At 49.5% G+C, this 71322-nt stretch overlaps 3 protein-coding genes and 1 non-coding gene across 7 annotated transcripts; 2 read left to right on the forward strand and 2 right to left on the reverse strand.

Annotated features, from left to right (window-relative positions):
* The first annotated feature begins 2227 nt into the window (after positions 1-2227).
* Positions 2228-18695, forward strand: LOC143936217 (allergin-1-like). Of its 2 annotated transcripts, none has more exons than XM_077460633.1 (9): positions 2228-2840; positions 4815-4847; positions 7563-7841; positions 7944-7973; positions 8687-8794; positions 15142-15204; positions 15799-15861; positions 16067-16125; positions 18555-18695. In XM_077460633.1, the coding sequence occupies exons 1-9, from the start codon at positions 2795-2797 to the stop codon at positions 18570-18572; spliced, it is 699 nt and encodes a 232-aa protein (XP_077316759.1). In that variant the 5' UTR covers positions 2228-2794; the 3' UTR covers positions 18573-18695. The 2 variants fall into 2 exon arrangements, with proteins under 2 accessions (XP_077316759.1, XP_077316760.1); XM_077460634.1 differs by having other exon boundaries at positions 2233-2840; positions 15142-15198.
* A 1345-nt stretch (positions 18696-20040) lies between these two features.
* POLG2 (DNA polymerase gamma 2, accessory subunit) lies at positions 20041-40878 on the reverse strand. Of its 3 annotated transcripts, none has more exons than XM_077460632.1 (9): positions 40757-40878; positions 37163-37662; positions 33954-34074; positions 33537-33642; positions 27379-27552; positions 24784-24879; positions 24568-24648; positions 24327-24427; positions 20041-20230 (listed from the first exon to the last, which is right to left on the reverse strand). In XM_077460632.1, the coding sequence occupies exons 2-9, from the start codon at positions 37599-37601 to the stop codon at positions 20065-20067; spliced, it is 1284 nt and encodes a 427-aa protein (XP_077316758.1). In that variant the 5' UTR covers positions 37602-37662; positions 40757-40878; the 3' UTR covers positions 20041-20064. The 3 variants fall into 3 exon arrangements, with proteins under 3 accessions (XP_077316758.1, XP_077316756.1, XP_077316757.1); XM_077460630.1 differs by having other exon boundaries at positions 24739-24879; positions 40757-40877; XM_077460631.1 differs by having other exon boundaries at positions 24739-24879; positions 40761-40818.
* A 9156-nt stretch (positions 40879-50034) lies between these two features.
* On the reverse strand, positions 50035-67040 carry DDX5 (DEAD-box helicase 5). Its single transcript, XM_077460635.1, has 13 exons — positions 66875-67040; positions 60179-60341; positions 59025-59121; positions 58792-58925; positions 58514-58579; positions 57647-57788; positions 57403-57563; positions 57147-57319; positions 56879-56989; positions 56671-56732; positions 54067-54126; positions 52758-52979; positions 50035-50729 (listed from the first exon to the last, which is right to left on the reverse strand). The coding sequence occupies exons 1-13, from the start codon at positions 66901-66903 to the stop codon at positions 50353-50355; spliced, it is 1797 nt and encodes a 598-aa protein (XP_077316761.1). The 5' UTR covers positions 66904-67040; the 3' UTR covers positions 50035-50352.
* Positions 67041-67737: 697 nt separating this feature from the next.
* LOC143937649 (small Cajal body-specific RNA 2) lies at positions 67738-68089 on the forward strand. The gene has a single exon (XR_013263735.1).
* Positions 68090-71322: the final 3233 nt, after the last annotated feature.

Here is a 71322-nt window from a genome sequence, read left to right on the forward strand (position 1 = left end):
ACCCTCTATATGAAGCTATTTTAGAGGCCCACCACTGATTTTACTGGAAGATATGATCCATCAGATGGCCTTCCAAACCCCAAATATGAAGTTATTTTAGAGACGTACCACTGATTTTTCTGGAAGATATGTTCCATCAGTTGGCCTTCCAGACCCTCTATATGAAGCTATTTTAGAGGCGCACCACAGATTTTACTGGAAGATATGATCCATCAGATGGCCTTCCAGACCCTCTATATGAAGCTATTTTAGAGGAGAACCACTGATTTTCCTGGAAGATATGTTCCATCAGATGACCTTCCAAACCCTTTATATGAAGCTATTTTAGAGGCCCACCACTGATTTTACTGGAAAATATGTTCCATCAGTTGGCCCTCCAAACCCTCTATATGAAGCTATTTTAGAGGCCCACCACTGATTTTACTGGAAGATATGTTCCATCAGTTGGCCTTCCAAACCCTCTATATGAAGCTATTTTAGAGGCCCACCACTGATTTTACTGGAAGATATGATCCATCAGATGGCCTTCCAGACCCTCTATATGAAGCTATTTTAGAGGCCCACCACTGATTTTACTGGAAGATATGTTCCATCAGTTGGCCTTCCAAACCCCAAATATGAAGCTATTTTAGAGGAGAACCACTGATTTTACTGGAAGATATGTTCCATCAGATGGCCTTCCAGACCCTCTATATGAAACTATTTTAGAGGAGAACCACTGATTTTACTGGAAGATATGATCCATCAGTTGGCCTTCCAGACCCTCTATATGAAACTATTTTAGAGGAGAACCACTGATTTTACTGGAAGATATGATCCATCAGATGGCCTTCCAGACCCTCTATATGAAACTATTTTAGAGGAGAACCACTGATTTTACTGGAAGATATGATCCATCAGATGGCCTTCCAGACCCTCTATATGAAGCTATTTTAGAGGAGCACCACAGATTTTCCTGGAAGATATGTTCCATCAGTTGGCCTTCCAGACCCTCTATATGAAGCTATTTTAGAGGCCCACCACTGATTTTACTGGAAGATATGTTCCATCAGATGGCCTTCCAGACCCTCTATATGAAGCTATTTTAGAGGCGCACCACTGATTTTACTGGAAGATATGATCCATCAGATGGCCTTCCAAACCCCAAATATGAAGCTATTTTAGAGGAGCACCACTGATTTTACTGGAAGATGTGTTCCATCAGATGGCCTTCCAAACCCCAAATATGAAGCTATTTTAGAGGAGCACCACTGATTTTACTGGAAGATATGTTCCATCAGATGGCCTTCCAGACCCTTTATATGAAGCTATTTTAGAGGCGCACCACTGATTTTACTGGAAGATATGTTCCATCAGTTGGCCTTCCAGACCCTCTATATGAAACTATTTTAGTTTCATACCACCACTGATTTTACTGGAAGATATGATCCGTCAGATGGCCTTCCAAACACTCCATATGAAGATTGTAACCAGCAAACCTTGACGCTGCACAACTAACACCGCAAATTATTCCAACTCCCATGAAGAGCAAAGACAATATGCCAAAATAATTTTTTTTCGAAAAATTTTCCATGTCATCTATTATGTTACTTTCCTTCCCTATTCTAATGACAGGGGAGCCATTGGAGCTGCATCTTCCAGTGCCGTCAAATTTCACAGAAATTAGAATATGAAAAACAAATACTTACCTTAATTTTACTTTCCTGACTTTCCTTTTACTTTCCTTGGTGGCATACTAATGAGATCATATGCTTCCATGGGGTGATAAGGAAAAAGGAAAACTGATTAAAATTACTTACCTTAATTTTCCGTTTCCTGATCTCCATGTCCGTATTCTAAAGTGATCCTACCTTGCCATAGGATGGTTAGGAGAATTGCATACAATTACTTAAGTTTCTTTTACATACCTACCTCTATGGTGGCATACTAATGAGACCCCAAGCTTACATGAGATAGTCAGGAAAATTGAAAACGCCTCACCATGACTTACCTTAATTTTCCTCATTAGCATACTAATGAGATGCCATGTTTCCATGGGATCGTCAGGAAAATAGAAAACTTTTAGCTTTAATTTTCAAAGCCTAAGGCGTTTGACACTTTTGGAAGCTGATTGGCTACTCCGCACAGCTGCTGAGGATTCGATCTGCATCCGTTTTCTACAATACACCCCCCCCCCTCCCCTCCACCCCACCCCACAGCGTTTCACGTAATTCGTTCACAACCACAAAACCACATTGAAATTAGCTGGAAATTTTTTTTTTCCACGATCCGCCTTTGAGGTTTTTCTGTTTTAACATTACAATTCCGGTATGCCTCACCACATACCAATGATTCTAATCTCTCCCTTCTGCAGATACTAAAGACCCGAGAGCCGTTGCTGACATGAAAATGCCGACTGACTGGCTTGAAAACGTTTTGAGTCTGGAGCAACTATAACGGAGTCAGGATCGGCAGGACAACCCGGGGGAAGTAGCGTTCTCTCAGATCATCGAGAGGGATCAACATAACGTGGACAGAACTGGGAGACGGGTAGATACAAAGAAGCAGAACTTTGAACAAAATTGTGATTTATGTCAAAGCTTATCGGAAACCTTCCCCCCCCCCTCCCCGCGCGAAGACCCCCGACGCGGCACAGTCAGGATGACGTCTTCGATGGAATTTTAGCAGCCGCCATGCTGGTTACACGAGAAGCTTTTTCATGTGGAGATGGTTTCTGACGACGTTTAAAGTAAAACTTGGAGTTTCCTGTGTCTGACCACCTTCTTCCTCATTCTGTGTTCAGAGAAGACCGCGAATGGAGGTTTTATGGTTGGCCGTATTCGGTCTCCTGAACGTAGCGGGTAAGTCCGTGCCGCGTGGATGAATTGATATCTGGATCTGGCGGAGGCTGGGCACCAGGAGGAGATCCAGCTGAGGCTGCCCATAGAAAGGTATCTCCAGAGGAATGATGGGCAGGAAAATATCCCCTTGGCCTCACCACAATTCCCACCAGGCATGTACTGGCCATTGGGACTACCGGGAGTTTCCCGGTGGGCCGATGGCTCAGTGGGCCACTCTGATGTAAGGGGGCTGGTGATGGGACACTCTGATGTAAGGGGGTGCTGATGGGACACTGTGATGTAAGGGGGTGCTGATGAGACACTGTGATGTAAGGGGGTGCTGATGGGACACTGTGATGTAAGGGGGTGCTGATGAGACACTGTGATGTAAGGGGGCTGGTGATGGGACACTCTGATGTAAGGGGGTGCTGATGGGACACTGTGATGTAAGGGGGCTGATGATGGGACACTCTGATGTAAGGGGGTGCCGATGGGACACTCTGATGTAAGGGGGCTGCTCATGGGACACTCTGAAGTAAGGGGGTGCTGATGGGACACTCTGATGTAAGGGGGTGCTGATGGGACACTCTGATGTAAGGGGGTGTTTATGGGACACTGTGATGTAAGGGGGTGCTCATGGGACACTCTGATGTAAGGGGGTGCTGATGGGACACTCTGATGTAAGGGGGTGCTGATGGGACACTGTGATGTAAGGGGGCTGGTGATGGGACACTCTGATGTAAGGGGGTGCTGATGGGACACTGTGATGTAAGGGGGCTGGTTATGGGACACTCTGATGTAAGGGGGCTGGTGATGGGACACTCTGATGTAAGGGGGTGCTCATGGGACACTCTGATGTAAGGGGGTGCTCATGGGACACTCTGATGTAAGGGGGTGCTGATGGGACACTCTGATGTAAGGGGGTGTTAATGGGACACTCTGATGTAAGGGGGTGCTGATGGGACACTCTGATGTAAGGGGGTGGTGATGGGACACTCTGATGTAAGGGGGTGCTGATGGGACACTCTGATGTAAGGGGGCTGGTGATGGGACACTCTGATGTAAGGGGGCTGGTGATGGGACACTCTGATGTAAGGGGGCTGGTGATGGGACACTCTGATGTAAGGGGGCTGGTGATGGGACACTCTGATGTAAGGGGGCTGGTGATGGGACACTGTGATGTAAGGGGGCTGCTGATGGGACACTCTGATGTAAGGGGGTGCTCATGGGACACTCTGATGTAAGGGGGTGCTCATGGGACACTCTGATGTAAGGGGGTGCTGATGGGACACTCTGATGTAAGGGGGTGTTAATGGGACACTCTGATGTAAGGGGGTGCTGATGGGACACTCTGATGTAAGGGGGTGGTGATGGGACACTCTGATGTAAGGGGGTGCTGATGGGACACTCTGATGTAAGGGGGCTGGTGATGGGACACTCTGATGTAAGGGGGCTGGTGATGGGACACTCTGATGTAAGGGGGTGGTGATGGGACACTCTGATGTAAGGGGGCTGGTGATGGGACACTCTGATGTAAGGGGGCTGGTGATGGGACACTCTGATGTAAGGGGGCTGGTGATGGGACACTCTGATGTAAGGGGGCTGGTGATGGGACACTCTGATGTAAGGGGGCTGGTGATGGGACACTCTGATGTAAGGGGGCTGGTGATGGGACACTCAAAATGTAAGTGGGCCGGTCTGGATGAAGTCCAGGGCCAAATTTCTGTCCCAGTCCAGCCCTGATTCCCACCATGACTTTCAGTGGGTTGGGTGAGGGATTTCGGATCCTTCTCCTCTGTAGATGTGAAGGTTGCGTCCAGCTTGTAGGGAGATCTTCCAACATTTACCAAAAATCTGCTCGGTGCCTCTCCATGACCCCAGAAATCACAAAGGATGCTGGGAATTCGGGACTCTGGGCTGCCAGGGTTACACGGGAAGTACAGAAGAAATTGCCAGTCACAGATTCTAACGTCTTTTATCCATTCTTCTCCACAGTTCCAAGAGTCAGAGGTACCTACAACATCTCAAGTAAGTTGCCTTTTCATATGGACTTTTTAAAGTGGACCTGTCAGTAAGTGTGGGAGTCAGTGACTTTGCCTAGGCTGAGATGATGTCATCGCTCTGCTGCAGGCAGGAGGAAAAACGTCCTCAGTCTCGCCCTCCCCCGGTGACTTTGCCTAGGCTGAGATGATGTCATCACTTTGCTGCAGGTAAGAGGAAGCACTTCCTCAGTCTCGCCCTCCTGAAGTGACTTTGCCTGGGCTGAGATGATGTCATCAGTCTGCTGCAGACAGGAGGAAGCAATTCCTCAGTCTCCACTACCCCCAATGACTTTGCCTAGGCTGAGATGATGCCATGAGTCTGCTGCAGGAAGGATTAAGCATTTCCTCTGTCTCCTCCCCCCCCCCCCCATGACTTTGCCTGAGCTGAGATGATGTCATCAGTCAGGAAGCATTTTCTCAGTCTCAGACTCCCCCAGTGACTTTGCCTGAGCGGAGATGATGTCATCAGTCTTCTGCAGGCAGGAGGAACCATGTCCTCAGTCTCCCCTCTCCCCTATGGATTAGACTGTACATTGTAATTTTGTAACTCAAGGTGAGAGGCTGGGGCAGGGTTGTGACCACAGCCAAAAATTGCTCAGGTACCAGAATTTAAATGATTAAGAGACACAAACTAATGGAGGGAAATCTCCCCATTGTGGGAGGGGCAGAGACACAAACTACTGGAGGAAATCTCCCCATTGTGGGAGGGGCAGAGACACAAACTACTGTGGGAAATCTCCCCATTGTGGGAGGGGCAGAGACATAAACTACTGTGGGAAATCTCCCCATTGTGGGAGGGGCAGAGACACAAACTACTGCAGGGAAATCTCCTCATTGTGGGAGGGGCAGAGACACAAACTACTGGGGGAAATCTCCCCATTGTGGGAGGGGCAGAGACACAAACTACTGTGGGAAATCTCCCCATTGTGGGAGGGGCAGAGACACAAACTACTGCAGGGTAATCTCCCCATTGTGGGAGGGGCAGAGACACAAACTACTGCAGGGAAATCTCCCCATTGTGGGAGGGGCAGAGACACAAACTACTGCAGGGAAATCTCCCCATTGTGGGAGGGGCAGAGACAAAAACTACTGCAGGAAATCTCCCCATTGTGGGAGGAGCAGAGACACAAACTACTGCAGGGAAAACTTTCCATTGTGGGAGGGGCAGAGACACAAAGTACTGGGGGGCAAATGTCGCCATTGTGGGAGGGGCAGAGACACAAACTACTACAGGAAATCTCCTCATTGTGGGAGGGGCAGAGACACAAACTACTGCAGGAAATCTCCCATTGTGGGAGGGGCAGATACACAAACTACTGCAGGAAATCTACCCATTGTGGGAGGGGCAGAGACAAACTACTGCAGGAAATCTCCCCATTGTGGGAGGGGCAGATACACAAACTACTGCAGGAAATCTCCCATTGTGGGAGGGGCAGAGACACAACTACTGCAGGAAATCTCCCCATTGTGGGAGGGGCAGATACACAAACTACTGCAGGAAATCTCCCATTGTGGGAGGGGCAGAGACACAAAACTACTGCAGGGAATATCCTCATTGTGGGAGGGGCAGAGACACAAACTACTGTGGGAAATCTCCCCATTGTGGGAGGGGCAGAGGCACAAACTACTGCAGGAAACCTCACCATTGGCAGAGGAGCAGAGACACAAACTACTGCAGGGAAAACTTTCCATTGTGGGAGGGGCAGAGACACAAAGTACTGGGGGGGAAATGTCGCCATTGTGGGAGGGGCAGAGACACAAACTACTGCGGGAAATCTCCCCATTGTGGGAGGGGCAGAGACACAAACTACTGTGGGAAATCCCCCCATTGTGGGAGGGGCAGAGACACAAATTACTGCAGGAAATCTCCCCATTGTGGGAGGGGCAGAGACACAAACTACTGCAGGAAATCTCCCCATTGTGGGAGGGGCAGAGACACAAACTACTGCAGGAAATCTCCCCATTGTGGGAGGGGCAGAGACACAAACTACTGCAGGAAACCTCACCATTGTGGGAGGGGCAGAGACACAAACTACTGCAGGAAATCTCCCCATTGTGGGAGGGGCAGAGACACAAACTACTGCAGGAAATCTCCCCATTGTGGGAGGAGCAACGACACAAACTACTGCAGGAAATCTCCCCATTGTGGGAGGAGCAACGACACAAACTACTGCAGGAAATGTCACCATTGTGGGAGGGGCAGAGACACAAACTACTGCAGGAAATGTCATCATTGTGGGAGGGGCAGAGACACAAACTACTGCAGGAAATCCCCTCATTGTGGGAGGGGCAGAGACACAAACTACTGTGGGAAATCTCACGATTGTGGGAGGGGCAGAGACACAAACTACTGCAGGAAATCTCCCCATTGTGGGAGGGGCAGAGACACAAACTACTGCAGGAAATGTCATCATTGTGGGAGGGGCAGAGACACAAACTACTGCAGAAAATCCCCTCATTGTGGGAGGGGCAGAGACACAAACTACTGTGGGAAATCTCACGATTGTGGGAGGGGCAGAGACACAAACTACTGCAGGAAATCTCCCCATTGTGGGAGGGGCAGAGACACAAACTACTGCAGGAAATGTCACCATTGTGGGAGGGGCAGAGACATAACTACTGCAGGAAATCTCATCATTGTGGGAGGGGCAGAGACACAAACTACTGCAAGATCTTCCATTCCATTTAATGTTCATTTTAGAAACGCTGACAAACCCGGAGCTGGTTCCCGGATCCCGCGATGTGACGATTGGAAGCACGGTGACCATCCAATGCCGCTGTAGAAATGCGTCGCTTCCCATCACTTTCATGCTATTTCAAGATACATCAACTAAAGGAAGAGTGACAGTGTCGGAGAAGGGGGAAGCCACATTCAATGTCACCATCTATAATCACACCAGCCTCGGCCCTTACAAATGTAAAGCCAACAGTAGCGCCCACCCTGGGATGTACAGCAATAATTTCACATTTACACTGCAAGGTGAGGAAGATGGAGGGTCCTCAGGGCGATGGGGTGGGAGAGATTTGGAGGGGTTGTAGGTATTTATCATGGTGTGATATGACCGCTCCTCTGTCTCCGCAGACCATCCAACCCATGGACCGGGACCCGCAGGTTAGTGCAAAGCCATATTTTATAATATCACTTGTTATACAGGGTGACTTCCGTGTCCTGATAAATAACCATTCCTGACCCCTCCAGCTACAGGCGCTCTGCAATAATTCATCTCCACCGTTCTCACTAAAGACTCGGAAATTGGAACATCTGCTGTAAGTTCACATGAGAGCAGCGTCTCCAGACTGCAGGATGGGGGCATTGGTTTTATTCAACCCTGTTTGAAGGACAGTAAACTGGACCTTTGTTTAGAAAGCTCATTAGAGATTTTTCAGTAAATAGAGAGCAATAGGTGAGAGTTGAGATCTCATTTCCCCTTTTGTGAACTTTGAAGATTCATTTCTCCACAGTGCCTAAAGCTGCAGAGATGAAGGAGGTTTGTTTTCAAAATGTTTTTACAGTTATTCTTTTGTAATATGTAAATACCAGAATGTGCAGAATGGGGGCACAGGGGGTACTTTACTTTGTAGTTGAAGTTCGGAGGACTGTAGCCAGTGATGGGACAAGGTGGTCCAGTGATGTCATTCAGTGATGTCATTTGAACAGCTGGAGAACAGGTCAGCACCCCCTTGATATAAGAAAACTGTGCCTGGGGCAGGTGCCCCTCCTGCCCCCTCCCAGCCCCGGCTGTATCATCCCTCTACCACCCCAGAACTGACATTTCCAGCACAAGAAAAAGTCATGTTAGTTGTCTTTGTCCCTTTTATGACCAGGTGAGACCGGCGGAGGATGGGTGCACTTGGCCTGGATCATTCCCCTCCTGGTCCTGGTTATATTGACAGCAGTCTTTGTGTTCTGGAGGATCTCCACACCTGATGCAAGTGAGTACGTTCTGTGACTACGTTCTGTGAGTACGTTCTGTGAGTACGCTCTGTGACTACGTTCTGTGAGTACGCTCTGTGAGTACGCTCTGTGAGTACGTTCTGTGAGTACGCTCTGTGAGTACGCTCTGTGAGTACGTTCTGTGAGTACGCTCTGTGACTACGTTCTATGAGTACGCTCTGTGACTACGCTCTGTGAGTACGTTCTGTGAGTACGCTCTGTGACTACGTTCTATGAGTACGCTCTGTGACTACGCTCTGTGAGTACGTTCTGTGAGTACGCTCTGTGACTACGTTCTGTGAGTACGCTCTGTGACTACGTTCTGTGAGTACGCTGTGTGACTACGCTGTGTGACTACGCTCTGTGACTACGCTCTGTGAGTACGCTCTGTGAGTACGTTCTATGAGTATGCTCTGCGAGTACGCTTTGTGAATATGCTCTGTGAGTACGTTCTATGAGTACGCTCTGTGACTAAGTTTGTGAGTACACTCTGTGAATACATTCTGTGAATATGTTTTGTGAGTACGCTCTTTAAGTACGTTCTATGAGTACTGTGAGTACATTGTGTGAGTACACTCTGTGAGTACATTCTCTGAGTACGTTCGGTCGCAGGCAGTAGAGTGCAGGCAAACACATCAGCACAAGCTGAATACAAAGATATACTTTATATATATATATATATATATTTTAAAATAAACATGTACAGTTCATTCACCAGAGAATACATGTTTATATCTAAGGAAGGAGGAGGAGGAGCAGCGGCCTCCCCACAGGGTGACCCCGCTGCTCTCAGCTCCCATAATGCAACAGGCATTCCTCCTATTCTGTGCTGCCAACACAGACATCATTTAGGACCAAGCTGCTCGACCCGGGGCCCTCTGGCATATGATGTGTGGCCCCTCAGCAGTCTGTAGAAGGAACATTGATTGGGGGAATAGCATTGATCTCCACCACCCTCATGTAACATCTTCCCAGTCTGGTATTGTCTTCTGCAGCCAACAATGTATCCCGTCCTCACTCTCTGACCCCCAACAATGTATCCCGTCCTCACTCTCTGACCCCCAACAATGTATCCCGTCCTCACTCTCTGACCCCCAACAATGTATCCCGTCCTCACTCTCTGACCCCCAACAATGTATCCCGTCCTCACTCTCTGACCCCCAACAATGTATCCCGTCCTCACTCTCTGACCTCCAACAATGTATCCCGTCCTCACTCTCTGACCCCCAACAATGTATCCCGTCCTCACTCTCTGACCCCCAACAATGTATCCCGTCCTCACTCTCTGACCCCCAACAATGTATCCCGTCCTCACTCTCTGACCTCCAACAATGTATCCCGTCCTCACTCTCTGACCCCCAACAATGTATCCCGTCCTCACTCTCTGACCACCAACAATGTATCCCGTCCTCACTCTCTGACCACCAACAATGTATCCCGTCCTCACTCTCTGACCCCCAACAATGTATCCCGTCCTCACTCTCTGACCACCAACAATGTATCCCGTCCTCACTCTCTGACCCCCAACAATGTATCCCGTCCTCACTCTCTGACCCCCAACAATGTATCCCGTCCTCACTCTCTGACCCCCAACAATGTATCCCGTCCTCACTCTCTGACCCCCAACAATGTATCCCGTCCTCACTCTCTGACCCCCAACAATGTATCCCGTCCTCACTCTCTGACCCCCAACAATGTATCCCGTCCTCACTCTCTGACCCCCAACAATGTATCCCGTCCTCACTCTCTGACCACCAACAATGTATCCCGTCCTCACTCTCTGACCCCCAACAATGTATCCCGTCCTCACTCTCTGACCCCCAACAATGTATCCCGTCCTCACTCTCTGACCACCAACAATGTATCCCGTCCTCACTCTCTGACCTCCAACAATGTATCCCGTCCTCACTCTCTGACCCCCAACAATGTATCCCGTCCTCACTCTCTGACCTCCAACAATGTATCCCGTCCTCACTCTCTGACCCCCAACAATGTATCCCGTCCTCACTCTCTGACCTCCAACAATGTATCCTGTCTTCACTCTCTGACCCCCAACAATGTATCCCGTCCTCACTCTCTGACCCCCAACAATGTATCCCGTCCTCACTCTCTGACCCCCAACAATGTATCCCGTCCTCACTCTCTGACCCCCAACAATGTATCCCGTCCTCACTCTCTGACCCCCAACAATGTATCCCGTCCTCACTCTCTGACCCCCAACAATGTATCCCGTCCTCACTCTCTGACCCCCAACAATGTATCCCGTCCTCACTCTCTGACCTCCAACAATGTATCCCGTCCTCACTCTCTGACCCCCAACAATGTATCCCGTCCTCACTCTCTGACCCCCAACAATGTATCCCGTCCTCACTCTCTGACCCCCAACAATGTATCCCGTCCTCACTCTCTGACCTCCAACAATGTATCCCGTCCTCACTCTCTGACCCCCAACAATGTATCCCGTCCTCACTCTCTGACCCCCAACAATGTATCCCGTCCTCACTCTCTGACCTCCAACAATGTATCCCGTCCTCACTCTCTGACCTCCAACAATGTATCCCGTCCTCACTCTCTGACCCCCAACAATGTATCCCGTCCTCACTCTCTGACCTCCAACAATGTATCTTGTCCTCACTCTCTGACCTCCAACAATGTATCCCGTCCTCACTCTCTGACCCCCAACAATGTATCCCGTCCTCACTCTCTGACCCCCAACAATGTATCCCGTCCTCACTCTCTGACCCCCAACAATGTATCCCGTCCTCACTCTCTGACCTCCAACAATGTATCCCGTCCTCACTCTCTGACCCCCAACAATGTATCCCGTCCTCACTCTCTGACCCCCAACAATGTATCCCGTCCTCACTCTCTGACCTCCAACAATGTATCCCGTCCTCACTCTCTGACCCCCAACAATGTATCCCGTCCTCACTCTCTGACCCCCAACAATGTATCCCGTCCTCACTCTCTGACCTCCAACAATGTATCCCGTCCTCACTCTCTGACCCCCAACAATGTATCCCGTCCTCACTCTCTGACCCCCAACAATGTATCCCGTCCTCACTCTCTGACCCCCAACAATGTATCCCGTCCTCACTCTCCGACCCCCAACAATGTATCCTGTCCTCACTCTCTGACCCCCAACAATGTATCCCGTCCTCACTCTCTGACCTCCAACAATGTATCCCGTCCTCACTCTCTGACCCCAACAATGTATCCCATCCTCACTCTCTGACCCCAACAATGTATCCCATCCTCACTCTCTGACCTCCAACAATGTATCCTGTCCTCACTCTCTGACCTCCAACAATGTATCCCGTCCTCACTCTCTGACCCCAACAATGTATCCCATCCTCACTCTCTGACCTCCAACAATGTATCCTGTCCTCACTCTCTGACCTCCAACAATGTATCCTGTCCTCACTCTCTGACCACCAACAATGTATCCCGTCCTCACTCTCTGACCTCCAACAATGTATCCTGTCCTCACTCTCTGACCTCCAACAATGTATCCTGTCTTCACTCTCTGACCCCCAACAATGTATCTTGTCCTCACTCTCTGACCTCCAACAATATATCCCGTCCTCACTCTCTGACCTCCAACAATGTATCCCGTCCTCACTCTCTGACCTCCAACAATGTATCCTGTCTTCACTCTCTGACCCCCAACAATGTATCTTGTCCTCACTCTCTGACCACCAACAATGTATCCCGTCCTCACTCTCTGACCTCCAACAATGTATCCCGTCCTCACTCTCTGACCTCCAACAATGTATCCTGTCTTCACTCTCTGACCCCCAACAATGTATCTTGTCCTCACTCTCTGACCACCAACAATGTATCCCGTCCTCACTCTCTGACCCCCAACAATGTATCCCGTCCTCACTCTCTGACCTCCAACAATGTATCCTGTCCTCACTCTCTGACCTCCAACAATGTATCCCGTCCTCACTCTCTGACCCCCAACAATGTATCCTGTCCTCTCTGACCTCCAACAATGTATCCCGTCCTCACTCTCTGACCCCCAACAATGTATCCTGTCCTCACTCTCTGACCTCCAACAATGTATCCCGTCCTCACTCTCTGACCATCAACAATGTATCCCGTCCTCACTCTCTGACCTCCAACAATGTATCCCATCCTCACTCTCTGACCTCCAACAATGTATCCCATCCTCACTCTCTGACCTCCAACAATGTATCCCGTCCTCACTCTCTGATCCCCAACAATGTATCCCGTCCTCACTCTCTGACCCCTAACAATGTATCCCGTCCTCACTCTCTGACCTCCAACAATGTATCCCATCCTCACTCTCTGACCTCCAACAATGTATCCCATCCTCACTCTCTGACCTCCAACAATGTATCCCGTCCTCACTCTCTGATCCCCAACAATGTATCCCGTCCTCACTCTCTGACCCCTAACAATGTATCCCGTCCTCACTCTCTGACCCCCAACAATGTATCCCGTCCTCACTCTCTGACCCCCAACAATGTATCCTGTCCTCACTCTCTGACCTCCAACAATGTATCCCGTCCTCACTCTCTGACCCCCAACAATGTATCCTGTCCTCACTCTCTGACCCCCAACAATGTATCCTGTCCTCACTCTCTGACCTCCAACAATGTATCCCGTCCTCACTCTCTGACCCCCAACAATGTATCCTGTCCTCACTCTCTGACCCCCAACAATGTATCCCGTCCTCACTCTCTGACCCCCAACAATGTATCCCGTCCTCACTCTCTGACCCCCAACAATGTATCCCATCCTCACTCTCTGACCCCCAACAATGTATCCTGTCCTCACTCTCTGACCCCCAACAATGTATCCCGTCCTCACTCTCTGACCCCCAACAATGTATCCTGTCCTCACTCTCTGACCCCCAACAATGTATCCCATCCTCACTCTCTGACCTCCAACAATGTATCCCGTCCTCACTCTCTGACCTCCAACAATGTATCCTGTCTTCACTCTCTGACCCCCAACAATGTATCTTGTCCTCACTCTCTGACCACCAACAATGTATCCCGTCCTCACTCTCTGACCCCCAACAATGTATCCCGTCCTCACTCTCTGACCTCCAACAATGTATCCTGTCCTCACTCTCTGACCTCCAACAATGTATCCCGTCCTCACTCTCTGACCCCCAACAATGTATCCTGTCCTCTCTGACCTCCAACAATGTATCCCGTCCTCACTCTCTGACCCCCAACAATGTATCCTGTCCTCACTCTCTGACCTCCAACAATGTATCCCGTCCTCACTCTCTGACCATCAACAATGTATCCCGTCCTCACTCTCTGACCTCCAACAATGTATCCCATCCTCACTCTCTGACCTCCAACAATGTATCCCATCCTCACTCTCTGACCTCCAACAATGTATCCCGTCCTCACTCTCTGATCCCCAACAATGTATCCCGTCCTCACTCTCTGACCCCTAACAATGTATCCCGTCCTCACTCTCTGACCTCCAACAATGTATCCCATCCTCACTCTCTGACCTCCAACAATGTATCCCATCCTCACTCTCTGACCTCCAACAATGTATCCCGTCCTCACTCTCTGATCCCCAACAATGTATCCCGTCCTCACTCTCTGACCCCTAACAATGTATCCCGTCCTCACTCTCTGACCCCCAACAATGTATCCCGTCCTCACTCTCTGACCCCCAACAATGTATCCTGTCCTCACTCTCTGACCTCCAACAATGTATCCCGTCCTCACTCTCTGACCCCCAACAATGTATCCTGTCCTCACTCTCTGACCCCCAACAATGTATCCTGTCCTCACTCTCTGACCTCCAACAATGTATCCCGTCCTCACTCTCTGACCCCCAACAATGTATCCTGTCCTCACTCTCTGACCCCCAACAATGTATCCCGTCCTCACTCTCTGACCCCCAACAATGTATCCCGTCCTCACTCTCTGACCCCCAACAATGTATCCCATCCTCACTCTCTGACCCCCAACAATGTATCCTGTCCTCACTCTCTGACCCCCAACAATGTATCCCGTCCTCACTCTCTGACCCCCAACAATGTATCCTGTCCTCACTCTCTGACCCCCAACAATGTATCCCATCCTCACTCTCTGACCCTCATTTCCTCTATTAGGTCTGCAGTCTCTGACACTCCTCTCCAGCATTATATATACAGTGATCATTATGTGTGGCTCTTTGGTGATGTCAGGGGCTACATTTGAGGCCCCCTTTAACTCATAAGTTGACAACCACTGATTTAGGGTGTCAGGAGCGGAGGATCCTATTGCCAGGAACATGGATGAAGTGATATTCAGTATTTTTGGATTTTAGTAGATTTGTGTTAATAACAATTCTTCTGTAACAGAACAAGAATCAATCCAGCAGGACAATACCTATGAGAATGTGTCAGAGAGGGAACCAGGTACCGGTAATGTTCTTCTAGTCAACCTGCGTTACATACTACTGACCCCTCCCTCTGCGTTAGATACTGCTGACCCCTGCACTCTGCATTACATACTGCTGACCCCTCCCTCTGCGTTACATGCCACTGACCCCTCCCTCTGCGTTACATGCCACTGACCCCTCCCTCTGCGTTACATACCACTGACCCCTCCCTCTGCGTTACCATACCACTGACCCCTCCCTCAGCTTTACATGCCACTGACCCCTCCCTCTGCGTTACATGCCACTGACCCCTCCCTCTGCGTTACATGCCACTGACCCCTCCCTCTGCGTTACATGCCACTGACCCCTCCCTCTGCGTTACATACCACTGACCCCTCCCTCTGCGTTACATGCCACTGACCCCTCCCTCTTCGTTACATGCCACTGACCCCTCCCTCTTCGTTACATGCCACTGACCCCTCCCTCTTCGTTACATGCCACTGACCCCTGCATTACATACTGCTGACCCCTCCCTCTACTTCACATACTACCGACCCCTCCCTCTCCATTACATACTACTGAGACTTCACTCTTGTGTACAGATGGAAGAATCTAACATCCTGGTCCTTCTTTTCAGAGACACGGAGGGAGGAGGAGGAAGTGCACTACAGCACAGTGATCCTGAAAGAAGGTAACAGAGGTAAGTCCCTGGTGCAGAGAATGCTGGAACTTGTAGTTGAATCATGATTGGACTAGACTCAGTCAGTGAAGAACTCAGCAAATGTCACTGGGCATGATGGGAATTGTAGTTCCTCACTGCTGATGGCCAGTCCTGTTGTGGGGGTTGGGACATCTCTATGACATCAGATACGAGGACTGTCCTAATTGTTTCTCTTATACCGTAGATGTGACCTGCACAGAGCAGGCGGCGGAATACTCGGAGGTCACACGGACCCAGCCACAGGTGAGTCCCTGCACTACATTCCCTGGTGACAGGTCCTCTTATGTCCGCTGTGCAGGAGCTCCGATATACAATGGAATACAAAGTATCAATTCTCTGAAAACAATTTTATCCTCTGTACCGGCTACATTGTCAGATCACATAAAGAGGACCCGTCGTCACATAGAGGGGGGCGATAAAAAGGACCCGTCCTCACATAGAGGGGGCGATAAAGAGGACCCGTCGTCACATAGAGGGGGCGATAAAGAGGACCCGTCCTCACATAGAGGGGGCGATAAAGAGGACCCGTCCTCACATAGAGGGGGCGATAAAGAGGACCCGTCGTCACATAGAGGGGGCGATAAAGAGGACCCGTCGTCACATAGAGGGGGCGATAAAGAGGACCCTTCGTCACATAGAGGGGGAGATAAAGAGGACCCGTCGTCACATAGAGGGGGCGCTAAAGAGGACCCGTCGTCACATAGAGGGGGCGATAAAGAGGACCCGTCGTCACATAGAGGGGGCGATAAAGAGGACCCGTCGTCACATAGAGGGGGCGATAAAGAGGACCCGTCCTCACATAGAGGGGCGATAAAGAGGACCCGTCGTTACATAGAGGGGGCGATAAAGAGGACCCGTCGTCACATAGAGGGGGGCGATAAAGAGGACCCGTCGTCACATAGAGGGGGGCGATAAAGAGGACCCGTCGTCACATAGAGGGGGGCGATAAAGAGGACCCGTCGTCACATAGAGGGGGGCGATAAAGAGGACCCGTCGTCACATAGAGGGGGGCGATAAAGAGGACCCGTCGTCACATAGAGGGGGGCGATAAAGAGGACCCGTCGTCACATAGAGGGGGGCGATAAAGAGGACCCGTCGTCACATAGAGGGGGGCGATAAAGAGGACCCGTCGTCACATAGAGGGGGCGATAAAGAGGACCCGTCGTCACATAGAGGGGGCGATAAAGAGGACCCGTCGTCACATAGAGGGGGCGATAAAGAGGACCCGTCGTCACATAGAGGGGGCGATAAAGAGGACCCGTCGTCACATAGAGGGGGCGATAAAGAGGACCCGTCGTCACATAGAGGGGGCGATAAAGAGGACCCGTCGTCACATAGAGGGGGCGATAAAGAGGACCCGTCGTCACAGAGGGGGCGATAAAGAGGACCCGTCGTCACATAGAGGGGGCGATAAAGAGGACCTGTCATCACAGAGGGGGTGATAAAAAGGACCTGTCATCGCATAGAAGGGGGCAATAAAGAGGACCTGTAATCACATAGAGGGGGTGATTAAGTTGACCTGTCATCACATAGAGAGGGCAATAAAGTGCACCTGTAATCACATAGAGGGGGCTTTAAAGAGGACCTGTCATTACATAAAAGGTGCAAAAAAGTTGACCTGTTGATAAATTGGACCCGTCATCCCATACAGGGGGCGATAAAGAGGACCTGTTGTCCGATAGAGGGGGCAATAAAGTGGACCTGTCATCACATAGATGGGGTGATAAAGTTGACCTGTCATCGCATAGAGGGGGCAATAAAGTGGGCCTGTTATCCCATAGAGAAGTGGACCCCTCTTTCTCTTGAAACATTGTTTTAGAGAACCCATCCCCCTATGTATAGAGAAGGTGCTGGACTGGAGACAAACAGCTTACCCTTCCATTGCAGTCCCAGAATCCGGTTACATGACTTGTTAAAAGGTGATACGGACCCAGGCCCGCCCATTCACTGCCCATCTTTGCCCTACTAAAGGTCACATGACAGGCACCGATTGGGGGCTGGATAAAAGGGGCAGATCAGGTCTGGTTGTGTATGCTGTGATGAAGCCATCAGCCAATCATGGTCATCCTTCTGTCACATGTTCACCTCTATTAATCTATTGGTCTAACCTTGTGTGATGCTGAGGGTAGATTTACTCAAAGGTCCCCATCATGGAGGCATTAGGTACCATAGAACAACCATAGTTGGCTGTGGTACCTACACTTGGACCCTGGCATCGGTGCCCAGCATACACAGCTGCTGAAGGCCACATGACCATGCTCCCCGACTCCCAGAACCAAAGAATTGCAGGGCGGGGATACCTTCATTCTAATATCCATTCTCTCTGGACACCAAGACATATGGAGGCTTCCAAAGTGGACCTCTTCTTCTAAAGAAGCTCAGGGCTTGGCTGTCGTGTTGATCCTCTGGCATCCATTCTTTGTCACTGACTCAGAACAAGCAAAAGTCGCAGACAGCCAGGCACCTGGCATTTTCAGAAGGAGGTCAGTGATGGCAGAGAGTGCCACCATCACCAAGATACCACCATGAATGGGTGTCACTCTGTGTGTCGTGCTAAGGATGGGACAGCCAGTCCTGATCCTCTCTATCCTGAAACTCCTCGGGGGCGGGGACACTGGGCATTGTCTGAGGGAGCCTTGGTAATAACTCAGCTTTTCATTGGTTGTTTCTAGGTTCCACAGCAGCCATAATGGCCAGTGAGGATCTGGACTGGACAGGAAGACAACTGTGCACCGGAAAACGTCTCCCCCGGACAAGAACTGTTTAAGCAATTTTTCTTAAAATGTTACTGGATATAAATTAATTGAAACTGAGCCGGTGTTTTTGGCCATTCTTATAGATTCCTCCAAACCCCCCACCTGACCACGATTCCTGCAGGATTCAGGTTTTCATGTTACCACCAACCCTGAGATGGGAGGGCAGTTTTGGATGAACATTCATAAAGTATGTGTGCCCAGAGCTCTGCCTCCCCCCCCGGGGGTTGGAACAGATTGACCTGCTCGGGATATGGCCGGAGTTCTCCCACAACGTATAGATTAGACTGCCAGTTGCTTTTACAGTTGTGTGTGTTGCATTCGTAGAATGGATTGAGGGGGCCTCGTCCATTGGAGGTTCTGTATTGGCAGAGTAGATGGGTATTGGGGTCCCCCTCAGTCATATATTGTGCAATAAGCATGTGGAAGGATATTAGGGTCCTCCCACAGTCAGGAATTGAGTATTAGCAGAGTGGACAGATATTGGGGGTCCCCTTCGTCAGATATTTTGTATTAGCAGAGTGGATGGATACAGGCCCCCCCCCCCCCCCGCAAAATATTGTGTATTAGCTAAGTGGCTAGATATCGGGGCCCCCCCTTGGTCAGACATTGTGTATTAGCAGAGTGGACAGATATTGGGGGTCCCCTTCGGTCAGATATTTTGTATTAGCAAAGTGGATGGATATTGTGTATTAGAAGATAAAACAGATATTGGGCCCCCCCCCCCCTCAGGCAGATACTTTGTATTAGCAGAGAGGACAGATATTGGGGGCCCCACTCAATCAGACATTGTGCATTAGTAGCGCATACAAATACTTGGGGCTCCCCTCATACCAGACATTCTGAATAAGAGTGGACAGATATTGGGGAACCCCTTGAGACATTGTGTATTAGCAGAGCGTATGGATATTGGGGGACCCCTCAGTCAGATATTGTGCATCAGAAGATGGGATGGAAATTGTGGGACCCCTTAAGTCAGACACTGTGTGTTAGATGATGGGATGGAAATTGGGGGACCCCTTCAGTCAGAAATTTTGTATTAGCAGAGTGGACAGATATTGGGGGCCCCCTTCAGTCAGACATTGCGCATTAGAAGATAGGATGGAAATTGGGGGACCCCTTCAGTCAGAAATTCTGTATTAGCAGAGTGTGCAGATATTGAGGGACCCTTCAGTCAGACATTGTGCATTAGAAGATGGAATGGAAATTGGGGGACCCCTTCAGTCAGCCATTGTGTAATATTGGGGGGGGGCACCACCACCAGACATGTAATAGAGTAAATAGATATTGGAGGCCCCCCCCTCTTGGTTGGACATTCTATATTAGCAGAGTGGGCAGATATTGGGGGGCCCCAACCACCTCCCACACTTCATTCTGCCCAATAATTCACCAAGGGACCACAAAGAAAAAAAAAAAGCGTTTTATTGGATCAGAGTTTAGCGGCGGCGGTCATGTGCTGCGTCAGGAAGGCGCTGAGCTTGGAGACGTGGACGGTCTCTTTGATGGTGGTGTCTCGGCTGCGCAGCTGGAGCAGCCCGCTCTCCAGCGTGACGTCACTGACCAGCGCGGTGAACAGGACCCCCATCTCATCATACCTGGAAGGAGAGGGGAACACGGGAGACTCAGAGCAAACACTGGGACTACAACCCCCACTATCCCATATTCGGAGGACTGACCCCTGCGCTGTTCACTGAAAGCCACACTTCTTCTAATTGGTTTTATCTCAGCAGTCATCGGTGCCGCTACTTGTCCCGATTCATGTAGAGATGACCAAATTATATATATATATATATATATATATATATATATATATATATATATATATATGCGCTTTTCCGTGTGATCGGAGAACCTGGGATCTGCTGCTTCCACCAGGTTACCACAGAGCCGGCCGTGGACCAGATAGTCCCTGGCCATCTCTATGCTTATGTGAGGCCGGAAGTGATGTAATAATGTCACTTCCAGTTTGGGACGTAAAGACCCCCATTTTTTTTTTTTTCTGGAAAGCAAAGATCAAATTTTTTTTTTTTACTGATCTGATGCTTTCCAGGGTAGAGGAGAGATCTAGGGTCTTCTAGACATCTGAGGGTAGAGGCGGAGGAGGAGAGATCTAGGGTCTTCTAGACATCTGAGGGTAGAGGCAGAGGAGAGATCTAGGGTCTTCTAGACATCTGAGGGTAGAGGAGAGATCTAGGGTCTTCTAGACATCTGAGGGTAGAGGCGGAGGAGAGATCTAGGGTCTTCTAGACATCTGAGGGTAGAGGAGAGATCTAGGATCTTCTAGACATCTGAGGGTAGAGGAGAGATCTAGGGTCTTCTAGACATCTGAGGGTAGAGGAGGAGGAGAGATCTAGGGTCTTCTAGACATCTGAGGGTAGAGGAGAGATCTAGGGTCTTCTAGACATCTGAGGGTAGAGGAGGAGGAGAGATCTAGGGTCTTCTAGACATCTGAGGGTAGATGAGGAGGAGAGATCTAGGGTCTTCTAGACATCTGAGGGTGGAGGAGAGATCTAGGGTCTTCTAGACATCTGAGGGTAGAGGAGGAGTAGAGATCTAGGGTCTTCTAGACATCTGAGGGTAGAGACAGAGAGATCTAGGGTTTTCTAGACATCCGAGGGTAGAGGAGGAGGAGAGATCTAGGGTCTTCTAGACATCTGAGGGTAGAGGCGGAGGAGAGATCTAGGGTCTTCTAGACATCTGAGGGTAGAGGAGGAGGAGAGATCTAGGGTCTGCTAGACATCTGAGGGTAGAGGCGGAGGAGAGATCTAGGGTCTGCTAGACATCTGAGGGTAGAGGCGGAGGAGAGATCTAGGGTCTGCTAGACATCTGAGGGTAGAGGCGGAGGAGAGATCTAGGGTCTTCTAGACATCTGAGGGTAGAGGCGGAGGAGAGATCTAGGGTCTTCTAGACATCTGAGGGTAGAGGCGGAGGAGAGATCTAGGGTCTTCTAGACATCTGAGGGTAGAGGAGGAGGAGAGAGCTAGGGTCTTCTAGACATCTGAGGGTAGAGGAGGAGGAGAGATCTAGGGTCTTCTAGACATCTGAGGGTAGAGGCGGAGGAGAGATCTAGGGTCTTCTAGACATCTGAGGGTAGAGGAGGAGGAGAGATCTAGGGTCTTCTAGACATCTGAGGGTAGAGGCAGAGGAAAGATGTAGGGTCTTCTAGACATCTGAGGGTAGAGGCAGTGGAGAGATCTAGGGTCTTCTGGACATCTGAGGGTAGAGGCGGAGGAGAGATCTAGGGTCTTCTAGACATCTGAGGGTAGAGGCAGAGGAAAGATGTAGGGTCTTCTAGACATCTGAGGGTAGAGGCGGAGGAGAGATCTAGGGTCTTCTAGACATCTGAGGGTAGAGGCGGAGGAGAGATCTAGGGTCTTCTAGACATCTGAGGGTAGAGGAGGAGGAGGAGAGAGCTAGGGTCTTCTAGACATCTGAGGGTAGATGAGGAGGAGAGATCTAGGGTCTTCTAGACATCTGAGGGTAGAGGCGGAGGAGAGATCTAGGGTCTTCTAGACATCTGAGGGTAGAGGCAGAGGAAAGATGTAGGGTCTTCTAGACATCTGAGGGTAGAGGCAGTGGAGAGATCTAGGGTCTTCTAGACATCTGAGGGTAGAGGCAGAGGAAAGATGTAGGGTCTTCTAGACATCTGAGGGTAGAGGCGGAGGAGAGATCTAGGGTCTTCTGGACATCTGAGGGTAGAGGCGGAGGAGAGATCTAGGGTCTTCTAGACATCTGAGGGTAGAGGCAGAGGAAAGATGTAGGGTCTTCTAGACATCTGAGGGTAGAGGAGGAGGAGAGATCTAGGGTCTTCTAGACATCTGAGGGTAGAGGCAGAGGAAAGATGTAGGGTCTTCTAGACATCTGAGGGTAGAGGCGGAGGAGAGATCTAGGGTCTTCTGGACATCTGAGGGTAGAGGCGGAGGAGAGATCTAGGGTCTTCTAGACATCTGAGGGTAGAGGAGGAGGAGGAGAGAGCTAGGGTCTTCTAGACATCTGAGGGTAGAGGCGGAGGAGAGATCTAGGGTCTTCTGGACATCTGAGGGTAGAGGCGGAGGAGAGATCTAGGGTCTTCTAGACATCTGAGGGTAGAGGCAGAGGAAAGATGTAGGGTCTTCTAGACATCTGAGGGTAGAGGCGGAGGAGAGATCTAGGGTCTTCTAGACATCTGAGGGTAGAGGCAGAGGAAAGATGTAGGGTCTTCTAGACATCTGAGGGTAGAGGAGGAGGAGAGATCTAGGGTCTGCTAGACATCTGAGGGTAGAGGAGGAGGAGAGATCTAGGGTCTGCTAGACATCTGAGGGTAGAGGCGGAGGAGAGATCTAGGGTCTTCTAGACATCTGAGGGTAGAGGCGGAGAGATCTAGGGTCTTCTAGACATCTGAGAGGAGAGATCTGGAGGTCTACTAGACATCTGAGGGTAGAGGAGAGCTTGACAAAGGAGCGCGGCTGTTCATGCTATCCACATGCTCGTGAAACGCGTCGTAATCCGGTGACGTCACCCCCCTCCTCCTGGACATTTCCGTGGGCCTCAAGCCTCGTGCCGATACGCCATGCAGCGGTGGATGAGGAAACTTCAGAACGCACACAGACAGGAGCAAACAAGGGATCGACTACACCGAGGACAGCCCCATGTGCTGGGATATGGCTCAATGCTTTCTTTTAACTCCAAAAATATGAGTGCACTATGAGAGAATTTTTATTGCATATTAAAATTTGTTAAAAATCTGCATCCAAAAGGCGCCTTTTCTCTTTTCTTTTTTTTTATCTTCTAGACATCAGAGGGTAGGGGAGGGGAGGTCTAGGGTCTTCTAGACATCTGAGTGTAGAGGGGGAGAGGTCTAGGGTCTTCTAAACATCTGAGGGGCGATCTAGGGTCTTATAGACACCAGATCTCTCCATAAAGAGGACCTGTCATCCCTTATTTCTATCACAAGGGACATTGACTTTTCTTGTGATAGGAATAAAAGTAATAAAAGGAACAGGTGTAAAAAAAACGAAAAATAAAAGAAATAATAATAAAAAGAAAATTCAAAGCACCCCCGTCCCTATGTACTCACTTGCAGAAACAAACGTATACATAGTTCCCACCTGCATATTTAAACCCCATTCGCACACATGTGAGATATCGCCACGAGCGTTAAAGTGAGAGCAATAATTCTAGCACTCGATCTCCTCTAACTATAAACTGGTAACCTGGTAAAATTTGAAAGCGCCTCCCTATGGAGATTTCCACGAGCTTGCGCAATTTTAAAGCGTGATTTTAAAGCGTGTTTAAAAAAAATTGCTGCGCAAATACCGTGAAAGTCAACACCTATCATTTTATTCTCTGGGGCCTCTGAGTAATTTTCTATCAAAAAATTAAATAAATGATATATAATTTTTACATGCAAGAGAGAAATGTTATGGACCTGAACTAACAATTCTAACTTACATACATGTTAGGGTTGGTTTAGACAGGGGCCAATATGCCTATCAGCGTGTCTTTAGCGTGTTGGAGGAAACCCATGTAAGCACAGGAGGAACATGCAAACTCCATGCAAACCAAGGACCCCAGCGTGTCAAGGCCAAAAGGGGCTAACCACTCACGATGGGTAAAGGGGTGGAGCCTGCATTAGATACACCCCCCCACCCAACAGATGTGCCTGCAACCCTGCCCAAGGTGGCGTATGCCGCGCGGTCACCCATCACTCACCTGGTGAACAGCTGGTCCATAGGAGTCTGTAACGTTTCCAGGTATCCCGGCCAGATGGCGATTCCCCTCCCCAACAGCTCGGTACACAGACCCTGGCACACCTAGGAGAGAGAGAGGCCGGGGTCAGAGGTCACACACTACGCTGCAGCCAATCACCATCAGAAGAACATCCGCTACAGCCCACATTACTCATAATGAGCCCGATCTATAAACCACCTCCCCCAAATCTAGTAATACAGACCAGTCGCAGGTCGGCGGCCGGGCCTCTCCCCAAGTCTACGGCCAAAATCACCGGGGCGAGCGACGGGTGAATCTTCAGCACCTGAAGGACAAGAAGGGCGGAATTAAATTAAAACAAAAAAAAAAAAAGGGAAGGATACAATGTTGTGACATAGTCCCCGGAATTCCTCACCGCCCGCCGCTGCTCCTTCCCCCGGGGCGCCGCGTTCTCCATCACCTGCAGGGCGTCACACAGAAAGGCCAGCAGACCTCTTTCTACATCGCTGCTCATCCAGACCACGTGGGGAATGACCGACTTCCTGCCGTCCCGGCCCTGCGGACAGACATCGGGGGAGGTGAGGAGACATTGAAGAGCAACATGGAAACCCCACCCCCAAAAAGGGACCCTCTGTCATCACTTCTCCATTGGAGGACGTAATACCGCACATGGACAATAGATGGACACAGCAACCCAGCATGCGCACGGGGGGAGGCAATACCTGCACTGCACAATAACCATAAATGCGTACTAGAGGGACGCAACAACCGCACATGGGCACTAGAGGGACGCAACAACCGCACATGGGCACTAGAGGGACGCAACAACCGCACATGGGCACTAGAGGGACGCAACAACCGCACATGGGCACTAGAGGGACGCAACAACCGCACATGGGCACTAGAGGGACGCAACAACCGCACATGGGCACTAGAGGGACACAACAACCGCACATGGGCACTAGAGGGACACAACAACCGCACATGGGCACTAGAGGGACACAACAACCGCACATGGAGACTAGAGGGACACAACAACTGCACATGGGCACTAGAGGGACGCAACAACCGCACATGGAGACTAGAGGGACACAACAACTGCACATGGGCACTAGAGGGACGCAACAACCGCACATGGAGACTAGAGGGACACAACAACTGCACATGGGCACTAGAGGGACGCAACAACCGCACATGGGCACTAGAGGGATGCAACAACCGCACATGGGCACTAGGAGGGACGCAACAACCGCACATGGGCACTAGAGGGACACAACAACCGCACATGGGCACTAGAGGGACACAACAACTGCACATGGAGACTAGAGGGACACAACAACCACACATGGGCACTAGAGGGACACAACAACCGCACATGGGCACAACAACCGCACATGGGCACAACAACCGCACATGGGCACAACAACCGCACATGGGCACAACAACCGCACATGGGCACTAGAGGGACACAACAACCGCACATGGAGACTAGAGGGACACAACAACCACACATGGGCACAACAACCGCACATGGGCACTAGAGGGACACAACAACCACACATGGGCACTAGAGGGGCACAACAACCGCACATGCACACTAGCTGGGCACAATAATCACACATGCACATTAGAGGGGCACAACAACAGCACATGCGCACTAGAGGGACACAATCATGCAAGCACACAAGCACATTTGAGGGACATAGCACTCCCTTATCCACACTAGAGGGACACAACAACTGTGCAAGAACACTAGAATGGTGCAATAACCACACATGTGCACTAGGGGGACTCGGTGGCCATGCCTGCACACTAGAAGGACACAATTTACAATAAACACGCACGTTCACAGGAAGTAACGCTATCAATACACTTCCTGCTCTGCTGGCCCCATCTCTGCAGTTTATGTTTGTTTTTTTTCAGGTTAAACCATTATAAATTGGAGGGAGAGTGGAATTTGTCAGGAAGGCTAAAGTGCAGATCTTTACCCATCACCCCAGAGAATGACTTCCTGCATTAGAAATCTCAACCTATTAGAAAGCAAAACCGATCTTTGCGCTTAGCAGTTGCAAACTCTAATATGGCCAAAATGTAAGATTGGCGCCACCTTGTGGTAACATGGAGAGACTCAGGACTGCCTATATATGATGTGATAATGTACAGACTAGGCTCATACAGACACAAAGTATTGCAGACATCCGGGGGGTGCAGATGTAGACTAGTGGGTGACATTTAGTTTCCATTGTCCTGGACAGGATGTGAACCGGGGATACCAGTGCTACAGGGTAGAAGTGCTAACCACCCTGCCACGGTGCTGTCCTGACCTCAGCGCTGTTCGATGCACCGCGTATTATAAAATTATTGGCATGTTTTGGATGATATTCAATTTTTTACCTAGGCGCTGCTGATCTCATGCGGCCTTTTTGCAGCCACTTCACATCTATACGCACTCCAGTGAAGGGCGCCTGATGGTGACAACACCGGACTTTGTGTTGAAAAAGCCATACCAAGCTTGTATGACAACTGGGAGACAGGGACAGAGCGTTGTCACCCTATAACAGGAAGTGACTTTTGTGGCAGGATCACCAGGGATTATTATAAAGAGTATCATCAATTGGCTGCTGCACCTGCAGGGCTCTAATGAGGAAAGTGGCAGGGTCTGCATCTCTTTAGCTGTGATTTCTCTTTGGGAGTATCTCACCAAAAATGCCATTCTTGTTGCAGAGGATGCCAAAAAAATCTGACTTCTGTCTTAGTGCAGACTTCTGGGAACATCAGTGAGCCAATCACACAGGCAGGAAATGGCATTTCTGGGGGCGGGGTTCTGTATACCATCTGTGTACAGAGCGCCTCCATGTGGCCATATCACAGGAAATTACAGCGGTTGCAGATTGAAAAGGAAAGAGAATTTTTAATGACATTTAATTACAATATAACTTGTGTAGCGATTGTATTTATTATTCTTTTATTTGCTAAAGGGAATTGCCCTTTATTGGATCACTGGAAGATTAAAAAGATTGGAAATGACGTTGAACGATAATAAAGTGTGACATACGTGAAGATGAGTGATGGGCCCATGGTGCATCTGGGTGAGGGCGGAGTCATCCAGGCTGCCGAGGCGTTCGATTGGCTCCTTTCCCCAGGGGAAGTCGTACTGTATGAGGGTCGTTTTCATTCCGTCTTCGTCAGGGTGGTCACCGCTGCTGAATCTGGACGGCACCTGAGCAAACTGGACAGGGGGGGGGGGGGTGAGAAAATGGTGCGGTCCAAGCGTGAGATCTCAGTGTTTAGTCTTATATGTAAAAAATAAATGTGATATAGACAGGAGGGGATAATAACGATCGGCTCCCCTGCAGACCACTTACATAGAAATGAAGGGTCCATCACTTTTATCAGAGGTGTATTTTATATGATAGAGACAGAATATCAAACAAAAATCCCCCCTAAAAAAAAAAAATCACATGATACAAATGTTATAAATGGAGTTGAGTGAGTAAAATAAGTATTTGATCCCCTTCACAAAACATGACTTAGTAGTCGGTGGAGAAACCCTTGTTGGTGATCACAGAGGTCAGACGTTTCTTGTAGGTGGTGATGAGGTTTCCACATCTCAGGAGGAATTTTCTCCTCTCTTCTCTACAGATCTTCTCTAAATCCTTAAGGTTTCTTGGCAAATCGAAGTTTCAGCTCCTCCATAAATTTTCTATAGGATTAAGGTCTGGAGACCGGCTAGGCCACTCCATGACCCTAATGTGCTTATTCTTGAGCCACTCCTTTGTTGCCTTGGTGTTACATGGCCCGTCCATTGGCCCCTCAATGTGGCAAAGTCGGGCTGTACCTTTATCAGAGAAACACCCCAAAGCGTCATGTTCTCCCCCCCCCCCCCCGTGTGACTGTAGGGATGGTGTTCATGTCCCCCCCCCCCCCCCTCCGTGTGTGACTGTAGGGATGGTGTTCTTAGGGTCATAGTCGGCATTTTTCCTCCTCCAAACACAGCGAATCAAGTTAATGCCAAAGAGCTGAATTTTGGTCTCATTTGACCACAGAACTTTCTCCCCAATCCTTCTCTGAATATTAGATGTTCATTGGCAAACTTCAGACGGACCTGTCCATGCGTCCTCCTGAGGAGGGGGACCTGTCCATGCGTCCTCCTGAGGAGGGGGACCTGTCCATGCGTCCTCCTGAGGAGGGGGACCTGTCCATGCGTCCTCCTGAGGAGGGGGACCTGTCCATGCGTCCTCCTGAGGAGGGGGACCTGTCCATGCGTCCTCCTGAGGAGGGGGACCTGTCCATGCGTCCTCCTGAGGAGGGGGACCTGTCCATGCGTCCTCCTGAGGAGGGGGACCTGTCCATGCGTCCTCCTGAGGAGGGGGACCTGTCCATGCGTCCGCCTGAGGAGGGGGACCTGTCCATGCGTCCGCCTGTGGAGGGGGACCTGTCCATGCGTCCGCCTGAGGAGGGGGACCTGTCCATGCGTCTTCCTGAGGAGGGGGACCTGTCCATGCGTCTTCCTGAGGAGGGGGACCTGTCCATGCGTCTTCCTGAGGAGGGGGACCTGTCTATGCGTCTTCCTGAGGAGGGGGACCTGTCCATGCGTCTTCCTGAGGAGGGGGACCTGTCCATGCGTCTTCCTGAGGAGGGGGACCTGTCCATGCGTCTTCCTGAGGAGGGGGACCTGTCCATGCGTCTTCCTGAGGAGGGGGACCTGTCCATGCGTCTTCCTGAGGAGGGGGACCTGTACATGTGCCTTCCTGAGGAGGGGGACCTGTACATGTGTCTTCCTGAGGAGGGGGACCTGTACATGTGTCTTCCTCAGGAGGAGGACCTTGCGGGTTCTGCAGGATTTCAATCCATGGTGGTGTATTGTGTCACCAATGGTTTGTTTGGTGACTGTGGTCCCAACTGCCTTGAGATCCTTCACAAGCTCCTCCCGTGTAGTTCTGGGCGGATCCCTCACTTTTCTCATGACCATCCTCACCCCATGAGGTGAAACCTTGCATGGAGCTCCAGACCAAGGGTGGTTATTCTGTAGCGAATAACCGATCCAACAATTGTCCCCCTCTTACCAAGTTTCTTGCTGATGGTCTTGTAGACCTTAATGTGCTTCCTCTTGAGTCACTCCTTTGTTGACTTGGAGGTATGTTTTGGGTCTTTGTCATGCTGGAAGACCCATCCATGACCCATCTCCAGTGAGGGATTTTGGTCCACTCTTCTTTACAGATCTTTTCTAAATCCTTAAGGTTTCTTGGCTGTCTCTTCAGCTCCCTCCATAAAATGTCTATAGGATTAAGGTCTGGAGACCGGCTAGGCCACTCCATGACCCTAATGTGCTTATTCTTGAGCCACTCCTTTGTTGCCTTGGTGTTACATGGCCCGTCCATTGGCCCCTCAATGTGGCAAAGTCGGGCTGTACCTTTATCAGAGAAACACCCCAAAGCGTCATGTTCTCCCCCCCCCCCCCGTGTGACTGTAGGGATGGTGTTCATGTCCCCCCCCCCCCCCCTCCGTGTGTGACTGTAGGGATGGAGTTCTTAGGGTCATAGTCGGCATTTTTCCTCCTCCAAACACAGCGAATCAAGTTAATGCCAAAGAGCTGAATTTTGGTCTCATTTGACCACAGAACTTTCTCCCCAATCCTTCTCTGAATATTAGATGTTCATTGGCAAACTTCAGACGGACCTGTCCATGCGTCCTCCTGAGGAGGGGGACCTGTCCATGCGTCCGCCTGAGGAGGGGGACCTGTCCATGCGTCCGCCTGAGGAGGGGGACCTGTCCATGCGTCCGCCTGAGGAGGGGGACCTGTCCATGCGTCCTCCTGAGGAGGGGGACCTGTCCATGCGTCCTCCTGAGGAGGGGGACCTGTCCATGCGTCTTCCTGAGGAGGGGGACCTGTCCATGCGTCTTCCTGAGGAGGGGGACCTGTCCATGCGTCTTCCTGAGGAGGGGGACCTGTCCATGCATCTTCCTGAGGAGGGGGACCTGTCCATGCGTCTTCCTGAGGAGGGGGACCTGTCCATGCGTCTTTCTGAGGAGGGGACCTGTCCATGCGTCTTCCTGAGGAGGGGGACCTGTCCATGCGTCTTCCTGAGGAGGGGGACCTGTCCATGCGCCTTCCTGAGGAGGGGGACCTGTCCATGCGCCTTCCTGAGGAGGGGGACCTGTCCATGCGCCTTCCTGAGGAGGGGGACCTGTCCATGCGCCTTCCTGAGGAGGGGGACCTGTCCATGCGTCTTCCTGAGGAGGGGGACCTGTCCATGCGTCTTCCTGAGGAGGGGGACCTGTCCATGCGCCTTCCTGAGGAGGGGGACCTGTCCATGCGCCTTCCTGAGGAGGGGGACCTGTCCATGCGCCTTCCTGAGGAGGGGGACCTGTCCATGCGCCTTCCTGAGGAGGGGGACCTGTCCATGCGTCTTCCTGAGGAGGGGGACCTGTCCATGCGTCTTCCTGAGGAGGGGGACCTGTCCATGCGTCTTCCTGAGGAGGGGGACCTGTCCATGCGTCTTCCTGAGGAGGGGGACCTGTCCATGCGTCTTCCTGAGGAGGGGGACCTGTCCATGCGTCTTCCTGAGGAGGGGGACCTGTCCATGCGTCTTCCTGAGGAGGGGGACCTGTCCATGCGTCTTCCTGAGGAGGGGGACCTGTCCATGCGTCTTCCTGAGGAGGGGGACCTGTCCATGCGTCTTCCTGAGGAGGGGGACCTGTCCATGCGTCTTCCTGAGGAGGGGGACCTGTCCATGCGTCTTCCTGAGGAGGGGGACCTGTCCATGCGTCTTCCTGAGGAGGGGGACCTGTCCATGCGTCTTCCTGAGGAGGGGGACCTGTCCATGCGTCTTCCTGAGGAGGGGGACCTGTCCATGCGTCTTCCTGAGGAGGGGGACCTGTACATGCGCCTTCCTGAGGAGGGGGACCTGTCCATGCGCCTTCCTGAGGAGGGGGACCTGTCCATGCGCCTTCCTGAGGAGGGGGACCTGTCCATGCGTCTTCCTGAGGAGGGGGACCTGTCCATGCGTCTTCCTGAGGAGGGGGACCTGTCCATGCGTCTTCCTGAGGAGGGGGACCTGTCCATGCGTCTTCCTGAGGAGGGGGACCTGTCCATGCGTCTTCCTGAGGAGGGGGACCTGTCCATGCGTCTTCCTGAGGAGGGGGACCTGTCCATGCGTCTTCCTGAGGAGGGGGACCTGTACATGTGCCTTCCTGAGGAGGGGGACCTGTACATGTGTCTTCCTCAGGAGGAGGACCTTGCGGGTTCTGCAGGATTTCAATCCATGGTGGTGTATTGTGTCACCAATGGTTTGTTTGGTGACTGTGGTCCCAACTGCCTTGAGATCCTTCACAAGCTCCTCCCGTGTAGTTCTGGGCGGATCCCTCACTTTTCTCATGACCATCCTCACCCCATGAGGTGAAACCTTGCATGGAGCTCCAGACCAAGGGTGGTTATTCTGTAGCGAATAACCGATCCAACAGTTGTCCCCCTCTTACCAAGTTTCTTGCTGATGGTCTTGTAGACCTTAATGTGCTTCCTCTTGAGTCACTCCTTTGTTGACTTGGAGGTATGTTTTGGGTCTTTGTCATGCTGGAAGACCCATCCATGACCCATCTCCAGTGAGGGATTTTGGTCCACTCTTCTTTACAGATCTTTTCTAAATCCTTAAGGTTTCTTGGCTGTCTCTTCAGCTCCCTCCATAAAATGTCTATAGGATTAAGGTCTGGAGACTGGCTAGGCCCCTCCATGACCTTAAATGTGCTTCTTCTTGAGCCACTCCTTTGTTGCCTTGGCGGTATGTTTTGGGTCATTGTCATGCTGGAAGACCCGTCCATGACCCATCTTCAGTGTTCTGGGTGAGGGAAGAAGGTTCTCCTCCAAGATCTTACTATACATGGCCCCCGTCCATTGGCCCCTCAATGCGGCAAAGTTGGCCTGTACCTTTAGCAGAGAAACAGCCCCAAAGCATCATGTTCCCACCTCCGTGTGTGACTGTAGGGATGGTGTTCATGTTCCCACCTCCGTGTGTGACTGTAGGGATGGTGTTCATGTTCCCCCCTCCGTGTGTGACTGTAGGGATGGTGTTCATGTTCCCCCCTCCGTGTGTGACTGTAGGGATGGAGTTCTTGGGGTCATAGTCAGCATTTTTCTTCCTCCAAACATGGCGAGTTCTCTTCCTCAAGAAGACACATGTACAGCCAAAGAACATCTAAATTATTCAGAGAAGGATTGGGGGAGAAAGTTCTGTGGTCAGACGAGACCAAAATTGAGCTCTTTGGCATCAACTTGACTCGCCGTGTTTGGAATTAGAAAAATGCCGACTATGACCCCATGAACACCATCCCTACAGTCACACACGGAGGGGGGGAACATGAACACCATCCCTACAGTCACACACGGAGGGGGGGAACATGAACACCATCCCTACAGTCACACATGGAGGTGCGAACATGAACACCATCCCTACAGTCACACATAGAGGTGGGAACATGAACACCATCCCTACAGTCACACACGGAGGTGGGAACATGAACACCATCCCTACAGTCACACACGGAGGTGGGAACATGAACACCATCCCTACAGTCACACACGGAGGTGGGAACATGAACACCATCCCTACAGTCACACACGGAGGGGGGAACATGAACACCATCCCTACAGTCACACACGGAGGGGGGAACATGATGCTTTGGGGCTGTTTCTCTGACAAAGGTCCAGGCCAACTTTTCCGCTTTGAGGTGCCAATGGATGGGACCATGTATTGTAAAATCTTGGATGAGAACCTTCTTCCCTCATCCAGAACACTGAAGATGGGTCATGGACGGGTCTTCCAGCATGACAATGACCCAAAACATACCACCAAGGCAACAAAGGAGTGTCTCAAGAAGAAGCACATTAAGGTCATGGAGTGGCCTAACCAGTCTCCAGACCTTAATCCTATAGAAAATGTATGGAGGAGCTGAAACTTCGAGTCGCCAAGAAACCTTCAGGATTTAGAGAAGATCTGTAGAGAAGAGAGGAGCAAAACCCCTCCTGAGATGTGCGAACCTCATCACCACCTACAAGAAACGTCTGACCTCTGTGATCACCAACAAGGGTTTCTCCACCAACTACCAAGCCATGTTTTTCTTGGGGAGAAAATACTTATAGATCATCTCTTATAAATAACCCCCATAGAGGTTTCGGCAATCACAGGGCGGCTTCTGAGCGGTCGCAGCGCCACTCACCTTCCTCCACCACAGCAGCCGCTGCCGCAGCCAGTAGTCCCGCCACGGAGCGCAAGTCTTGGCTGAGCTGAACCAGACCAGAGAAGCCGCCGTCCTCTCCCCCACCCTACAACATGAAAATAAAAGGAATCGATTTACAGGAAGTAACGGCCTCATCAATACAATCCTATTCCTGGACTTTATCCTCTCTTTTACCCCACCCCCGCCCTCTTCTGTCTGCCAAAAATCGATCACTTGCTTTTTGGATTTTGCACCAGTTGATTAAATCGGTGACCTGTGAACCCCTGTGACTTCCAATCTCCTTCCCCGGTATTAATCAGACCGCGCATGCCTGAGAGTTACTAGCAAACTGCATTGTGTACACTATGCGAGGAACCGACCCCCCCATATTACTAGGCACATTACAATATGGCTGACCTGCAGGTGTCGGGGTCCTCATTGTCTGAGATTGGGTGAAAACATCTCCCCACCTCTGCAACACCAAAGGGCAACTTCCTGTTCAGCAGCTCCAAACAGGAGGGGTAATAATACAAGGCACCTAAAAATTAGAAAAATATTTTAAAAAGGTCAACATTTTAGGACCCTCCCACATTGGTAAGATTTCCCTCCAGTAGTTTGTGCCTCTGCCCCTCCCACAATGGAGAGATGCCCCCCAGTAAATTGTGTCTCTGCCCCTCCCACAATGGTGACATTTCCTGCAGTAGTTTGTGTCTCTGCCCCTCCCACAATGAGATTTCCTGCAGTACTTTGTGTCTCTGCTCCTCCCACAATGGGGAGATTTCCTGCAGTAGTTTGTGCCTCTGCCCCTCCCACAATGAGGAGATTTCCTGCAGTAATTTGTGTCTCTGCCCCTCCCACAATGAGGAGATTTCCTGCAGTAGTTTGTGTCTCTGCTCCTCCCACAATGGGGAGATTTCCTGCAGTAGTTTGTGTCTCTGCCCCTCCCACAATGGGGAGATTTTCTGCAGTAGTTTGTGTCTCTGCCCCTCCCACAATGATTATATTTCCTGCAGTAGTTTGTGTCTCTGCCCCTCCCACAATGGGGAGATTTCCTGCAGTAGTTTGTGTCTCTGCCCCTCCCACAATGAGGAGATTTCCTGCAGTAGTTTGTGTCTCTGCCCCTCCCATAATGGGGAGATTTTCTGCAGTAGTTTGTGTCTCTGCCCCTCCCACAATGGGGAGATTTCCTGCAGTAGTTTGTGCCTCTGCCCCTCCCACAATGGGGAGATTTCCTGCAGTAGTTTGTGTCTCTGCCCCTCCCACAATGGGGAGATTTCCTGCAGTAGTTTGTGCCTCTGCCCCTCCCACAATGGGGAGATTTCCTGCAGTAGTTTGTGTCTCTGCCCCTCCCACAATGGGGAGATTTCCTGCAGTAGTTTGTGTCTCTGCCCCTCCCACAATGGGGAGATTTCCTGCAGTAGTTTGTGTCTCTGCCCCTCCCACAATGGGGAGATTTCCTGCAGTAGTTTGTGCCTCTGCCCCTCCCACAATGGGGAGATTTCCTGCAGTAGTTTGTGTCTCTGCCCCTCCCACAATGAGGAGATTTCCTGCAGTAGTTTGTGTCTCTGCCCCTCCCACAATGAGGAGATTTCCTGCAGTAGTTTGTGTCTCTGCCCCTCCCACAATGAGGAGATTTCCTGCAGTAGTTTGTGTCTCTGCCCCTCCCACAATGGTGACATTTCCTGCAGTAGTTTGTGTCTCTGTCCCTCCCACAATGGGGAGATTTCCTACAGTAGTTTGTGTCTCTGCCCCTCCCACAATGGGGAGATTTCCCTCCAGTAGTTTGTGTCTCTGCCCCTCCCACAATGGAGAGATTTCCTGCAGTAGTTTGTGTCTCTGCCCCTCCCACAATGGGGAGATTTCCCTCCAGTAGTTTGTGTCTCTGCCCCTCCCACAATGGTGACATTTCCTGCAGTAGTTTGTGTCTCTGCCCCTCCCACAATGGTGACATTTCCTGCAGTAGTTTGTGTCTCTGCCCCTCCCACAATGGTGACATTTCCTGCAGTAGTTTGTGTCTCTGCCCCTCCCACAATGGTGACATTTCCTGCAGTAGTTTGTGTCTCTGCCCCTCCCACAATGGGGAGATTTCCTGCAGTAGTTTGTGTCTCTGCCCCTCCCACAATGGGGAGATTTCCTGCAGTAGTTTGTGTCTCTGCCCCTCCCACAATGGGGAGATTTCCTGCAGTAGTTTGTGTCTCTGCCCCTCCCACAATGGTGACATTTCCTGCAGTAGTTTGTGTCTCTGCCCCTCCCACAATGGGGAGATTTCCTGCAGTAGTTTGTGTCTCTGCCCCTCCCACAATGGTGACATTTCCTGCAGTAGTTTGTGTCTCTGCCCCTCCCACAATGGTGACATTTCCTGCAGTAGTTTGTGTCTCTGCCCCTCCCACAATGGGGAGATTTCCTGCAGTAGTTTGTGTCTCTGCCCCTCCCACAATGGGGAGATTTCCTGCAGTAGTTTGTGTCTCTGCCCCTCCCACAATGGAGAGATTTCCTGCAGTAGTTTGTGTCTCTGCCCCTCCCACAATGGGGAGATTTCCTGCAGTAGTTTGTGTCTCTGCCCCTCCCACAATGAGGAGATTTCCTGCAGTAGTTTGTGTCTCTGCCCCTCCCACAATGGGGAGATTTCCTGCAGTAGTTTGTTTCTCTGCCCCTCCCACAATGAGGAGATTTCCTGCAGTAGTTTGTGTCTCTGCCCCTCCCACAATGGTGAGATTTCCTGCAGTAGTTTGTGTCTCTGCCCCTCCCACAATGGTGAGATTTCCTGCAGTAGTTTGTGTCTCTGCCCCTCCCACAATGGAGAGATGCTCTGGCGGTAGTTTGCGTCTCTGCCTCTCCCACAATGGCGCCCCCCCCGAAACCATACCAGGCCCCATGCCCTCAACATGGGGGGGATGCTTTGGGCAGGAGGGAGCACCTTGGGACAAGGGTCTCTTCTCCACAACCCTGGCCTGCGGGCTTCAGAATTTGTTCCGATCAGCTATCAGAGTCTAGAAGCCCCTTTTAACAAAAAGGGCCCCGCAGATCCCAGCCCTCCCCCCATGTGAATGAGTAGGGGTCCCCCTACCCATTCACCAAAAGAGTGTCAAAATAAATAAAAACAGTAGACAGCAGTGGCATCGTGATGGACGGTGGATCTACTTTGAGGGATATCGTTTGGGGTTTTTTTTGCCAACGGAATTGACAAAAAACTACCACATCTCATTCAAAGGCGGGGGGGGGGGGGTTCTGGGTCCCCCCCCCCTTGTTAAACAAGGCCCCCAGATTCCGATAAGCCCCCCGCCAGCAGACCCCCCACATTCACAGTCCAGGGTTGTGGGTAGGAGGCCCTTATTACCATCAACATGGGGACAAGGGGGCTGTCTGCCTCGCCCCCTCCCTGACCTGCAAGGCTGCATGCTCAGATAAGGGCCTGGGATTTTTTTTAATAGAAGGGTCCCGACAATTGCAACTGCAAGTCAATTTAAATGCGATTTTACTTTTCTCTTTAGAAGTGTCAGCTTTGCTGCAGCAGGTTCTATACAGATGCACCACTTTACAGGCAGACTAAGGGGACCCCCCCCCCCCACCCAATTGGGGGTGGGGGGGTTGGGTGATCAGCCAATGTCTATTTGCGTCGTTGTTACCATTTAGGAGATCTTGGCGAGGATCGGCCATCTTTTCCAGCTCCTCCTGGGCTGGACTTTGGTTTTGGAGGCGTTCCAGACTGGCCTTGGAGAGGGTCTTCAGCGGTGGTCCGGGTGAAGGGTTGGACATTCCCGGTAGGTGACACAAAGAGTCAATGGGCAGAACCTGCTCCTGGTGCAGCACCGTGGCATCCCACCATTCCTTTACCAAGTTCCTTTTCATTTGGGCTCCCAGGGGCCCCAGGCTGTGACGTCCTCCTAGAACAGAGGCCGGAGTCATCTTCTCCCCCAACAGGAAGCACCTTCGTCGGCACAACTCCAGGATGTCATCGCTCGTCCGCCCTCCGGTCGCCAGCCTCCTGCACTGCAGTAATAGAGGAGCCGGAAACAACCTCCTTGTCCCCCCGACCCGGGCCAGTCCCGCCGCACACCAAGACATGGCGGATCGCCGTCACCTGACACAATATGGACTCCGCCGGGGGATGGTACATAGCTCTCTCCTACATGGGAAGGATGAAGAAAGATACTGTGAGAATGACAGCCAATCAGCAGTCAGGAAAAGAAAAAAACTGCCAGGTGAGCTCTAAACTTCTCGCCCGCGCCTGTTCTGTAGATACAGAGGTAAGCCGTTCACACATGCAGAAATCATTAAAAAGGAGTGTCAATCGGGAGCCCGTGTCCTCATAGGAGGCGCTGCCAGTGCACTAAACCTAAAGGACAGCGCCGGGGGTGCCACATTCCAGGAAACAGCCCCATTATACAGGCAGATTACAAAAGTAAGTACACCCCTCACTCACATGTGTGTAAATCTTTTCTTCTCTCTTTTCATGTGACAACACTGAAGAAATGACACTTGTCTACAATGTAAAGTAGTGAGTGTACAGCTTGTATAACAGTGTAAATTTCCTGTCCCCTCAAAATAACTCAACACACAGCCATTAATGTCTAAACCGCTGGCAACAAAAGTCAGTACACCCCTAAGTGAAAATGTCCACATTGGGCCCAAAGTGTCAATATTTTGTGTGGCCGCCATTATTTTCCAGCACGGCCTTGACCCTCTTGGGCATGGAGATCAGCAGAGCTTCACAGGTCACCACTGGAGTCCTCTTCCCCTCCCCCATGATGACATCACAGAGCTGGTGGATGATGGAGACCTTCCCCTCCTCCACCTTCCCTCTGAGGATCCCCCACAGATGACCAATAGGGTTTAGGTCTGGAGACATGCTTGGCCAGTCCATCACCTTTACCCTCAGCTTCTTTAGCAAGGCAGTGGTGGTGTTGGAGGTGTGTTTGGGGTGGTTATCATGTTGGAATACTGCCCTGCGGTCCAGTCTCTGAAGGGAGGGGATCATGCTCTGCTTCAGTATGTCACAGTACATGTTGGCATTCATGGTCCCCTCAATGATCTGTAGCCCCCCAGTGCCGGCAGCACTCATGCAGCCCCAGACCATGACACCCCCACCACCATGCCTGACTGTAGACAAGACACACTTGTCTTTGTCCTCCTCACCTGGTTGCCCCCACACACGCCTGACACCATCTGACACCAAATACCTTTATCTTGGTCTCATCAGACCACAGGACAAGGTTCCAGTAATCCATCTCCTTAGTCTGCTTGTCTTCAGCAAACTGTTTGTGGTCTTTCTTGTGCATCATCTTTAGAAGAGGCTTCCTTCTGGGATGACAGCCATGCAGACCAATTTGATGCAGTGTGCGGCGTATGGTCTGAGCACTGACAGGCTGACCCCCCACCCCTACAACCTCTGCAGCAATGCTGGCAGCACTCATACGTCTATTTCCCAAAGACAACCTCTGGATATGACGCTGAGCATGTGACCTCAACTTCTTTGGTGGACCATGGCGAGGCCTGTTCTGAGGGGAACCTGTCCTGTTATACCGCTGTATGGTCTTGGCCACCGTGCTGCAGATCAGTTTCAGGGTCTTGGCAATCTTCTTATAGCCTAGGCCAGGGATGGAGAACCTTGGCACCCCAGATGTTTTGGAACTACATTTCCCATGATGCTCATGCACTCTACAGTGTAGTGGAGCATCATGGGAAATGTAGTTCCAAAACATCTGGGGTGCCAAGGTTCGCCATCACTGGCCTAGGCCATCTTTATGTAGAGCAACAATTCTTATCTTCCGATACTCAGAGAGTTCTTTGCCATGAGGTGCCATGTTGTACTTCCAGTGACCAGTATGGGAGAGTGAGAGCGATAACACCAAATTTAACACACCTGCTCCCCATTCACACCTGAGACCTTGTAACACTAACGAGTCACATGACACCAGGGAGGGAGAATGGCTAAATGGGCCCAATTTGGACATTTTCACTTAGGGGGTGTACCGACTTTTGTTGCCAGCGGTTTAGACATTAATGGCTGTGTGTTGAGTTATTTTGAGGGGACAGGAAATTTACACTGTTATACAAGCTGTACACTCACTACTTTACATTGTAGACAAGTGTCATTTCTTCAGTGTTGTCACATGAAAAGAGAGAAGGAAAGATTTACACAAATGTTACTGAGGGGTGTACTTACTTTTGTGATATTCTGTGCACACAGATACAATGTATTTATATATAGGAGGACATGGAGACGGTATAGGGAGGTGACACACACATACAATGTATATAAGATCGGATTGTACATGGAGACTAGGGATAAGCTCAGGCGTGTTCGCATGTAACGCGTGCAGAGCCCGCCAGGAAGTCGGCGCAGCGCTGCGCTAATCACAGGCAGTGAGGTATTGCCCCCGATGTGCGGCTGCAGAGATCAGCAACGTCTCACTGCCTGTGATTAGCGCTGCGCCGACTTCCTGGCGGGCTCTGCACGCGTTACATGCGAACACACCTGAGCTCATCCTTAATGGAGACGGTACAGGGACATACAATGTATACAAGATCAGATTGTACGAGGAGACGGTATAGGGAGGTGACACATACATACAATGTATATAAGATCAGATTGTACGAGGAGACGGTATAGGGAGGTGACACATACATACAATGTATATAAGATCAGATTGTACGAGGAGACGGTATAGGGAGGTGACACATACATACAATGTATATAAGATCAGATTGTACATGGAGATGGAACAGGGAGGTGACATACAATGTATATAAGATCAGATTGTATAGGGAGGTGTCATACACACATACAATGTATACAAGATCGGATTGTACATGGAGATAGTATAGGGAGGTCATATACATACATATAACACACACATACAATGTATATAATATCAGATTGTATAGGGAGGTGACATATAACACACACACATATACAATGTATATAAGATCAGATTGTATAGGGAGGTGACATATAACACACACACATATACAATGTATATAAGATCGGATTGTATAGGGAGGTGACATATAACACACACACATATACAATGTATATAAGATCGGATTGTATAGGGAGGTGACATATAACACACACACACACATATACAATGTATATAAGATCGGATTGTATAGGGAGGTGACATATAACACACACACATATACAATGTATATAAGATCGGATTGTATAGGGAGGTGACATATAACACACACACACACACATACAATGTATCACTAACCTACAGCAATGTACTTCCTCCACGTGCCACCTCCCCGTACAGCACGCTAGAGGGCGCCCGCCCACTTCCCTGCCCACTGGGGGGCGTGTCCTGCATGATTGACCTCAGTAGGGAAGGCGGGACATGCGCTTCAGGCCTCTCTGCCCCAATTAAGGGCGTGTCCCACTTTTTTTTTTTTTTTCACTGCATAACAGGGATGGGGGCGTGCCTTGCTGTCCAGTTTAGAGGGGGTGGTGTTTTGCGTTCAGGGAAAGGGGCGTGTCTTACGCTTAACTGTCTTATCTGAGTCCGTGTTTCATAAGAGGGCGTGGTCCGTGTTTCACAGCTCGGTCATAAGGGGGGCGTGCCTTGCGTCTCACTCCTCGCTGCCCAGTGTAGAGGCGTGCCTTGCGTTCCAAGCCTCTTTGTGAACATTCTGCGTCTTACGCCACACTTCCTGTGGTGGTGACTCCTGTGTGCTGTGGCTGTATTTTGGGGGGTTGGGGTGTCCCACGCCTAGTGAAGGAGGAGATGTGGTGTAGACAGATCTCTAGTACTGTACACAGTGTTCCCACAGACCATGTAATGCAGGATGTCAGATAAAGGTGGTGAGAGCGGTATATGTCCTAGATGGGGGAGGGGGTGATGGGGACCCCATGCTGCCAATGTGCCCAGGTTGCTGCCTGCATCTGTATGGCCCCCAGCCTGGGCACTGACATGACATGAGCACATTACCGGCATTAGAAGTGTACAGGAGCCTCGTGTTATATCGGCACATCCATGAGAACCAGGAATCTTAACATCGCCTGTGGGCATTAATCGTACCCCAAACTGGCACAGCCCAGGCAGCACAGATGAGGTGGCACTGATGGGCAGCACAGATGAGGCGGCACTGATGGGCAGCACAGATGAAGAGCCACTGATGGGCAGCACAGATGAGGGGGCACTGATGGGCAGCACAGATGAGGGGGCACTGATGGGCAGCACAGATGAGGGGGCACTGATGGGCAGCACAGATGAGGGGGCACTGATGGGCAGCACAGATGAGGGGGCACTGATGGGCAGCACAGATGAGGGGGCACTGATGGGCAGCACTGATGAAGAGGCACTGATGGGCAGCACAGATGAGGGGGGCACTGATAGGCTGCACAGATGAAGAGCCACTGATGGGCAGCACAGATGAGGGGGCATTGATGGGCAGCACAGATGAGGGGGCACTGATGGGCAGCACAGATGAGGGGGCACTGATGGGCAGCACAGATGAGGGGGCACTGATGGGCAGCACAGATGAAAGGGCACTGGTGGGAAGCACAGATGAAGAGGCACTGATGGGCAGCACAGATGAGGCGGCACTGATGGGCAGCACAGATAAGGGGGGCACTGATAGGCTGCACAGATGAAGAGCCACTGATGGGCAGCACAGATGAGGAGGCATTGATGGGCAGCACAGATGAGGGGGCACTGATGGGCAGCACAGATGAGGGGGCACTGATGGGCAGCACTGATGAAGAGGCACTGATGGGCAGCACAGATGAGGGGGGCACTGATAGGCTGCACAGATGAAGAGCCACTGATGGGCAGCACAGATGAGGGGGCATTGATGGGCAGCACAGATGAGGGGGCACTGATGGGCAGCACAGATGAGGGGGCACTGATGGGCAGCACAGATGAGGGGGCACTGATGGGCAGCACAGATGAGGGGGCACTGATGGGCAGCACTGATGAAGAGGCACTGATGGGCAGCACAGATGAAGAGGCTTTGATGGGCAGCACAGATGAGGGGGCATTGATGGGCAGCACAGATGAGGGGGCATTGATGGGCAGCACAGATGAGGGGGCATTGATGGGCAGCACAAATGAGGAGGCTTTGATGGGCAGCACAAATGAGGAGGCACTAATGGGCAGCACAGATGAGGGGGCACTAATGGGCAGCACAGATGAGCAGCACAGATGAGCAGCACAAATGAGGGGGAACTGATGAGGCGGCACTGATGAGGGGCAACTGATGAGGCGGCACTGATGGGCAGCACAGATGAGGGTGAACTGATGATCAGTGTAGATGTCTGCTTTCACGCATAGAGAAGGACAAATGGCACATCACAAGCACTATGCTGTATATCGTGCTTTAACCACTTTCCGCCTGCAGTAGAGCCGAAAGATGGCTGCGCAGGCTTCCAGTGCCCGTAATGGTGCGGGCAATGTGCTCTGTTATTGTTGAGTCCTTCGGACTTGGCTGATCACAGATCGTGGTAAAGGGTCAATCACAGTGGCCCTTTACCACACGATCAGCTGCCAGGCAATGCCAGCTGATCACGGAAGTAAACAGAAGCCGGTTATTGGCTTTTTATTTCTCCTTCTAATCAGCGCGACGAAAATAGAAGAAAGCCGGTAACCGACTTCTGTTACAAGGACATCGGTCCCAATCTGTGCCCACCAGTGCTGACAATCAGTGCCCACCAGTGCTGACAATCAGTGCCACCTATAAGTGCCCACCAGTGCTGACAATCAGTGCCACCTATAAGTGCCCACCAGTGCTGACAATCAGTGCCACCTATAAGTTCCCACCAGTGCCGACAATCAGTGCCACCTATAAGTGTCCACCAGTGCTGACAATCAGTGCAACCTAACTGCCCACCAGTGCCGACAATCAGTGCCATCTATAAGTGCCCACCAGTGCTGACAATCAGTGCCACCTATAAGTGTCCACCAGTGCTGACAATCAGTGCAACCTAACTGCCCACCAGTGCTGACAATCAGTGCCATCTATAAGTGCCCACCAGTGCTGACAATCAGTGCCACCTATAAGTGTCCACCAGTGCTGACAATCAGTGCCACCTATAAGTGTCCACCAGTGCTGACAATCAGTGCCACCTATAAGTGCCCACCAGTGCTGACAATCAGTGCCACCTATAAGTGTCCACCAGTGCTGACAATCAGTGCCCACCAGTGCCAACAATCAGTGCCACCTATAAGTGCCCACCAGTGCTGACAATCAGTGCAACCTATAACTGCCCACCAGTGCTGACAATCAGTGCCACCTATAAGTGCCCACCAGTGCTGACAATCAGTGCCACCTATAAGTTCCCACCAGTGCTGACAATCAGTGCCACCTATAAGTGCAGTCTCATCAGTGAAGGAGAAAAATTTCCTGTTTGCTAAATTTTATAACAAACTGAAAATTTTTTTTTTTTTCAAAATTTACGGTCTTTTTATGTTTCTTCAGGAAAAAAAAACAACTTGTGCTAACCAATCACCACGGCCGTTTAGGACCAATTATTCCACTTTTCCGGGAGATTTCACTCCATGTCAGCAAAATGAAGTGTGATGGGAAGAGATCCATTTCCTGTAGGTAAGGGAAGGTGACCCGAGTCATCCCAGTGATCTGTAGGCGGTCATCACCTCCCAGCCCCCGCTCTATGTACCTGACCCGAGTGAGCAATAAATAGAAGTCAGGCCGGATCATGAATCTGGGTCAGCTGGCAATTCCAGGCAGTACTTACCGTAGTATAATGATTCCATCACTGCAGAATCTGGTGATGTCCCAACTCACCACCTTCCTGGAGATGCCAGGGCAACTTACTATTATCCACATACCCGTTACCAGGGCAGCCATCAGACATTTTTTTTTTTGGGGGGGCCCTTACACAGCACACAGCTTTACACCACCAAAAGAAAGCTCTATTTGTATGAAAAAGCACACACATTTCATACGGGTACAGTGATGCATGACTGAGTAATTGTCATTCAAAGTGCGAGAGCACCGAAAGCTGAAAATTGGTCTGGTTAGGAAGGGGGTTTAAGTGCCCGGTGGTTAAGAGAATGGTGGGGTGTTTTTGTGGGAATAAAATGAAAACAAACAATTTTTGTTAAAATAAATTCATTATTAAAACAAATGAAATAGAGGAGAGGAGGGTGAGGGCAGATGGGGGGGGGGGGGGGGGGTTAGAGAGGGGGCCTCTGGGTAGCTTGAGTAGTAATGTGGCACCTCATGATTTACATACCAATACAGCCCGTAATTTACATATTAATCATGTGTGACTCGCTGTGCTGGGCCTATTTTAAGGTGGAGGCCTGGAGCCGCAGCTCCAATAGCCCCAATGTTAATCCTGCCCTGTCTTCAGTGTTGTCACATGAAAAGATAATAAGATATGTACAAAAACGGGAGGGGTCTACTTACTTTTGTGAGCTGCCATGTGCAGCTGCAGCACACCCTCATCTCCACCTCCCTGCAGACTCCAGGGGGGGCCTCCTCCAGACCCTGCACTTTCTGTTTCCCGGTGTTGTGTCGAATACTGTCCCCCGTCGGATAGTGTCCGCCCCGTACTGTGCTTGCGCAGTATGGAAGACGAGGAGACGCCGAAAGTTTCCGAAGATGAATGGCGCCTTGCGCACTGAGTCCAGGTTGAAGCCCCACCATCCAAGTGGACATAGAGCTAGAATAAAAAATTGCCGAGCGAAGCGGGAGGCCGGGCCCGAATCGCGGCGAGCCCACGAGGGGACGTCTTACTAAGTGCTATCGTATGTCCACTTGGATGGTGGGGCTTCAACCTGGACTCAGTGCGCAGGCGCCGTTCATCTTCGTAGACTTTTGGAGTCTCCTTGTCTTCCATACTGCGCAAGCACAGTACGGAGCAGACACTATCCGATGGGGGGGGGGGGGGCAGTTCTCGGCAGAACACCGGCACCTCCCAGCTCTGTGAGAGGTCAATGACACCAGGGGACGGGGCTTAACCAGTTCCCGACCGGCGCATGCCGATGTACGTCGGCAGAATGGCACGGGCAGGCATATTGCCGTACAGGTACGTCCAATCTTTAATGCCGCGCTGCCGGCCGGGACCCCCGTGAGTCCAGTCGCGGGTCCCGCGGACTCAATCGCCGTGGGCATACCTGCGATCGTCTCACGGGCCGGCTGAGCGGAGAAATGCCATTGTAAACAGCATTTCCCCGTTCTGCCTAGCAACTAGTGATGCTGATCTCTGCTCCATGTGATTGGAGCAGAGATCAGTGTTCACTAAATGAAAGCCCAACCCCCCCACAGTTAGTAACACGCCCCTAGGAACACTTAACCCCTACACTGCCACCCACTGGTTAACCCCTTCTCTGCCAGTGTCATTTACACAGGAATCACTGCATTTCTATAGCACTGATTACTGTATAAATGACAATGGTGTCAAAAATGTCCGATGTGTCCGCCATAATGTCGCAGTCACAATAAAAATCGCCGCCATTACTAGTAAAAAAAAAAAAAAAAATTATTAATAAAAATGCCATAAAACTATCCCCTATTTTGTAAACGCTATAACTTTTGCGCAAACCAATCAATAACTGCGTTTTTGTTTTTTACCAAAAATATTTAGAAGAATACGTATCGGCCTAAACTGAGGGAAAAATTTTTTTTTTATATATATATTTTTGGGGGATATTTATTATAACAAAAAGTTAACAAAAATGTGTTGTTTTCAAAATTGTCGCTCTATTTTTGTTTATAGCGCAAAAAATAAAAACCGCAGAGGTGATCAAATACCACCAAAAGAAAGCTCTATTTGTGGGAAAAAAAGGATGCCGATTTTGTTTGGGAGCCACGTCGCATGACCGCGCAATTGTCAGTTAAAGCGACGCAGCGCCAAATCGCAAAAAGTGGTCTGGTCTTTGACCAGCAAAATGGTCCGGGGGGCTGAAGTGGTTAATAGAACGTGACCGCCATGATGGATCCAAAAGCTCCCAATCGTAAGGGGCTTTCGGTAACTATCAGGAGCGCGCAGCCCGCGGTCTCGGCACAGCGGATCGGCAGCAATTCACGCAAATATTCTGCCCCTCGGCACAATATTTGCATCCAGCCAGCGCCAAGGGGGGGGGGGGGTTAAACATCTTTTTCATAGAAATAGTAGAAGTCATTTGTGGTCTTTCCGGTCTTATTAGCTTTGTTGCCCTTCTGTGGACTCTGCCCAGTTCCGGCACATCCTCTGAGGACTGGTGACCAGAGCACTGCAGACGTGGGCGAACCAGTTTTATAGTGGCAGGATTATTGTTCTTCCTCTGGAGTAAATGACGTTTTTAATGCATGCTAAAATTCTGCTTGGCTTTTACCATTGCATAGTGTGAGCTACTAGGACCCCCAGATCTTTCTCCATCCTGGAATCCCCCCCCATTGGCTCTCCTCCTAGCAAGCAATTTGTAGTCATATTTTTGCCCCGCCCCCCCCCTTTATAATATTGATGTCTTCTTGTAAGGTTTCCACATCCTGCTATGAAGAGATTTGCATTGTCAGCAGAGATTGAGCATTATATATCCCAACTTCTGTATCAGCAACCCATTTTTTTTTTTTATTTGAATATAAAGCTTTATTATAAGCAGAAAGCACCATGTGTGTTCTATTCATATATATTTTTTTTTTTTACATCAACAATGATCTCCCATATACGAGAGGGTGTTGCTGTTGTCATCTGAGGTTGGATTATCGTAAATACAGGATCTCAGATTACTAGCCTATTGCCCCTGCAGGGATTGCCTGTCTGACCTGCTAGTTCAGAGGTCCATGAAGTAAGGTGAGTGGCCTGTACTAATCGCGGTGGAAGCATGGCTAAGGACGCACATTACGCTTTTGTTCCAACTCCCCAATCACTAGAGGACTCTACATCTTGTCTGTTGGCGTCTCTCTGATGACCTGGCGTTATGAAAGGCTCATTGGGACTATCCATACACTATAGCAGGGATATGCAATTAGCGGACCTCCAGCTGTTGCAGAACTACAAGTCCCATGAGGCATAGCAAGACTCTAACGGCCAAAAGCATGACACCCAGAGGCAGAGGCATTATGGGACTTGTAGTTTGGCAACAGCTGGAGGTCCGCTAATTGTATATCCCTGTACTATAGTGTCATTGGACATTCCATATGAAAGCTTTTTAGAATTATAGTTTTATTTTAAGTGCTGCACTGTGTTTTTACTGTATCAGTTCAATATATATGTTCAGCTGCTCTAGATGGGGGGGGGGGGGGGGGGGACTTTTGTATTTGCACCAACCGATTCCACTTTGTACCAGCAGCAGGCCGATACATTGATCTGCTGTGGATGGAACCAAAGATCTGTGACCAACCACAGCCCAGCTGGTAATCTTTACTTTTTGGTGCTGAACAGGTTTTTAAAAAAAAAAAAAAAAAAAAAAAAAAAAAAAAAAGAGGTGGTGACTCTCATATTTTGCTTAAAGTGGTTGTACACTTTTACTTTAACCTACAGGAAAGCCAATAAGGCTTACCTGTAGGTAAAAAAAAAAAAAAAAAAAATCTCCTAAACCTGTACGGTTTAGGAGATATTCCCCTCGGTTTGCGCCACTGACTGCAGAGGCTCATGCACACAAGGGGGTTCTCGGCTGAAAATCCGGCAGTGGCCGACCGGCCAGAAAAATCTCCCGCCGTTAGGGTTACCCCTAGAAGAACAAGGTTAGGACTCAGGGATTAGAATAGGGACCTCCCCCCAAAGGTCAGGAGGCATGTTCCCAGAGGTCAAAGGTCAAGTGTCGGGCTGACCCACCCACAGCAAAGTGTTCCGCCTACCCCAACTAAGCCGGGGAATGAACAAGTCGGGGTAAGTGCTTAGCAGCTCCGACCACTCACAGCGCTGGTGCCGCAATAGCCGTAAGAAATGCAGAGGGAGCATGTCAGCTCCCTCGGTGTGGATCAGGCCCTCGTTCTAAGTATTTCATAATGAGCTAGTATGCGGTGCATACTAGCTCATTATGCCTTTTGCTTTGCAGGTGGTTAAAAAAAAAAAAAAAAAAAAAATGCGGGTTTACTACTGCTTTAAATGTAAAGTGTGGTGGATCCATATCCTCAATACTAGAAAACTGTATGGTTTGAATAGGACGGACATTTTTTTTTTTTTTAAACAGTTTTATTGTTTGCTACATTTATTGCACAATTTTGAATACGCTTTATTTGTTCATGATATGTCCCTCATGCATGCTGTGCTTCTGTTTAATTGCTCAGATTAGGATGCATCTGCCCCATTTGGACTACTTACTGTTATATTTTTTTTTTTTTTTTTTTTTTTAAATGAATGCTTTGATGAAGGCTTCATAGACGAAACATGTTAGTGTAGCCTGTACCTGTGTAAGGAAATAAAGGACTTTTATTCAAGAGCATCTGAGTCGCCAGCTCTTTTCTGATTCAAAGCACAACCCAGCTGTACCATACCATCAGGCTGCGGTCAAACCTAAACCTTTTATATAATTAAAATCGATTCAAATTAATATTCAGTTAAAAGCTGTAAAAATAATTTCCAATCGCCTCCCTGGAGTAGTCTTACTATTGCTTGTCACATGGAGTCAGGCCCTGATCACAAGTTACAGTATGAAAAAAAAAAAAAAAAAAAAAAACTACTTTAGGTGATCAATAACTTGCCATGCTTTTTACTTAAAAAAAAAGTCCCCATCTACTTTTGTATTGGTGTGTAAAAACAAGATCAGCCAAAATAGTTCTGGACAGCTGCACTCTGGAATATAGCCTTTATTTGTAAAGTTCAGATACAAGCCACAGATGGGGGGGGGGGGGGGGGGGACTCCACACAAGCTGATGCATTTCACACATAGCCATGACTAAGCACTGTTAAGTGAAATGCGTCAGCTCGTTCATTCTTTTTGCTGTGGCTTGTAGCTGTTAGGCTTTACCGGAGTGTGACTGTCCAGAACTTTTTGCCTCATGTTGCTGTAAGCATAGCCAGCACCTGGTGTTCCAGTTTTCCGAGGAGAGTTCTAGACACAACCGCCTGGACTGGTGATCCCCCATCCCGCATTCCTAAAAATGGAATCAGCCATTAGGATTGATGGATTCAGATATATCACCATAGTATACAGGAAACTTTGAAAATACCCCAAATCTGTTGGCATGTGGACTCAAAGAAATGTAGCAGAATACATTTGCTAAAAGCAGAGTGAACACTTTGGGGAAACGCGTACTTTTGTTATAACATTTTTGCCGATCTTATTTAGCCAAAACCCCCCAGTGGTGGTGATTATATACTGCCAAAATGGAGCTCCAAGTCTGAAGTTTGGTATCCAGGAACTTTTAGGGACGTCTTCCAGAGAAGCATCCAACATGAGTGCAGCCTTGGAAGACGAGAGGAAAAAAATAAATAAATCATATGTGTACAGCGTTGCACGACTGTGCAATTGCTAAAGTGTGAGGGCACTGAAAGATAAACTGGCCTGGGCCAGAAGGGGTTAAATCAGCTTAGAGATGCTAATTTTCATGTTGTGTGACCCCCCCCCTTCCCACCCCAAAAGACGACATGTACAAGGCACAGTATGAGTTAAATGATCTTTATTGAAGGCCATGCACTGCCCCCATTACAGTACTGGAAATCACTGTACAATAGACTTTTGAAACACTGGCTGCATTTTCTAGTACAAAAAAAGAACTAAAAACATCTTCCGGAATGTCGAGAAAAACAGTCAAACTTAAATAGTGAAAAAAAAAGTGCACTACAGTCGCTGCCATGCAGCGGACATTAACTCTCTCCTGTAGAGACTTCTTAAATAGCTATCCTGTTCCTTTTTAAACACAATATAAAGAGCAAACATGGGAAAAAATAAAATTAAAGACACTAAACTGTGCGTTTTTTTTATTGTGTGTAGGCTGCCGGCATAGGATAACCTATCAGGGCAGGAGTTGTTGTGGCGGCAGTGGCAATTGGGTATGCTGTGTATGCTTGTGGTGCCAGACTGTTGGGTATGGCTGTGGAGTATTGCTGTCCGGCATTGTAGTTCTGGTAGGAGCCGTTCTGTGCGCCTCCCCGATACCCTCCTTGGTTGCCTTGCATTCCGTAGCCGTTGCTGTAGGAGTTACCGTTTCCATAGCTGCCCCCAAATCCGTTCTGGGGCTTGTTTCCAAAGTCTCTCTTAGCACCAAACCCTCTGTTATCCCGGTCCCACCCGCCCCGCTTGCCTGAAGAGAACCTGTCACGACGGTCATTCATTCCTCCACGGCCTCTGAAGCGCCCTGCGTGCGGGATTAAAAAAAAAGGTTTTAGTGTTACAGCAACATAAAAACCCACAAAACATACTAGTCATAAAGGTGTGGTACACTGAAGATCTTTCTACATAGTCAACTTCCTATTATAAACCCACAACAGGAAATTGTTTTAGTGCTGTGCCCATCTGCCCTCTAGTGGCAGACAAGGCACTGCCGTTGGGCTTCTACTCTTATATAAAACAAACACTCTACAAACCCTCTGAAATAATGTTAGGGCCTCCTGTAAAAATCTAACATTGCAAGTCTACAACTAGACTGTCACACTATTTTTAAATACTGGCCTAGAAAATGTCACACCACCGATTGAAGCAGTAAGGCACATGTTGCCAACTCTTCACCCAAAAGCAGTGCATTAATCTCCTCTTCCTCGACAACTCAGAGTGCCACTAAACCGACACAACAAGTGCTTTTTAGAAGAGGTGGCTTACGCATATCAAACTTAAATCTTACATTACTTGTTTCCCCGCTCAATAAGCAAATAACCATTTTAAAAAATGTATCCTCGCCACTGCTTCCCTATACAAGGCAGGCAGATAGTTCTGAGAGGGACCAGCAGGGGGCAGTACATTGCTCCCTGACACAACACCCTGCCCTCCATTACTCAGAGCCCTTGTACAAGTGGTGGCTCTTGGGGGTCCTGCAATGATCACAATACTTTGATGGGTGGAGTTTAGTGGGCATTTTCAGGCAGACATTTATATGGAAACCACCCTAAGTCTACCAAATAGGATGCCACGCCTCCATTACTGAAATAGCTGGACAGGCCAGGGTCAGTTTATCCGAGGTCTAGATCAGGGGGTGGGGCAGACTGTCCCTTGCCCCTGTCATTTTTTCAGTGCTGGTCCCCTGGGGAGGCATTGCAAGACTTTACAGCTACACATGGCATGCAGACATGATTGGACATTTAGGCTCAACAGCTGGAGGGCTGCAGTTTAGGCTTGGCAGGAGTTCTAGATTAGTGGTGAGAAAAGTCCAAACGTGCCTCTGCAAGCCATTCTTAGTGACCGTCAAGTCTGGCAGTGCCTCAGGGAACCAGTAACTCAATCCTATAATGCCACAGACACCATAGTAATGTTTTGTAATGCTTCATGGGACATGTGGTTAACAGCTGAGGACTTAGGCTCAATGTCAGACATGCAACCAGAAGTGAGGTGGGCTCTGGCTTACTGAAGCTGGAAGGTATATACAGGGGAATCCATCAGCAATCTCAGCACAGAATGGAGGTTGTACAACTGAAGTTGGCGCCCTGTGTAGTTTAAGTTGCCAACCAGAGCTGGCATCATAAGGTGGCAAGCTGGCATGGCTGCACAAACCACTAGGTGCAAGTTGGCCTTTTAAGAATCTGCCCACGATGCATTTGTATGGCTGCGATGTCGACTGGCACCACCCACCATTACTCGAGAGAAAGGGGGATCTGTCAATGCAAACAGATCCCTGTTCTGATGGCACAACAGATCTGCTGTTCCTGGTGATCAGGAACAGCTGTCCTGCAGTCCGTCTTCCCCCCCACCTTAGAAACACCTCCCAGGGAACACATTAAACCCTTTGAACAACCCCAAGTGTTAACCCTTTTACCTGTCAGTGACATTTACAGTCAGGGCATTTTTATAGCCCTGATGGCTATATAAAATGTCAATTTGTCCACAGCAGTACCGCCGTTAAAAAAGCACGCAATTTTTTTTATACACTATAACTTGTGCAAACCAATATGCTCATTGTGTTTTGCCAAAAATATGTAAAAACATACTGGCTTAAACTGAAGAAATGTTATTTTGTATATTATAGTAAAAACTTTCAAAATTTGTTTATAGTGCAAAAACGCAGATGACCAGATAACAAAAGCAAGCTATTTGTGGAGGGAAATGCAAGACAACGTTTAAAGTCACAACTGTCAGTTAGAGACGTAGTGTCGTACTGCAAAAAAAAAAAAAAAAAAAAAAAAATGGCCTGGTCATGAAGGGGGGTAAATGGAAAGGTCAGGTCAATATCTCTTACCTCCTCTGTCTTCAATCATCTGGAGAAGTTTGGGATTGATTGTCTGGTTGGCCTCCCTCAAGACGGAGATCAAGTCGTTGACCTGTTTGGCGTTGTTGGGCGTGAAGAAGGTGTAGGCTGTGCCCGTGTTGGTGCTGCGGGCTGTGCGGCCGATACGGTGGATGTAATCCTCAGAGGAGTTTGGATAGTCGTAGTTGATGACAAATTTAACGTCTTCCACATCTGTAAAAGTGTTGTAGCGTGGCAAGCAGGAAAGGCAGATAAAGATTTGCACACCACCACAACCAGACCAGAAAGACAAGTTAGAGAGGGGAGCCCAATCATGAGGGCAAGGCCTGAAAGAAGAGACGTTAGAAGCACCACATCTAAAAAAACAAACAACAAGTTATATATATGGACTAGTCTGCACCCAAAACAAGCTTACCGGGACGCAGTCCCCACCGTCTCCCTACTCTATGACATCTTTAGCTTCTCCGCAGTAAGGCTCCAGCCTCCTCATGTGCACCAGACGAGGACCGTCCTGAGAATTGCCCGCGGTCCTCACACACTCATTAGAAGCTCACACTGGCGAACCACTGCTTTGTTTCGTCTTGCCAAGACCCCCTTACAACCACCGTCTCCCCATCTCTAAGCACGGGGAACTCACCGGTTGTCAGCAGGCCATTATATGAAACATGTCATCTAGGCAAGAGATTCCAAGAAGCCAACGTGTGTCCCCCTCGGGCTGGTCTCGACATGACGACTACGGTACAGGTGAGGGAGGATCGTGAAAGATATTGCAGAGGCGAGAAAGAGTGCTGCTCCGCTTGCCCACTCTATAGTCATGTGCCAGTACTCACCCACCAATTCATTTCAAAACTACAAAAGGCTTTAAGAAAATAAAGATGCCACTCTCCCGAGACAGGTCCTCACTGAAACTCTCCTTGTACGTCAAGAGTGACAGTGCTGTACAGTGAGTGGCATGCAATGCATGGAAGCCCAGAGCAAGGGATGAAAAAAACCACTTCTCGTTTTTTTTTAGAGTAGAGTCTAAAAAAGAAAAATATAAGTCTCTGCCTTTTGAAGACTACTGGCACACGAAAACTCAGCTTTCCACCTCTCTACCCGACTGGCAGACCAGCCGATTTCCACTAGTCCTCCGTCCCCCTCGAGTCCTCCAAATGTCATGCCTAGGCCAGGCCTCAAAGACCGCACCTTTGTGAAAAAAAAAACTAAGAAGATTGCAGAGGTTAAAGAAAGCAACAAACTTTCTTTAAATTGAAAATAAAAAAATATGGTGCTATGCAGACACGTGGAGGTTCATACTGACCTAGACCACGGGACGCCACATCTGTGGCAATGAGGATTGGTGACTTGCCATGCTTGAACTCTGAAATAGATAACAAAAAAAAACCATGGTCAGGATTTACAGAAAAATCACATTTCATTTAATTAAGCTAATAATTTAATGAACCTGGCTATACTTATTAAACCCGATCCTGCAGGCCATAAGTACACTAGTGGCATCACCTCAGCTCCTGCTGCTCAGGACACCCACTAAGATTATAAGGCTGTGCTGAAATCCACCCACCAAATCACAAGTACTGCCAACCGCTGCCCACTGGCATTTCTGGATAAACCGAGGGTGCTGATTAGCACTGGTTAACTCACAAGCCTTGCAGCTTTCAACCAAAACCGCCATATGAAGCCATGGGGTTGAAAGCTGCAGGGCTTGTCTGCAGAACTCCGACATCCTACATCAGGGGTTGACAAATTTGCTTGGAATCTAGGAGCCAGCTAAAAAAGTTAGGAGCCGGGTCCGTGACGGCGATCTGGACCTGTCCCTGGCCTGACATGGAGACAAGTGAGGGGAAGATAGCCCCAAGCCCCTCACCTGTCTCCAAGTCATTGCCCATAGCTCTTAGAGGGACATTTTATTTATTTTTTTCAAATGACAATTTTTTAAATTGCATTTTAGTGTAAATTGAGATGTGAGGTCTCTCTGACCCCCAGATCTCATATACAAGAGGACCCGTCATGCTTTTTTCTATTACAAGGGATTTTTACATTCCTTGTAATAGGAACAAAAGTGACACATTTTTTTTTTTTTTAAAGAACAGTGAAAAAAATAAAAATAAAAGTTAAAATAAAAAAAAGAGACCTCCTCTGTAACTTAAAAAGTGCAACCTGTAGAATTTTTTAAATGTCGCCTATGGAGATTTTAAAGGGTAAAAGTTTGTCGCCATTCGATGAGCGGGCGCAATTTTGAAGCATGACATGTTTGGTATCGATTTACTCTACGCAACATTATCTTTCACAATATTAAAAAAAATTGGGCTAACTTTACTGTTGTTTTTTTTTTATTAAATACATTTTCCCCAAAAAAGTGCGCTTGTAAGTCCGCTGTGCAAATACGGTGTGACAGACAGTATTGCAACGACCACCATTTTATTCTCTAGGGTGTTAGAATAAAATATATATATAATTTTTAGGGGTTCTGAGTAAAGGGAAGGAAGATGGCAGGCAGGGAAAATTAGCATTGCATCCATTAGCATTGCTGGTTGTAATTCCAACGGCCACCACAAGAGGGCGCCAGATTACAGAAGGAACCATAGGATCGTAGAAGGCCTCAAAGCCGGGGGCTAAATTACCGGCCAGCGGCGGCGCGATCGCGCCGGGGGGGGCCGCGGAGACAGCATACCCCCAGCTGTGCTGCCCCAGGCGCCAGGTCTGGAATTCTAGTCGCAAATGCGACCGGGCGCCCGGGTTTTGTCGAGCCCTGTCCTACATGATCAATGGATCTGGGGGGTGTAAAGATTTCAATGTTCCTGCAGAAAAAGCAAATTCTGCAAAAATGTGCCACTCTGCAAAGGTGAGCTTCTCACTGAGGCACTGAATCACTCATGCAGCACCCTAAATGAGGTATATAGCTGCATTTTTATTACACAAGATACTTCTGCAGACATTAGACAACCACTTGTCTGCAGGCCAGGTTCCCGTGAGATTTAGCAGCGGTGGGCTGGGTGCAGCCTGCAGGCACCTGCCATAAAGGCTTTAACATTATTTTGGTTAATATATTTTAACCTGTTCTGTTAGACCAATATCAATTGTTGTGACCTGCCTGCACACAAAGCGAGAGGCCAAGATGGAAGGAATCACATCTATTGTTGGCCATACAGCTGAGATTTGAACCATTAGTGGGCAGGCTGAAAGTACAGCCAGCCTGTTGCTTACTCTATGGCAGCCACTTGCGATAACCACTGCCTCCTCCTGGCAGAGAATACAAGGGTCTGGCAGGAGGGATTCCTGCAAGAGTCTGTTGCTGGGGAGGAAGCTTTCAAGTTTCATTGCAGGAAATAAATTGGCTCTGTATGGCCTGCCTAAGAGGAAGGTAGTACAATCCTGAGGATTGAGGTGGGGAGTTATGTAGACCAAGTGGGTATGTATACAAGATAGCCAATCTGCAGGAAAGGGCACCCTGCATTGAGAAGGACAGCAACACTTATAAAATGCAGGACTCTGAAAACATGTGGTGAGGCTTTTTTGAGATGCACAATAAAAAAAGCACTTGAAAAAAGATGGGCTGCATGGTCGAGTCACCAGAAGAATGTATGCAAAGTATCCTACTTACAATACATCAAACAGCCCATTGACAAGCCTCCAGTCATTTGGAGTGATGAGACCAAAATTGCATGGGGGGGGGGGGGGGGGAATGACCTCCCTACTTGCACTAGTTGGAAGGGTTGTAGGCTCACATTGGTTGCATCAAGTCTACACTGAAAGGTATGGCTGTATGGTGTAAACTTAGTCCAAGGCCAATGGACTGGGAAGATTACATGTATTATCTTATAGTTCTCAACTGGGACGTAGTGGATTCTGCCAACGGTTTGCCATCACACAGCAAGTGTGAAATCTAATTGTGGCAGAAACTTACCATTTAATACCCAGTCTCTCTCCTGCTGGCTTTTGTCACCATGTATCCCCATTGCGGGCCACCTGCAATAAGATAATGACAGATCAGCACATATCCTCCATAAACAGTCCCCCAAATACCTCCCAAACTGTCCCATGGAGCCAACATTTCCCATTACACTGATAGGTAAAAACCTACACCAGGCAATATATAGATAAGCTGCACATACCCATCTCTGCGTAATCGCCTTGTGAGGTCATCACAGCGCCTCTTTGTCTCTACGAATACAATGGTTTTGTTTTCCTTCTCACTCATGATCTCCTCCATCAGACGGACAAGCCTACAGATTCAAAGACAAGCATGACTTTAGATAAATCCAGAGCAGGCAATTTGTAGGATCCCCAGATAAGTTTAGTGCCCCCTCCCTACTACAGCTGGAAAACTGGGATGGCATAGGGGGATGTGAATAGGTCTGAGAGGCAGAAGGCAGTACATACTTGTCATCCTTTTCTCCATCGTTGCAGACATCTACAATCTGCAGAATGTTGTGGTTGGCGCTCAGTTCCAGCGCACCGATATTAATGTGCACATAGTCCTTTAAGAAGTCTTCTGCAAGCTGTCTGACTTCTCTAGGCCAGGTGGCGCTCCACATCAGGGTCTGTCTGTCAGGCTGGAGGAGAAAGTGCATATTAGATAAAGGACTAAAGCCAGATAAAAATATGTGACAGCAAACCTAGCGGTTCCAATACTCACCCTGATCTGCTCCACAATCTTCCTGATCTGGGGCTCAAAACCCATATCCAGCATTCTGTCTGCTTCATCAAGTACCAGGTATGTGCATCTGTCCAGGTTGGTCTTCCCAGCTTCCAGGAAGTCGATTAATCTGCCCGGTGTTGCAATGCAGATTTCAACACCTGTTAAAGAGGACGGGTTAGTGTCAAGCCAAACGAGAGGCAGCTGGTGCATCCATATTACTAAAACCACCCCTCCACCTTACCTCTTTCTAAATCACGAAGTTGTGGTCCTTTGGGTGCTCCTCCATAAATACAGGTAGATCTTAAACGGCAGGCCCTGCCATACTCAGCTGCAACCTGCTGCACTTGTTGTGCCAGCTCTCGGGTAGGTGCCAGCACCAGGAGCTGAGGAAGAAAGAAATTCAGACTTTAGACATTTCCAAGATATAAGCAGAGCTTTCCACCAATCATTAACCTAGCACTGAAGATAGGAGGGCAATAGTTCGGGTGTCAGTTGTAATCGAGGGAGATTTCACTATGTGCACAAAGTGTCGCCAAACCCAGGAGCCCGCACCCGCCAAACCCAGGAGCCCGCACCCGCCAAACCCAGGAGCCCGCACCCGCCAAACCCAGGAGCCCGCACCCGATCTCCCACAGTACATCATTTTTTTTTAACAAACTGCTAAATACCTTCTCAGTGTATAGCAGTCTTGTGACATTTATCAGTGTCTGGATAAAGTTTGTCTGAGTAAATTCTATTCTATGAGGCTGCAGGAATCCTGACAGTCTTGAGAAAAGTGCATGTAATCGGCACTGTCCAAATACTCTGCACATGCTCAGTTTGGTATATGGCTAGAGTTCCAATGAACTGTACTATCAGATGAATTGGGGACAGTGGACATGGAGATCAGAAGACAGGATCAAACTACCTTTACACAATGCAGAAGATTTAACCCCTTAGACTTCAGCGAGTATAACCCCTCCAGTTACAAGGCTGACCAGATGAGGGTTATGCGATTGGCATATGCCACCACGACTTTTAGAACTACCACCTAGCTTTGAAGATTTATGTCTAACACTTCCCTTCAACAGCAGAACACATTGCCAGGATTGAAGATCTAGGTACTTACAATTGGCCCATCTCCTCTCTGTAGGAATGGTTGGTGATTGATGTGGACGATTCCAGGAAGTAGATACTGAAAAAGAAAGCAGCCTTATAATATTGTATCCACAGTTTATACTTTGAGCTTCCTGTATATGAGGAAATATTCTGTACACTGTTCAGCAGGGTGCTGCTTGCACTGATCACAAAAGCAATGACTATACGTAGAACATGACACAGTACAGCAATCATGAACTATGACTATTGATCAGTGCAAGCTGCACAATGATCAGATTGGAAACTTACAGAAAGTGTTTTTCCAGATCCAGTCATGGCGACGCCAACCATGTCCAGTCCGCTCAGGGCAACCGGCCAGCCCTGGCTCTGGATAGGTGTGGGGTCGGTGAAATTCTGGTGCCTGATCACTCCCATGAGGTTGTCTGTAGAGGATCAATAAGCAATAAGATTAGTATACACATGAGTGGGATGAGCCTGAGAATATACACACACACACACACAGCAGTGTACAAGGTCCTTACCAGGGAAGCTTGCTTCATGGAAAGCAAACACAGGCTTGGGACAGTGTAAGCCTCTGACGGTGATCTCTTTGCTTCTTCTGAATTCTTGTATTTCTTGCTGCAGGATTGAGAGAAATATTAGAAATCTACAAAGCTGCCAGAACCCGAATATATAGCAGAACTATAAGTATCTATAGATTCAGTTCTGTACCATGTGGCCAAGATGGAGTCTAACACTACAGTGCAGGCAGAGGTTGGTTGGTAAGGTGTTGATATACACCTGTCAGGACCTAAACCCTGACCTCAGCTGCATGTGGAAGCAGATCTTCCTGAACCCCCTGAGATGGTGGCAAATGTGCCCCCCCCCCCCCCCATCTTATTTTTGGTGAACATTGAACACGTTGCACCTCCCATGAACTTAAGCCACATCTCTGCACTTCCTGTTAAAGATGGCTGTAAGTTTGACTGGAGAACAGTCTGGTTAATAGACTTTTTGGCTTGTTTACCCCAAAACTAAACTTCTGCTTGATATATACCAGCTAGTGAAACCCCCCCCCCCCCCAGGTTTATCACCTCCTGTTGGGGAGACCGGACCATAACGTGTCATTAACAGGCAGTGAAACCCATCCCCCCACCATCAGAAACTGATCTAGTGCTTACACCCCTCATCACCTGCCAGGGGAATCTGCCCGTGTATTTACCATGCTGGTCTGTGAGCCTTTCCACTGCTACAACCACCGGCCTGAACCCCAAATGTGACAACTTATGAACCAAGAGGAGCTCTGGGCTGCCCCTTAAAATTAAAAGTCAGCAGGGGGTCCAGCGACAGCCTCACCCAATCCACATCATGTTTGGGCATCTTGGGTAACGGAAACGGAAACCAGCCTGTGACTGACCGCTTCACAGCCGGTTTCCAAATGGGCCAATGCCAGCCTGTCTTATGAAGGGCCCCATATTGTGAGAAGTGATGTGTCCCCAGAATACTGCAGGGGGAAGGAAGCCGCCCCCCCAAACATCTGACTAGGAGTGGATGCATCTTAAACCCAGATACCCGCTCCCTCCAAATTTGGTAGCAGAGGGGTGCTAACCAGGGGAATTTCCCTTTCAGGTGACCTCCCTCTAAGACTTGGGGTGCAAATATTTCAAGTGAGGCGTTGTGCGCCGAGCGGTCTTACCGGTGTGCGCCTGACTAAGTCAGGGTGCTCTTGATAGAAGTTCTTCTCAAATTTTGGTAAAGTATCCAAATTCCATTTCTTCTTGACGAGCCGCTCACCCGGATTTCCATACTTTCCAGATGACCCATTTCTGTTTCCTCCAAATCTGGGTGCTCCTCCAAATCTAAAAGAAAGACATAAAGACCAGTGTCAGAATACACACCACCTCTAGGGGGCACAAAATCCCCTTCACATTCACTGAGGGGGAACAAAGATTCACGGACACTGGGCAGAGGTCAGGAAATATGCCCCCCACTCCTCCATATCAGGACTGGAAAGATCTGCCATGAATCCAGGAGTGAAAAAAGGGAACCAGGTTTTTTTTTTAAATCTGCATGTCGCCACCTGGAACTGCATGTCGGGGGGGGGGGTCAGGTATTACAACTCAGGTATGGGGCAAAATAAATAAGGCACCAGATCAGCCCCACCAATCAAATGAAGATGTAGGTGGGCAGGCGGAGAGCCAGGGAAGCCTTCATGTAGAAGGTCTGCACACCGCATTCCAACCTCTGTCCACTGGAGGACGCTGTGCCCACAAGGGCTTATCCCAATGTTTCTCAACTCCCGTCCTCAAGACGCCCCGAGGATGTTATCAGTACGGCTCAGGATTGGCGTCATGTTAGAGATGGTAATGGAGGACACAGCCATGTCTTTCTAAACTCCTCCAGTCCTCGAGGTGCCCCGACAGGTCAGGTTCTCAGGATCCCCCTTTAGGTGAGATGGCTGTGGTAATTACTGAGGGGGGATCCTGAAAACCTGACCTGTCGGGGCACCTCGAGGACTGGAGGAGTTTAGAAAGACATTGCTGTGTCCTCCATTACCATCAGATGAGCGGTCCTGTCTACAGCCGCCACTGACAGATAAATCCAACATGAGCCGTACTCTGATAACATCCTCAATATTTATCACATTTCCTGGTTGTCGGGAAAAAGCACCTGAAAATTAACCAGAGCCCCGCCCACCAGACACCCCTCCCCCTTCATCTCTGCCCTATAGAAGCTCCATTCAGTCTCACTGCATTTAGGAAATTACCCCCCCCCCCATAGACAAGCAGTAAAGTAGGCAAATGTCTATTAAAAATCCCCCTCCCGGGGACAGACAGTGGTACACTCCGAGTCGGGAGATGTAGAAGTGAATGTCATGATGCAATGTGAGGCGACGTCATGGAGGAGGAGGACGGCTTCACACCGACCAACCCTTTCCAAGAAAGACGTCCACACAAAGAACACAATGTCCCCGACTACAAGGGAGAGACCATACAGGAGGAGGGGGGGGGGGGTCATAGAATGTACCGGAGTACAAGGAAGAAACCATACAGGAGGGGGGGGGGGGGGGGGTCATAGAATGTACTGAGTACAAGGAAGAGACCATACAGGAGGGGGGGTCATAGAATGTACTGAGTACAAGGAAGAGACCATACAGGAGGGGGGGTCATAGAATGTACCGGAGTATAAGGAAGAGACCATACAGGAGGGGGGGTCATAGAATGTACGGAGTACAAGGAAGAGACCATACAGGAGGGGGGGTCATAGAATGTACCGGAGTATAAGGAAGAGACCATACAGGAGGTGGGGGGGTCATTTGATTCCATCACTAATTATATGGTAATAGAACACTAACCCCCCCCCCGTATACTACAACTACCATCCATGGCACACGGACTGCACATTGTTCTGCTTCCATCTCCTCCATCCTACAGGCGGATTACATCATCCTATCAGAGGAGACACTGACTCACGGGATGCCGCAAGAGAAGGGAGACTGCTCCTGTTATACAGGACAGTAAATTCCCAGCAGCTGCAGGTGGTGAGTCACGTGTCCCACATACATGACACCCACCGATCACAGGAATTACATGTATGAGGATCCTCCATGGGATCCCTAGGACACCCGACCACCACACTGAGCAGGACGGCCCCAGGATGTCACCACATGGTACGGCCCGATCCATCTTCTGATACACAACCAGAGAACACCTGAGGAAGTGATACATTGTACCCCATAGAGGATCATCCGATACATCTCACCCTACACCTGAGGAAGTGATACATTGTACCCCATAGAGGATCCTCCGATACATCTCACCCTACACCTGAGGAAGTGATACATTGTACCCCATAGAGGATCCTCCGATACATCTCACCCTACACCTGAGGAAGTGATACATTGTACCCCATAGAGGATCATCCGATACATCTCACCCTACACCTGAGGAAGTGATACATTGTACCCCATAGAGGATCATCCGATACATCTCACCCTACACCTGAGGAAGTGATACATTGTACCCCATAGAGGATCATCCGATACATCTCACCCTACACCTGAGGAAGTGATACATTGTACCCCATAGAGGATCATCCGATACATCTCACCCTACACCTGAGGAAGTGATACATTGTACCCCATACAGAATCATCCGATACATCTCACCCTACACCTGAGGAAGTGATACATTGTACCCCATAGAGGATCCTCCGATACATCTCACCCTACACCTGAGGAAGTGATACATTGTACCCCATAGAGGATCCTCCGATACATCTCACCCTACACCTGAGGAAGTGATACATTGTACCCCATAGAGGATCATCCGATACATCTCACCCTACACCTGAGGAAGTGATACATTGTACCCCATAGAGGATCATCCGATACATCTCACCCTACACCTGAGGAAGTGATACATTGTACCCCATAGAGGATCATCCGATACATCTCACCCTACACCTGAGGAAATGATACATTGTACCCCATAGAGGATCCTCCGATACATCTCACCCTACACCTGAGGAAGTGATACATTGTACCCCATAGAGGATCCTCCGATACATCTCACCCTACACCTGAGGAAGTGATACATCTCACCCTACACCTGAGGAAGTGATACATCTCACCCTACACCTGAGGAAGTGATACATTGTACCCCATAGAGGATCATCCGATACATCTCACCCTACACCTGAGGAAGTGATACATTGTACCCCATAGAGGATCCTCCGATACATCTCACCCTACACCTGAGGAAGTGATACATTGTACCCCATAGAGGATCCTCCGATACATCTCACCCTACACCTGAGGAAGTGATACATTGTACCCCATAGAGGATCATCCGATACATCTCACCCTACACCTGAGGAAGTGATACATTGTACCCCATAGAGGATCATCCGATACATCTCACCCTACACCTGAGGAAGTGATACATTGTACCCCATAGAGGATCATCCGATACATCTCACCCTACACCTGAGGAAGTGATACATTGTACCCCATAGAGGATCATCCGATACATCTCACCCTACACCTGAGGAAGTGATACATTGTACCCCATACAGAATCATCCGATACATCTCACCCTACACCTGAGGAAGTGATACATTGTACCCCATAGAGGATCCTCCGATACATCTCACCCTACACCTGAGGAAGTGATACATTGTACCCCATAGAGGATCCTCCGATACATCTCACCCTACACCTGAGGAAGTGATACATTGTACCCCATAGAGGATCATCCGATACATCTCACCCTACACCTGAGGAAGTGATACATTGTACCCCATAGAGGATCATCCGATACATCTCACCCTACACCTGAGGAAGTGATACATTGTACCCCATAGAGGATCATCCGATACATCTCACCCTACACCTGAGGAAATGATACATTGTACCCCATAGAGGATCCTCCGATACATCTCACCCTACACCTGAGGAAGTGATACATTGTACCCCATAGAGGATCCTCCGATACATCTCACCCTACACCTGAGGAAGTGATACATCTCACCCTACACCTGAGGAAGTGATACATCTCACCCTACACCTGAGGAAGTGATACATTTACCCCATAGAGGATCATCCGATACATCTCACCCTACACCTGAGGAAATGATACATTGTACCCCATAGAGGATCATCCGATACATCTCACCCTACACCTGAGGAAATGATACATTGTACCCCATAGAGGATCATCCGATACATCTCACCCTACACCTGAGGAAGTGATACATTGTACCCCATAGAGGATCATCCGATACATCTCACCCTACACCTGAGGAAGTGATACATTGTACCCCATAGAGGATCCTCCGATACATCTCACCCTACACCTGAGGAAGTGATACATTGTACCCCATAGAGGATCATCCGATACATCTCACCCTACACCTGAGGAAATGATACATTGTACCCCATAGAGGATCCACACTTCACATGTGACACATTCCCACCAATCAGCTTCTATCTTGGGCTCAGTAAAGTGGAATCCTCAGTCTGGCTGAATTGGGATCACACAGGAAGGTCGGGGATTACATTCGAGGACTTCCTGTTCTCAGGCCTGATTGTCATCACATCCCCGGAGTGTTCAGGAAAGGGGGAGGAGTTCTCAGCTGAGCACTTCTGCCTGAGCCAAGGGCAGGTGGATTCCAGGAAGTAAATGCTACAGGGATCTGCCCTTAACCAACATGGCTGCAACTAAAATACTGGGGGGGGGGGGTTCAGTGATCCCTGAACATAAATCCTGGAGACGGACGGACGGGAGGAGTTTTCAGATACAAAATGAACTTGTTTGGTCGGTGGGGCTCGGGTGCCGTGTAGTTCCACTTTGAGACTTGAAAGCTAAAAGCCAATTGGTTCATAGAGCTGGGCCTGTCAGTGATCTCTCACACCGGAGGAGATTTCTCAGGACTTCCTGTGGATCCAAAAACCAAACATTCCCATCACCGGTGTAAGACGTCTCCTCCGGGGGGGGAGCACATCATGTGACCTCACCATTCCTTATAAAAGATCCGGGATCGGAGCAAGTCGTCTCCACCAATACCTACATCCCCTCCCCCCACAGACCACCCTCTATACAAGGTGTAGTGTCTGCCCTCATGTAAAGCACTGTGCAAACTGCTGGCAATACATAAATCCCATATAATACATGGCTCTGGATGGGATGTACGGAGCAGGTCACCCCGACACCGGTGTAAAATGAACAGATACTACTGGAGGAAACTTACACCAGTGTCCGGGGGCGACCTACACCCCCCATACTACTATGAGCTCGTAACTTGCACCAGTGTCAGGAGGCGACCCGCAACCCCCATCCAATGTCTAGATATATCCCATCCAGAACCATCTATGTATTCCTGGAGGGGGATATCTTACACCTCCCATCCCCAATACACATCATATTACCAGGGGGGGGCGCCTACAACTCCCACCAGACCAAGGCCTCCAATGTGCACTGGTGGGGGGGATGGGAGGTGTAGATCACCCTTAGACACTGGTGTAAGATGTCCCTTCCCCATAGTATATAATGATCTGTATATAGGGGGATGGGAGGTGTATATCACCCCGTAGTATATAATGTATATATAGGGGGGATGGGAGGTGTATATCACCCCGTAGTATATAATAATGTATATATAGGGGGGATGGGAGGTGTATATCACCCCGTAGTATATAATGTATATATAGGGGGGATGGGAGGTGTATATCACCCCGTAGTATATAATAATGTATATATAGGGGATGGGAGGTGTACATCACCCCCGTAGTATATAATAATGTATATATAGGGGGGATGGGAGGTGTATATCACCCCGTAGTATATAATGTATATATAGGGGGGATGGGAGGTGTATATCACCCCGTAGTATATAATGTATATATAGGGGGGATGGGAGGTGTATATCACCCCGTAGTATATAATGTATATATAGGGGGATGGGAGGTGTATATCCCCCCGTAGTATATAATGTATATATAGGGGGGATGGGAGGTGTATATCCCCCCCCGTAGTATATAATAATGTATATATAGGGGGATGGGAGGTGTATATCACCCCGTAGTATATAATAATGTATATATAGGGGATGGGAGGTGTACATCACCCCCTGTAGTATAAAATGATCTGTATATAGGGGATGGGGGGGAGGTGTATATCACACCCATAGTATATAATGATCTGTATATAGGGGGGATGGGAGGTGTACATCCCCCATAGTGTATATATAGGGGGATGGGAGGTGTAAATCTCCCCGAGGCAGACAAAGGGTCTCCTCTCCACATGGGGACAATAGAAGAGATCCATCACCACCGGAAGTAATGTGGGGGGGAGGGGGGATCACTGTTGCCATGGTAACAGACAGTACAATGGAAGATCCGGGGAGATCAACCCACACACCCCGATATATCACAGATGTGTCCCCCTCCCCCCATCCTGTCCGCTCACGCCATCAATACAACTCCCGGGGCTATAAATGGTGATCTGTGACGTATGACGCACAAATACACGGGACGCCCCCGGTATATCCGGCCCGGGGGCCCGATTGAGGGGAGACGAGTCCGAGGTCCCTATAGAGGAGTCGGGGGCCCCGCGGAGGAGTGCGGGGCCCCCACCCCGGGAAGAAGCCGGCCGCCATCTTGTGAGAAGACAAAGAGCCGCCATCTTGTGCGCTCGCCTCATGGTGAGGAGAATCTCCTCTCCACACCTCTCCTCCCTTCTCCACGCCGGGGGTACACCCGAATATCCCCCACCACCGCCCAGCCTCACACTCCGGGCCCCTCCCGCCTCCTCCCCGATAATAAATATAAATTATAAAAAAATAAAAATCTAAACCGAGTGTGGGTGATTGTAGGGGGTGTGGGGAGACTTACCCGCGGCCTCTGTCGTTGAATCCCGGCATATCTGCGCTCTTCTGGTTTCCTTGTTACGGTTCTCGGTGTTCGGAGCGGACGGAGGAGATGTGTGCAGCTCGCCGGCCGGTTATATAGAGAGAACAGAGCCGGCTCACCCCCGCCTGATGAGGGCGCGGCGCCTGACGTCACCAGAACCCTCCGCCCTGCCGGATCTACACCGCCGCCATCTTTAGTGAGGGCTCCGCCCATCGCCCCTCCCCTCGCAATAGGGCGTAAAATAAGCGTGAATAGTTAGAGCGCTCTCCGAGAGGCGACGTGGAGATGAAGGGGGCGCGGGGGGGGCAGTTCTGATGGGGGTATGATCTAGGGAAAGGGGGTACGCCGGGGAGATGACCACAACAAACATGGCGGGGGGAGATGCGGCCATCACGTGGTGGGCGGGAAAATTATGTAAGGGGGCGTGGCTCACTGACGAAGGCCTCGACGTCACTAGATCCCTCCGCTCTCCGGGTCGGAGGGCGGCCATCTTGACTGAGGGCATCGCGCTCCGCTTTTCCCGCCAACAAAACGTGAAAGTCCCCGCCTCGGTCGTCCTGCGAGAGACAGCGAGGCGGTGAGGGGAAAAGACAGAGGCAGTTCTGAAGCGGGTGCGAGGTCGGAAAGGGGCTGCGTCGGAGAGCTGACCATAACAAAGATGGCGGATGATGGGGGGGAGGAGAGGCGGAGGCAGTCATGTGGTGGGGCGGGGTTAGAAAATGCCGGGAGTATATAAGGGGGAAGTGGCGGCCGATTTTAGAGATTGGCGGGTCGTGTGTGGATGAGGAGTGTGTGCTGGGGGATGGGCGTCCCGGGGGTGCCATGGGGGGAGGTTTCTAGGCTGGGGTTATAGGATTTAGCTTTTCTTTTGTGTTTTTTTTTTTTTTTTTCTCAGGTTTTTATCTTAATTAGTAAGTTGTATGATGTGGTTGTTGCAGCCCCGGGTCGGCCTCCTCCGTGGTGTCCGAGTGAGTGTGTGGACGGCTCTTCCAATCCAATTTTACACATTGATCTTATTTGATCCCCCCTATTATGGCTGCTGGTGGTGGGGAAATGATAGGACTCCTCCGACGAGTCCCCACCGGGGGCCATGTGTGTGGAGATGGCGCAACAGGCGGTCACAGTGGAAATGATGAGCTGATCAGATATACTAGGCCAGTTTTCTGGCCTGTGAGTATGACGGCGATTCTGATCCCATCGACTGCCATGTTCCTGCTGTTCTTCCACACTGGCTGGTACCCCAACCATTTCCTCCTCCCCCCCCCCCCCGGTCAGATGTTGTCTGAGGTGCCCCTTTCACTGGCTAAGTTATATTTGAGGGGGGCTTACGTCTCTAAAGATTATGAGGAGCTCCTATCGCTTTCCTCGTGGTCTATGAGGAGCCATCTTGTCCAGATCTTCCATCGCTGTTCAGATGGTCCATTGGAGGTGCTTGCCACTCCAAGTTGTGGGGGGGGGGCTTATTGCTGACTGGGTGATCTATTGAGGGCTTTTAATGTCTAGGTGGTCTAATGAAGAACTTCCATCACTGTCTACGTCAGGGTTCCCCCAAAGATGGTGGGCCCTGAAGCAGACCTTCTGTGTTGTGGTCCTCACCAGTTTTTGCCAAGCCTTGTATGCTTTGAGCAGACGACAATTTGCTCCACTATACTTTTTATTTTTCTTGTTATCCAAAACAATTGAAACCGAGTTCCTCCAGAGGAGGCTTGGGCCTCCGTCAACGTTGGGCAATTTCTGCCTCTCAGATAAGTTCTCATTGACCCTTTATTAGCTATGTGTAAGGAGGCCCGTTCCTCCCGCTGACCATCAAGGTGCCCCAACAGGTCTTGCTTTCAGGATTTCCCTCAGATGGCAAGGATGTGGTAATTACTAAGGCAGTGAAGCTGATCAAATCGCCTTTGCAAAATAATGGAAAGCTTGAAAACGTGACCTGTTGGGGCGCCTTGAGGACTGGAGTCGAGAAGCACTGTACCAATGTATCACGAGTTGTGGAGTGATAGTTTTTAGCAGAGGGTTCTCTGAGACCGGAGAACTAGTTCAAGGGTTCCTCTGTTGAAAATGTTGAGAGGCTGGTCTAGGTGTTTCATGGAAGACTTTTTTTGTGAAACATGCTCAGACTCCACCCGTTGCATATCAAAAGTTCACACAAAAAAAAGTACACTGGGTGTATACAATGGTGAGAAAGGACCCTTTCACTGCCCCCCCACAGGGTGCAAGAGTTCTGACGGGGTACTTCACTGGTCCATCTAACCAAAGTCAGACGGACCCCATTCTCTGGGAGGTCTGCCGAAACAGACCAACCCCCAAGTACTAGTTGGGGCTCCCCTGAAGGGAGACCCAATGAGAGGGCAAACTAAGATAGAAGGCCATAACCACAAATCCCTACCAAGGCCTTCAGGGCAGGCCGAGGACCTATGCCCTACTAATCAAATGTGAAATGGAAGTGTACCGTGCCAAACACATACAAAAGTGACAAACTCCCAAATAAAAGTGGGGAAGGCAAAGTGCAATACAATGCTTGTTTTCTTTACTGTAAATAATTAAAAAAAATTCATTTGGTCCCAACCCTAGAGGCAAGTGTGAAATAAGTGTGATGTGGATTCCACATGGAGAGCATCTACTGTGCCAGGAAGCAGCTCCTGAGTGGGATCTTCATGGTCATGTTAGACCTGAAGACCTCTATTTTCCCATCTCTCCAGAACTCTTCCTGACACTATAGATCAGTGATGGCGAACCTTGGCACCCCAGATGTTTTGGAACTACATTTCCCATGATGCTCCTGCACTCTGCAGTGTAGTGCCATCACTGCTATAGATGCTCTCCATGTGGAATCCAAGTAACGCCAACTGCAGAGTAGAGGGAAGGCTCTCGTGTTTTCTTCCCCAACGGGAAGAGATCAACCAGAGCCCATACATTTTACAGCTTCTAAGAGGGGGGCTACAGGTTGGAACTCCTTTCCACCCCTCCTCCAAGCTTTGTCTTAACCCACCTACCCAGAGATCCGCAGAAAACAAGAGGCCTTCTAGGGAGCATCCAGGTGCTGGTGGAACAGGAGGTTATGGTCCTGGTCCCAGCAAAACGGGTCGGTTGGGGGTTTTATTAACATGTCTTTGTGGTTCTAAAGCCCTCCGGCAAATTCATTTTAATAATAAATTTACGGAAGCTAAACAAGTACCCGCAGTATGAAAAATTCAGCATGGCGAGCATCTACAGCAGGGGTCTTCAAACTATGGCCCTCCAGTTGTTCAGGAACTACAATTCACCTAGTCATGTCTGTGAATGTCAGAGTTTTACAACGCCTCATGGGATGTGTAGTTTTTCAGCAGCCGGGGGGCCTTAGTTTGAGGATCCCTGATCTACAGTGTTAGGAGGCACCTCCTGAGTGGGTTCTTCATGGTCACGCTAGACCTGAAGGACACGTACCTCCACGTTCCCATCTCTCCGGAGCATCAGAGGTTCCTGCGTTTCGTGGTCTTGACAGGACATCCTACATTGGAGGTAGGCCTGCCATCCTGGAAGATTTCCCAGAAACACTGTTGCCAGTAAGGCTCGGTTCACACAGGGGGCGATGCGAGGCGACACGACTTGCCTCGCCGCGACCTCAGCGGCGACTTGCAAATTACTTCTGTATAGAAGTCAATGCAAGTCGCCCCGAGGTCGCCCAAAAGTAGTACAGGAACCTTTTTTCTGAGTCGGAGCGACTCGAGTCGCTCCTCCTTAGAACGGTTCCATTGTAAAGAACGGGGGGCGACTTGTCAGGTTGCGGCACGGCAAGTCGTGTCGCCTCGTGTCGCCCCCCTGTGTGAACCGGCCCTTAGAGTAACTGGTAATTTTGCTTAAAGTGGTTGTAAACCCTCAGATACATCTTTAGCTTGTCAGATAATACTTTTCTCAGGCAGCTAATCGCTGCCTGAGAAAGTGCACTTGTTTACTTTTCATAAAAATCGCCGTTTTATAGTCCATGACGTCATGCGCGATTGCGCAATATGGACTTTCAAGCGCGGCAGGTATCCTATGCCGCGTGTGTTTTTCCTGCTTGTCAGAATTGGAATGTACGAGAGATTCTCCTCAGAACGCCACAGAGGAGAAGTCTCGCGATGTAGATATCAGCCTGCTCTTCCTGATGGAGGCTTGGTTACGGCGCATGCGCGAGATTTCGCGAGGGAGTCAAACTAAGGGCGGAAATTACGTCCTCAAAGGATTCTAAAATCAGCAGTAAAAATGGCGCAGGCGATACCTGGAAGACTGTGCTTTATAAAACTTCTCAAAAAGGTAATTCTAAGGCCGCGTACACACGGGCGGATTGTCTGCCCAACTTAGTCCGCTGAAACGTGTTTCAGCGGACAATCCGCTCGTGTGTGGGCTTCAGCGGACTTTTTCAGCGGACAGTCCACTCGTGAGTAGGCTAGTTGGACGGACTAAGTATGGCG

Source organism: Lithobates pipiens, unplaced genomic scaffold (genome assembly GCF_037356315.1).
Source record: "Lithobates pipiens isolate NorthernLeopardFrog02 unplaced genomic scaffold, aLitPip1_a1.2 Scaffold_28, whole genome shotgun sequence".
Classification (NCBI taxonomy): Eukaryota; Metazoa; Chordata; class Amphibia; order Anura; family Ranidae; genus Lithobates; species Lithobates pipiens.

Excerpts from the sequence above, each read along its gene's own strand:
- DDX5 (XM_077460635.1), bottom strand. The coding sequence starts at position 66,903 with ATGCCGGGATTCAACGACAGAGGCCGCGG. Across the intron at positions 60,342-66,874 it reads TTCAACGACAGAGGCCGCGG|ATTTGGAGGAGCACCCAGAT; the intron begins GTAAGTCTCCCC and ends TCTTTCTTTTAG. Across the intron at positions 58,926-59,024 it reads CCATGAAGCAAGCTTCCCTG|ACAACCTCATGGGAGTGATC; the intron begins GTAAGGACCTTG and ends GATCCTCTACAG.
- POLG2 (XM_077460630.1), bottom strand. The coding sequence starts at position 37,601 with ATGTCTTGGTGTGCGGCGGGACTGGCCCGGGTCGGGGGGACAAGGAGG. Across the intron at positions 34,075-37,162 it reads TCGCCAAGATCTCCTAAATG|GTGCCTTGTATTATTACCCC; the intron begins GTAACAACGACG and ends TCTAATTTTTAG. Across the intron at positions 27,553-33,536 it reads GGCTGCTGTGGTGGAGGAAG|TTTGCTCAGGTGCCGTCCAG; the intron begins GTGAGTGGCGCT and ends CCCCCTGTCCAG.
- LOC143936217 (XM_077460633.1), top strand. The coding sequence starts at position 2,795 with ATGGAGGTTTTATGGTTGGCCGTATTCGGTCTCCTGAACGTAGCGG. Across the intron at positions 2,841-4,814 it reads CGGTCTCCTGAACGTAGCGG|TTCCAAGAGTCAGAGGTACC; the intron begins GTAAGTCCGTGC and ends TCTTCTCCACAG. Across the intron at positions 4,848-7,562 it reads AGGTACCTACAACATCTCAA|AAACGCTGACAAACCCGGAG; the intron begins GTAAGTTGCCTT and ends TGTTCATTTTAG.